This window comes from Hyperoodon ampullatus (genome assembly GCF_949752795.1).
Source record: "Hyperoodon ampullatus genome assembly, chromosome: 18".
In the NCBI taxonomy this organism is placed as follows: Eukaryota; Metazoa; Chordata; class Mammalia; order Artiodactyla; family Ziphiidae; genus Hyperoodon; species Hyperoodon ampullatus.
This window is the reverse complement of record NC_136931.1, coordinates 37,488,781-37,560,063: the sequence shown is the minus strand read 5'-3', so window position 1 is coordinate 37,560,063 and position 71,283 is coordinate 37,488,781. Positions and strand designations below refer to the sequence as shown.

The 71,283-nt window shown below is 47.5% G+C and overlaps 1 protein-coding gene across 1 annotated transcript; it reads left to right on the top strand.

The window, feature by feature from the left end:
• The first annotated feature begins 30,988 nt into the window (after positions 1-30,988).
• On the top strand, positions 30,989-64,476 carry GPT2 (glutamic--pyruvic transaminase 2). Its single transcript, XM_079722911.1, has 12 exons — positions 30,989-31,123; positions 31,358-31,619; positions 38,761-38,850; positions 40,920-41,028; positions 45,366-45,499; positions 47,631-47,874; positions 51,967-52,046; positions 55,102-55,238; positions 59,603-59,777; positions 61,304-61,459; positions 62,495-62,607; positions 63,864-64,476. The coding sequence occupies exons 2-12, from the start codon at positions 31,377-31,379 to the stop codon at positions 63,952-63,954; spliced, it is 1,572 nt and encodes a 523-aa protein (XP_079579037.1). The 5' UTR covers positions 30,989-31,123; positions 31,358-31,376; the 3' UTR covers positions 63,955-64,476.
• Positions 64,477-71,283: the final 6,807 nt, after the last annotated feature.

The following is a 71,283-nucleotide window of genomic DNA, read 5'->3' as shown; positions in this document are numbered from 1 at the left end:
TAACTGACTCACTTTGCTGTACAGCAGAAAAAGAAAGAAGATATACATACTCCTAGGCTTTCTGTGTAGACAATTATGTTCTGAAAATAATGACAATTTTTTAAACCTTTCCTTTTGAAAAAAAATAAAATAAAATGAACAAATGACCCAAATAGACATTTTTCCAAAGAAGACATACAGATGTCCAACAGGTACAAGAAAAGGTGCTCAACGTCACTAATCATCAGGGAAATGCAATTCAAAACCACAATGAACCATAACCTCACACCTGTTAGGATGGATTTCATCAAAAAGATAAGCAATAAGAAGTGTTGATGAGGGGACTTCCCTGGTGGTGCAGTGATTAAGAATCCACCTGCCAATGCAGGGGACACAGGTCCAAGTCCTGGTCTGGGAAGATCCCACATGCCGTGGAGCAACTAAGCCCGTGCGCCACAACTACTGAGCCTGTGCTCTAGAGCACGTGAGCCACAACTACTGAGCCCATGTGCTACAACCACTGAAGCCCGCATGCTCTAGGGCCCGTGCTCTGCAACAAAGAGAAGCCACTGCAATGAGAAGCCCACACACCACTACAAAGAGTAGCCCCCGCTCGCCACAACTAGAGAATGCCCACGTGCAGCAACGAAGACCCAACGCAGCCAAAAATAAATAAATAAATAAATCAGGAAAAAAAAAAAGAAGTGTTGATGAGGATGTGGAGAAAAGGAACCCTTGTCATTCTTCGTGTGAATGTAATAATATGCATAATGTACAACCATTATGGAAATAGTATGGAGGTTCCTGAGATCATGAAAATTATTATAACTACCATATCATCCAGGAATCCCACTTCACAGTGTATATATGAAGGAAATAAACTCAGTATGTCAAAGAGCTTATCTATTCCCAAGTTTGTTGCAGCATTATTCACAGTAGCTAAGATATGGACGCAACCAAAGGGTCTGCCAATGGATGAATGGATAAAGAAGATGTACATATACATATATATGTATATATGTATATATACATATGTATACACACACACACACATACACACACTCTAGAATATTATTCAGCCATGAGAAAGAAGGAAATCTGGACATCTGTGAAAACATGAATGAACCTAAAACACATATTGCTAAGTAAAATAAGCCAGATAAAGATAAGTATTTATGATCTCACTTATATGTGGGATCTAAAAAACAAAACAAAACCCCTCAGAAAGGTGCGATTCATACAAACAGAGAGTAGAATGGTGGTTACCAGTGTCTGGAAATGGGGGAAACGTAGAGATGCTGGTCAAAGTGTATAAGCCTTCAGTTATAAATAATACCACATTGTTTTCTTGAAATTTGCTAAGAAAGTAAATCCTAAGCATTCTTGCCACAAAAAAGGCAACTATGTAACATGATGGATATGTTAATTAACCTGACTGTGGTAATCATTTCACAAAGTATACATATAGGAAATCATCATGTACACTTTAAATATATACAGTTTTATTTGTCAATTATATCTCAATAAAGCTGTAGAAAAAAAGTAATGTACCAGGACTTCCTTGGTGGTCCAGTGGATAAGACTCCACACTCCCAATTCAGGGGGCCCAGGTTCGATCCCTGGTCAGGGAACTAGATCCCTCATGCATGCAGCAACTAAGAGTTCACAGGCTGCAACTAAGAAGTCCGCATGCTGCAACTAAGAAGTCTGCATGCCACAACTATGAGACTGTATGCCGTAACTAAAAGATCCTACATGACTCAACTAAAGATCCCACATGCCACAGTGAAGATCCTGCATGCTGCAACTAAGACCTGGTGCAGCCTAAATAAATAAATAAATAAATATTTTTAAAGACATCTTAAAAAAAAGTAATGTACCAGATTAATAGAATGAAGGGGGGAAAATCACATGACCATGTTGATTGAGGAAGAAAAGGCATTTAACAAAATTCAACACTTTATTTTTTAAATTCTTTTCCATTATAGTTTATTACAAGATATTGACTATAGTTCCCTGTGCTATACAGTAGGACTTTGTTATTTATCTATTTTATACATAGTAGCTTGCATCTGCCAATCCCAAATCCTAATTTATTCTTCCCCCCAACACATACACTTTCCCCTTTGGTAACCATAAGTTTGTTTTCTGTCTGTGAGTCTATTTTTGTTTTGTAAATAAGCTCATTTGTATCACATTTTAGATGCCACATATAAGTGATATCATCTGATATTTGTCTTTCTATGTCTGACTTACTTCATTTAGTATGGTAATCTCTAGGTCTAGCCATGTTGCTGCAAATGGCATTATTTCATTCTTTTTTATCCTGAATTATATTCCATTGTCCATATATACTACATCTTCTTTACTAGCCATCCGTCGATGGACATTTAGGTTGCTTCCATGTCTTCACTGTTGTAAATAGCACTGCTATGAACATTAGGGTGCATGTATCTTTTTGAATTAGAGTTTTCTCCAGATATGGTAACTCTATTTTTAGTTTTTTAAGAAACCTCCATACTGCTCTCCATAGTGAATGCACCAATTTACATTCCCACCAATAGTGTAGGAGGGTTCCCTGTTGTCCACACCCTCTCTAGCATTTATTATTTGCAGACTTTTTAATGATAGCCATTCTGACCAGTGTGAGGTGATACCTCATTGTAGTTTTAATTTGCGTTTCTCTAATAATTAGCAAGGTTGAGCATCTTTTCATTTGCTTATCAGCCATCTGTATGTCTTTTTTGGAGAAATGTCTATTTAGGTCTTCTGTCCATTTTTTGATTGGGCTGTTTGGGGTTTTTTTGTTATTGAGTTGTATGAGCTATTTCTATATTTTGGAAATTAAGCCCTTGTCAGTCTCATTGTTTGCAAATGTTTTTTCCCAGTCTATATGTTGTCTTTTCGTTTTGTTTATGATTTCCTTTGGGGCCCAAAAACTTATAACTTTAATTAGGTCCCATTTGTCTATTTTTGCTTTTATTTCTATTGCCTTGGGAGACTGACCTAAGAAAACTTTGCTATGATTTATGTCAGAGAATGTTTTGCCTATGTTCTCTTCTAGGAGTTTTATGGTGTCATGTCTTATATTTAAGTCTTTAAGCCATTCTGAGTTTATTTTTGTGTATGGTCAAAACCCTTTCATGATAAAAACAATAACAGAAAACAGCAAGTGTTGGTGTGTTACGGACATGGAGAAATTGGAACCCTTGCGGGAATGTGATGGGAATGTAAAATGGGACAGCTGCTGTGGAAAGCAGTATTGAGGTTCCTAAAAAATTCAACATGGGATTACCATTTGATCCAGCAATTCCACATCTGGGTATATACATAAAATAATTTGAGGAAGGGACTCAAACAGATATTTGCATACCAATTTTCATAGCACCATTCATCACAAACAGCTGAAAGGTGGAAACAACCCAAATACCCATCCATGGATGGATGGATAAACAAAATGTGGTATATACATACAATGGAATATTATTCACACATAAAAAGGAATGTACCTTTAATATATGCTACGTCATGGATTGAACTTGAAAACATTATGCTTAATGAAATAAGCCAGACAGGACTTACCTGGTGGCGCAGTGGTTAAGAATCCACCTGCCAATGCAGAGGACACAGGTTCAATCCCTGGTCCAGGAAGATCCCACATGCCACAGAGCAGCTAAGCCCATGTGCCACAACTACTGAACCTGCACTCTAGAGCCCACAAGCCACAACTACTGAGCCTGTGCGCCACAACTACTGAAGCCTGTGAGCTCTAGGGTCCACATGCCGCAGCTACCGAGCCCATATGCTGCAACTACTGAAGCCCGCGTGCCTAGAGCCTGCTCTCCGCAACAAGACGCTACTGCAATGATAAGCCCACACACCACAAGGAAGAGTAGCCCCTGCTCGCTGCAACTAGAGAAGCCCATGCACAGCAACGAAGACCCAAAGCAGCCAAAGCTAAAGTAAAAAAAAAAAAAAAAAGCCAGACACAAAAAGGAAAATATTGTGTAGTACCACTTGTATGAGGTACCTAATGTAGTCAAATTCATAGACACAAAAAGCAGAGCAGTGGTTACTAGGGACTTGGCGGAGGCAAGAGGGAGAATTTTTTTAAATAGATTTACTTTTTTCAAGTGTTATAGAAATGTAATCGACATATAACATTGTATAAATACGCAAAATGATTACAAGTTTAGTTAGTCTCCATCACCCTGCATATTTACAATTTTTTTTCTTTTTCTTTTTTTTTTTTGGCCACACTGTCCAGCATGCGGGATCTTAGTTCCCCAACCAGGGATCAAACCTGTGCGCCCTGCATAGGGAGCATGAAGTCTTAACCACTGGACTGCCAGGGAAGTCCCTACAGTTTTTTCTTGCAATGAGAAATTTTAAGATCTTTTAGCACCTATCAAATATACAATACAGTAATGTTAACTATAGTCACCATGATGTAATTACATCCCCTGAACTTATTTATCTTATAACTAGAAGTTTTACCTTCTGACCTCCTTCACCCATTTCCCTCATCCCTCACCCCCACCACTGGTAACCACCAATCTGTTCTCAGTTTCTATGACTTCATTTTTTTTTTTAGATTCCACGTATAAGTGATATCAAACAGTATTTGTCTTTCTTTGTCCAGATGCCCTTCTCACTCTACTTGGTCTTTGACCTCTTACACTGGGCATACTCCTCCATCCCCATTGCATTTGTGCAATGGCTCCACCGTTTCACACCAGCTGCCACTGCCATCGCCCCCCAACAGTTGCCCTTCTCACCACTCTTGGACCTAACACCTTGGGCTGGTTGCTGTCACCTCTCCCTATGGATGCCCTCTTTACCCAGCTGGAATTCCAATTCTCCACATTTGCCTTCTTCATCCCACTTGAGTCCAACACCCCATGGTCCCTCCTTTTATTGCCCCCTCCCCAATATGTGGATACATTCTTCATTCTTGCCAGGCTTCAACACCTTGCTTTGGGCCATTACCACCACTGTCCCCCTCCCCCATGCACAGACTCCGACATCCCACACCATACTGCAGGGATATCCTCCTCCCCTAACTCGTGAAACCACACGTTGAGCTGCTTCACACCCACAGAGACTTACCTTGCTTGGAACCACCTGATGGCTTTTGGAATGAATTTTGCAGAAACGAAGGGAGGGAAGGAGGGAGGGAGGGAGGGAGGAAGGGTTACTTTCTGTTCATGGCTAACACTGACTTTTCATTTATGGCATATATAGAATACAATTTTTTTAGTAGTTTATTTTTAGAGCAGTTTCAGGTTCACAAAAAATTAAACAGAAGGTACACAGATTTCTCATATATACCCTGTCCACAAACTATCAAAAGATGGCAGCAGAATAGTTTATTTGTCATAATCAAGGAACCTACGTCGACACGTCATTATCACCCAAAACCCATAGTTTACATTAGGGTTCATTCTTGGTGTACATTACATGGGTTTTTACAAATGTGTAATGATATGTATCTACCATTATAGTATTGTACAAAATAGTTTCACTGCCCTAAGAATCCTCTGTTCCACCTGTTCATCCCTCCCTCCCCCTTAACCTCTGACAACCACTGTCTCCATTGTTTTGCCTTTTCCAGAATTTTGTATAATTGGAATCATACAGTATGTAGCCTTTTCAGATTGGCTTCTTTCACTCAGTAATATGCATTTTAGTTTCCTCCACATCTTTTTAGGGCCTGATAGCTCATTTAATTTTAGCACTAAATGATATTCTATAGTCTGGATGTACCACAGTTTATTTATCCATTTCACCCATTGAAGGACGTCTTGGTTGCTTCCAAATTTAGGCAATTGTGAATTAAGCTTCTATAAACATTGTGTGCGTGTATTTGTGTGAAGATAAGGTTTCAAGTTATTTTGACAAATACCAAGGGGCACAATACAGCAAGAATATGTTTAATTTTGTAAGAAACTGTCCAGCTGTCTTCCAAAGTGGCTGTAGCATTTTGCATTCCCATCAGCAATGAATAAGAGTTCCTGTTGCTGCACAACTTCACCAGCATTTGTTGTTCTGGATTTTGGCTATTCCAATAGGTATATGGTGGCATTTCATTATTTCAGTTTGTATTTCCCTAATGACATACGATGTAGAACATTTTTCCTTATGCTTATTTGACATCTGTATATCTTCTTTGGCAAGGTGTTTTTTCAGGCCTTTTGCCCATTTTTTAATTGAGTTGTTCATGTTCTTACTTTTGAATTTGACGAGTTCTTTTTTTCCAGTTTTATTGAGATATAAATGACATTTAACACTGTATAAGTTTAAATTGTACAATGTAATGATTTGATATATATATTTATTGTGAAGTTATGACCACAATAAGTTAAAACATCCATCACCTCACATAATTACAAAAGGTTTTTTTCCTTATGATGAGGACTCTCAAAATCTACTCTCTTAGCAACTTGCAAAAATACAAAACAGTATTGTTAGCTATAGTCATCATTTTCTCTTTTTTTTTTAGCAGCCCTAATCTTTTTTTAAAATTAATTTATTTAATTTATTTATTTTTGGCTGCGTTGGGTCTTTGATGCTGCTTGTGGGTCCTCTCTAGCTGCCGCGAGCATGGGGCCACTCTTTGCTGCAGTGCGCAGGCCTCTCACCACGATGGCCTCTCCTGTGGTGGAGCCCATGCTCCAGGGTGTACAGGCTTCAGTAGTTGTGGCACGCAGGCTCAGTAGTTGTGGCTTGTGGGCTCTAGAGTGCAGGTTCAGTAGTTGTGGCACATGGGCTTAGCTGCTCCATGGCATATGGGATCTTCCCGGACCAGGGCTCAAACCCATGTCCCCTGCATTAGTATGTGGATTCTTAACCATTGCGCCACCAGGGAAGTCCTATTTTGGAGATTAATCCTTTGTCTGTTGCTTCATTTGCAGATATTTTCTCCCATTCTGAAGGTCGTCTTTTTGTCTTGTTTATGGTTTCCTTTGCTGTGCAAAAGCTTTTCAGTTTAATTAGGTCCCATTTGCTTATTTTTGTTTTTATTTTCATTACTCTAGAAGGTGGGTCATAAAAGATCTTGCTGTGATTTATGTCAAAGTGTGTTTTTCCTGTGTTTTCCTCCAAGAGTTTTATAGTATCCAGTCTTACATTTAGGTCTCAACGTTTCTGTCAACTGATTAATCCATAACCTATTTTTATGCTTGTTTCCATTTAAAGACACCTTATTTACTATATATTGTTGGCTATAATCTAATAGCCAATGGCACTGTAACTCATGCCAGAACAAAACTTATCTAATAAGCTTATCATATTTTCTCCGTAAGATAATCACAGACTTCTTGTGCTTAGTAACACCAGACAGCACTTCAGCACTCTTCTTGAGGATTACTAAATAGACTAATAAAGGCAATCACTAATCTACTTTTAGTCTCTATTAATTTACCTTTTCTGATGATTTTCTGTAAATGGAATCCTATCATATAGCCTGTAGTGTTTTCCAACACTACACCAAGTATGTGGTGTTTTTTCCCAATATTAACCAATTCTCCACCTCCCTAGACACTAACTGGTTGTCCTACAATTCAATACATTCCTTTTTTTCTTTTTCTTTTTTTTTTAGCCGCACTGTGCCGCTTGCAGGATCTTAGTTCCCCAACCAGAGATCAAACCCAGGCTCTTGGCAGTGAAAGCATGGAGTCCTAACCACTGGACCGCCAGGGAATTCCCCAATACATTTCTGACACCAACTGGAGCTAGTACACATTTTAAGGACTTAGTCCCATAAGACTGCCCCTTTAGATACCAGTTGCAAGCCCCAGGTAGCCACCTTACTTCTGACCAACCCACTATAAATCAGGAGTTCCTGTGATCTGCTCCTCAGTTTCAATTATTTTCTAGAACAGCTCACAGGACTCAGGAAAACATATTACTTACTATTACCAGTTTATTATAAGAGGATACAAGTCAGTAACAGCTAAATGGGACAGATGCATAGGAGAAGGTATGGGGCTATGGGTACAAGGCTTCCATTCCCTCTCTGGGCACACCACCTTCTTTGCACTTCGATGTGAAAGCTCTCCAAACCCCATTATTTAGGGTTTTTTATGGTGGTTCCACTACATAAGCATGATTGATTAAATCATTGGCCATTGGTGATTGAACTCAATGTTCAGCCCCTCTCCTTTCCCCAGAGATCCAGAGATGGGCTGAAAGTTCCAACCCTCTGATTCACATGGTTGGTTCCTTTCGAAACCACCCCCCATCCTGAAGCTATCTAGGGGCTCACCAAGAGATATTTTTTTTTTTTTTTTTTTTTTTTTTTTTTTTTTTTTTTTTTTGTGGTATGCGGGCCTCTCACTGTTGTGGCCTCTCCCGTTGCGGAGCACAGGCTCCGGATGCGCAGGCTCAGCAGCCATGGCTCACAGGCCCAGCCGCTCCGCGGCATATGGGATCCTCCCAGACCGGGGCACGAACCCGTATCCCCTGCATCGGCAGGCGGACTCTCAACCACTGCGCCACCAGGGAGGCCCCACCAAGAGATATTTAATTAGCATAAGCCTTGGTATGGACAAAAGGGGCTTATGAATAACAAAAGCTGCTCCTAACACCCTTATCGCTCAAGAAATTCCAAAGATTTTTGAAGCTCTGTGTCAGGAACTGGGGACAAAGACCAAATATATTTATTATTGTATCACATACAGCATGTTGCATTTTATGTCTGGCTTCTTTCACTTAGCATAATGTTTTCAAGGTTCTTCTATGTTGTAGCAAGTATCCGTACTTTGTTTCTTTTTATAGCTGTATTACATTCCATTGTATGGATATACCACATTTTGTTTATCCATTCACAGTTAATGGACATTTGGATTGTTTCCACTTTTTAGCTGTTATGAAAAATGTTGCTGTAAACATTCGTATAAAAGGTTTTGTGTAGACATGTTTTCCTTTTCTCATAGGTATATACCTAGTTTTGGAATTACAGGATAATATGGTAACTTTATGTTTAACATTTTAAGGAACTGCCAAACTGTTTTCCAAAGCAGTTCCACTATTTTTCTGTTGTCTCTTTAATTCAGTAATCTTTGTTTAAAAAGATTATTTTGACAAGAAAAAAATTTTGTAACTATGTATGGTGTTGGATGTTAACTAGACTTACTGTGGTGATCATTTAGTAATATATACAAATATCAAATCATTATGTTGTACACCTGAAACAAATATAATGTTATATATCAATTATACATCAATTTAGAAAAGATTATTTTGATTTTTAATTTATTTCTTTGTGTTTTGTTTGTATATGTTTTTAAGTTTTGATAGTTTCATTGTTTCATTTGTCAGTATACTTCCACAAATAATACACCACAATCTTAGCTCTTGACTGTTAATTTTGGCTTTTATTGGCAAAGAAACAGAAACAGTAAAGTTTGTTTTGCCATATTGGGGTGAAAATAAATTTTCCTTCTCTAATTTAGCTAATAATTTTAAGCTAGATATATATTTCTTTTAAGACTTAATTATCTATAAAAATTTAAACGATTATAAATTTGGGAGCAGCTTAACCACATGGTTCTGGCACAGAATCTCTTACAAGGAGGTGTCAATCAAGCTGTCAGCAGGGCTATAGCCATCTGACTGACTAGAGCTGGAGGATATGCTTCCAGGGTGACTCATATGTGGCTGTTGGCAGGAGGCCCCGGTTCCTCACCCCATGGGCTTATCCACAGGAATATTTGAGTGTCCTCATGGCATGTCAGCAGATTCCCTCCAGATCAAGTGACCTAAAAGAGAGAGCTAGGGTAAAGTTGTGATTTCGTTCACGACCAAGTCTCAGAAGTCGCAAACCATCCTGTCTACTATATTCTATTTACTAGAAGTGAGTTGAGACTTCCCTGGCGGTCCAGTCATTAAGATTCCATGCTTCCACTGCTGGGGGCACAGGTTCAATCCCTGGTCAGGGAACTAGAATCCCGTGTACTGAGCAGCACATCCAAAAAAAAAGAGTCATAGTTCTTACCTTCCCTAAACTACTGTAGTGAACATAAAAGTTCCATTTCCATTCATTTAAGATACGAAAAAATATGCTTGAAATGAGCAAAAACAGTACAGGAATGTAAATAATTACAAAAAGAAAAAAAAAGAGAAGTGAGTTAACAAGTCCAGTCCATACTCAAGAAGAGAATTAAGCTCTTCCTCTTACGAGAGATGTATCAAAGAATTTGTGGACATCCTTTAAAACCACCACACTGGCTGATGGCAAGAAACCTCAGGTCCTCACCATGTAGGCTTCTCCATTGGACTGCTTGAGTGTCCTTATTACATGGCAGCAGGCCTTCCACTGTGGAAGTAGGTGACCCAAGAGAGAACAATAAGGAATTCACAATATCTTTTATGGTCTAACTTAAGAAGTTACACTCTGTCATTTCTGTAGTATCCTATTGGTTACACAGGTCAGCCTTATTCAGGGTGGCAAGAGACTAAATGAGGACATGTATCTCAGGAACCAGGAATGACTGGGAGCCATCCTGGATGCTGGCAACCACATGTACCCACAGGAAGTAATAACTAATTCTGCCAGGGCATTCTGGGGTGGGGTCCACAAAGGAATGACATAGAGATGGACTTTTTGGATCCCACCTTTGGATCCCACAGACTGAGAAAAATCAGAAGGATCAGTAAAGGTCATCTAGTCTATCCCTGACTTGAAGACAGAAAGTAAGAAAGAACCAGGACAGATGCCAGGGGAGTCTACTTTCCACTGGCTTTTGATGCTATTTCTAACTTTGCTCAAGATCTCTCATGTGTGCTGCTAAAATGCCTGTAGGTACTCTAGTCTCACAATGTGCCATTAGACCAGGCAGGAGCTTCTTTAATAACAGGTATTAAGTACTTGATGAACCAAAATGGCTATTTAAAGCCGCTTTTTGTTCTCTCTTGTAATTCGGATGTGCGCTTCCTCAGGAGGGTTGCGCTTCCTCAGGAGGGTTGCGAGAAATGAGGTGTAACAGCCCCCACCTCTACTCCTGTCAGTGTTTTCACATTCAGAACACAAAATCTCTACTGAGGAGCCTTTTAAAGCTTCTATGTTTTTGGTGGGAGAGGAGACGAAGAACAGTGAGAAGCTCAGCAGATTTTTAAGATATAAAATTTCCCATTCCTCTTGGAAAACCAAAAGTAACTCCTGAGTTACAAATTAGAGGTCTTTGTTCTTTCTTGTTTTCCCCCCAAAAGGTTTGGCATCATCACAACACTGCAAAGGTGGTCATTTCATTTTTAAAAATATTTATTTATTTATTTGTTTGTTTGTTTGTTTGTTTATTTATTTATTTTGGCTGCACCGGGTCTTAGTTGCGGCACACGTGATCTTCGCTGCGGCATGTCTAGCTGCGGCATGCAGGAGCTTTAGTTGTAGCATGTGGACTTCGTAGTTGTGGTATGTGGACTCTTAGTTGCAGCATGCATGTGGGATTTAGTTCCCCGACCAGGGATGGAAACTGTGCCCCCTGCATTGGGAGTGTGGAGTCTTACCCACTGGACCACTAGGGAAGTCCTGGTCATTTCATGTTTACTCTTTTTATTTTGTTATAAACTTTACATATTTCCACAAAAGAATAGTCTACAAACAACAATAATAACAAAAGTAAATACAAAGAACTGTCCATGTAAAGAGAAAGAAGGTGAAGAAGCCTCCCTCATCTTTGTCCTGAAAGAGAGCTTTTCTTTTTTTCTTTTTCTTTTTTTTGCGGTACGCGGGCCTCTCACTGCTGTGGCCTCTCCCGTTGCGGAGCACAGGCTCCGGACACGCAGGCTCAGCGGCCATGGCTCACGGGCCCAGCCGCTCCGCGGCATGTGGGATCTTCCCGGACCGGGGCACGAACCCGTGTCCCCTGCATCGGCAGGCGGACTCTCAACCACTGCGCCACCAGGGCAGCCCAGAGCTTTTCTTTTCTTCCTACGAGGCCAATAACACACTGGATCAGGGAGCACTTGTTGCAGGAAAGCCACAGGCTCAAAGCAACTCAAGACGCCAGCCTCCTTTACAGCTGGGTACCTCTGGACAGTGCAAGACATGTACCCCCACTGGCCTGCCCTGGAAACAGAGGGGCCTCCAGAGGTGCCCCATGCCTTGCTTTCCCTACTTTGTTTTTCCCTCTCATAGTATTAAATACTATTTTGGGACATCTACTCTGTGCCTGTGCTTTACATTTATTGACCTTCATCCTTCTGAAACCCTGTCACATTTTACAGTTATAGAAAGTAAAGCTCAGAGATCATATTAATCAAGAAGCTTTCTTTTGCTGAAATGGAAAACTCAAATTCAAAATGGCTTGAGCAGAATGACTGTTCATTGGCTCAGAGAACCAAAAAAGCCAAGCATATGATGGGCTTTAGGCATAGCTGGACCTACGTAGTCAAGTGAGCCACCAATACCGCCACCAAGACCACATTTCTCTCTCGGCCTCTTGTTTCTATACTCCGTGCAGGCAAGCTCTTCCTTCCTGGTATTGGGGAGGTGGCTGAGACAACAAAGACACTACATTTGATTAAGTGTGGCAGCTGAAGGGGTGCTCCATTTGGATCTCCCTTCTTAAAGAACTTGCCATTCAGCTGAAGGAGCACCTTTAGCTAACAGCCTCCAGCTGTACCAGCTTCAGGATCCATGACCTTCCTGGTCCATTACCAGCCAATGCCTGGACATGGCAAGTGCCTGGTCACTTCTGCCCAATGCATGACTCTTCTAATGCATCAGAGTTCCCGTGGGATTGACTGAGAAAGTCAGAGCAGATTGTGTTCTGAGGCTCCCCCTTTATCAGACATTACCCTTTCCCCTAAATAAACCTCTTGTGCCCCAACTCCATCTCAGTGGCTTCCTCCTTCAGGGGTTAACTGAATCATCACGTCTCACTGGCTTACTCCCCACTAGAAGCAGATGTTCTTGCTTCACACAGATGCCTTTGGATAACTTTGTACTTATTTTCAGTGTGCTCTTCTAACACCCAGCACCTTCAGCTGTGCCCTGGAGTTAGCGCTTCACCCTAAATGAACATTCAGATGGTCCAGGACCTACATCATCCCCTGCTTCCTCTCCTCCTTGCCCACCTGACGAATGACTGGCAGGTTAAGAGTCTCAATGCCAAGCCTCTTTGCTTCCAGGCAGACCTTGTAAGAAATAACCTGCCCCCCACAGTTCCTTGGAGGGGTCAGGGTAAAGCTACCTTCCACAGGACTCTGCCAGAGATCACTTTGCCTGGCCTTCTCGCCTTCCCTGCCCTGCTTCTCCCCCTCCACCTCCCATCTGTCCGGGCATACTTCCTTGTTAAATCACTTACATGTGACTCCTTCTCTAAGGGTGTGCTTCTCAGGAACCCAACCAAGAACCACAGCTGGGGCCACAGCACCTGTCAAGTGGCTCTCTCCTATGGAACAGTCCTTCTGGGTCCTCTCCCGCTTTTTGCTCCATCTGGCCTATGGGTGCTAGCTGCTTCTTATTGTCACTAACTCTAGAGTGCTTTCCAGGTCCTTGATTGTTTCCCTGGGTCCCTTCCCATCCTTTTTGAGAAGCCCTTTCATTAAACTCTCCCCAGTCACCCCTTTGAAGTGTGCTACCTGTTTCCTGCCAGAACCCTGAATGATAAATGTGATCATTCCAGGATTTTTTTTTTTAATTACCTATCTAGGGACTTTCCTGGTGGTGCAGTGGTTAAGAATCCGCCTGCCAATGCAGGGGACACGGGTTCGAGCCCTGGTCTGGGAAGATCCCACATGCCATGGAGCAACTAAGCCTGTGCTCCACAACTACTGAACCTGCTCTCTAGAGCCCATGAGCCACAACTACTGAAGCCCTCACTCCTAGAAGCTGTGCTCCGAAACAAGAGAAGCCACTGCAATGAGAAGCCCGCGCACCGCAGCGAAGAGTAACCCCCACCCGACGCAAGTAGAGAAAGCCTGCACACAGCAGTGAAGACCCAATGCAGCCAAAAATAAATAAATTTATTTTTTTTAATTACCTATTTATCTGTCTATCTATGTATGTATCTATCTATGAAATTCATAGTAACCTAGAGGTTTGGAAAGAGACACAAATTTTACACCGAGGAATGATTGCCCTTTTATCCCATCCAGTCAATTTGGCTGTGGGACTGACTGTATGTAATATAATAAGCTAAATTAGAGATAATATCAAGAGTCTGATTTTAAGGTTCTTCCTGATGTGAGGGCAGAGGTAATGATCTCCTAACTCCATTCAGCTCTCAAAAGTCCTTCCAGCTGGAAACAGCCAGTAAACAACTTGCAGAAGGTGACATCTGGCACTAGATGGCAGTCATGCCCACTGGTGCTCCTGCTCACAGAAGCCACTGACAGTCCCAGCTTGCCTGGCCCTGCAAAAGCCAGTTCGCCTGCCAGCTCTCTACTCTTAAATCAGGGTTGTTCCACATTCATCCAACATAGAAGCAGCTTGTGGGTTTTCCAGCAGCTTGTGGTTTTCCAGCACCTTGGTCCAGGGCCTGGGAAGGTTCCTATTTGTATCTCCTTCTATTGGCCCTCCCACAATACCTCTGTTGCTAGACACTCAAACACTGATGCAGACCCACAGACCCACTGGGTCTATGGGGAAGAGGCTGTAGAACATAGATGCTTAGTGGGAATCCCTCCTGGTGCAGGAAATATTGGTGTGTTTGGGCTGCCACTCTTCCTTGCTCAATGACCTCCACAATTGCTTTAGTGGGCCTCCCTTACCACCTTTGAAGTTAGCAAATGAGTGACATTAGTTAAAATCATTATAGGGACTTCCCTGGTGGTCCAGTGGTTAAGAATCCACCTTCCAATGCAGAGGACGCGGGTCCGATCCCTGGTCGGGGAGCTAAGGTCCCGCAAGCTGCGCAGCACAGCCAAAGAAAAAAAGACACTTTAAGTTGCAAGTAACTGAAGCCCTATGAAAATGAGCTTAAGCCAATAAAAAGATAGAAGAATTGTTTAGTCAATAGCGTTAAGAGCCATACATATGCGAATTTAGTCACAACTGTATCCACATGAGCTTCAGGCATGTCTGGATCCAGGTGCTGGAAAAAAAAATGATCAGTAATCCATTTGTCTCCATCCATCTCTTCTCTTCCCTCTTGAGCGCAAACTCCCAAGTGCTGAAATAAATAAATGTTTTTCTTCGTAGTTCTGCCAAGAGCCCTAGACTAATCACGTGGGAGGGGGCCTGGGAGATGACATACCCAGTTTGGTTAGGTCAAATGCCCATTGCTAGAAAGAGGCATAGGTCAGGATGAGAATGAGGGAGGCTTGAATTTCCAAGAAAATAATCAAGGTACTCTCACCTGAACAAGGGGCACAGGATAAGCCAAGTCAGCAGATGCCCATGATGACCAGGCAGCTATGTAGTTCCCTTTCCCCTTATTTCACTCACTTATCTATTGACTCATCCAGTACACCCAGGGGCTCCTGCCAGCTCTCACTCTCCATTCCAGCTGAGGTAAAAGTCCTGCTTATTCAAGGACTCCTATCACACAGTCTTCTAACATCCTGTTCTTTTCCTTCAAAGCACTGATCAGTTCCGGATTATGTAGTGACATGTGTGATTATTAATCTGATATACATCTTTCCTCTAGATTTTGGTGCCCCTAGAGCCTCGTACAGTGACTGGCACATAGTAGGTACTCAGTAAACATGTGTTCATTCATTGATTTTATACTTATCTATTAGACCCCCAGGTATAGTAAGTCTAACCAGACATGGCCCCCACCTGGCATCTATCCTAGTGATAGAGACAGACAAGTAAAACAATGCTCACAGTCCAAATTCAATGCTTTCTGCAAGAGTGGTGGACTCAAGGGAGCCTGGGAGAGGAATATCTAAATCAGAATGGTCCAGGAAGTTTCCCTTAAGAGTCATGATGTTGGCCTAACTTTAGAAAATTGGGAAGGCATATGCAGCAAGATGAAGGAGAGGAGGATGCCCTCAGAAGCACATTGGAAAACAAGGAAATGGGACATAGCCTGATGTAGTCTCAGTCTCAGTGCATTGACCCTCCGGGACAGGGGGTAACCACATAAGAATTATGTCTTTTAGCTAAACCAATACCTTTTTTGAAAAAGAAAATAAAAGGGGACGGCATCAAAAAAAATTTTGCGGGCAAAATCTAGCTTAAAAGGATATAGAGAAGCCCTCTGATTATAGTAGCACCTGGCAGGGCAACTGCCACATAGTAGGCCCTCAATAAATGTGTTAGTGCCTCAATGAAAGTCATTGAATCAATATGTTTTGCTTAAAACAGAAAACAAGCCAGCATGGGATATGGCACATGAAGAATCCAAGCAGACCCCTAAAGTTACACAAAAGAAATAAAAGGCAAAAGACATTACTGTAAAATGAGATTTATATAACCCTATTTGCATGGAATAAAAATGTGCCCAGTTTCACATGCCACTTACTGCCAGAATCTGAGATTGTGCTGAGAAAGGGGTGGGAGGAGGCTGTTGGGGGGAATCACGTACCAGGCCAAGACACAGGCACAGAGAATTCAACATTTGAGGGCTTGAAAAGAAGCCCTGGAACACAAGCCTCTTTTGTTTCTCAGTCTTCTCTAAACTGTCATGTTTGAGACCTGGGATTTATGAAGGAAGTACTATTCATTCAAAATGGCAATTTCCACTTCATTATAAAGAAAGTTCAGTCACAGTCCCCAATTTCCCCTCAAGTTGTGTTACTCAAAAACTGGTGGGTGTAGAGCCAAAAGACACAACAAAGCCAAAGATCAGGAGAAGGAAGGATTTACTATTACTTGCAGCAAGTAAGGAGAACGCCAGGAATCGGCAAAATTGGGGAAGTTTCAAGCTAAGCGTACATGCATATTCATGAAGGTGCTTGGGCAGTTGACAGAGTCCAAGCTTTAGTTGAGAGCATCTCAGGCTAATCTTTACCATTGAAACAGAACTGGGAGTCTTTGCAAATGATATATTATGTTTGCTATTGTTACTTCTCTTGCCAGATAACAGTTGTTTTGTTTCTGCATTCTTTTGTTCCTTTAAGATCATTGATTACTGAGACCTGTTCAAGGGCAAGCAGTGTGGCCAGGATTAAATCACAAAATGGCTTAGGCCAAAAATGGCTTCCCTTATGTCAAGAAAGCCATGCCTGGTTCTCTTTCTCCAGGAACCCCCTATCTGCTTACAGTTGCAACCTGAGTCATTTGTGGAACGGCTGTGTTAAGTGGAGAGGAGAGTTATAAATAAAATCAGTGTGTTTTGTCACAAATTGAAGCAGTTGCTGCTCCCCAGGCTGGCAGCAAAATCATGATTCAGAGTCTAAAGTTCTAGAACAATGTTTGTGAATCAACTCTCACAATGAGTTGTCCCTTGTGGCAATCAGCAGTTATGCCCTCACCCCCAGATCTCCTCTGTGTGAACCACCCCCAAGTATGCAAATTCATTGAACCTGGAAGCTCTTCATTCCAAACTAAGATGGGTGAGCTTTTGAAAGGGGTCTCTTCCAGTCACTGTATCTCACAGCCTTAGGACAAAGGAAACCTGTCTTCTTTATTCAATACTTAATGTACAGAGAATTTTCCTTATTCTCCCCTCCAGATCATTAAATCTCTCTCAACAATAGCAAAGCCTTCTCTAGATCTTGTCCCAGGCCAGTCACTGTTTTAAGTGCTATATGCATATTTAATTAATTTGATGTCACAACAATCTTATGGGGGACGTGCTATCATTCTCCACTTTTCAGATGAGAAAGCTGAGGCCAGAGGTTTGTTAACTTGCCCAAGGTCATACAGCCCTTAAATGGTAAAGCCAATATTAGAACCAAAGCCGTTTGGCTCCACAGCCCACATTCTCAAGCACTATGATGCCTCATATGAGGGGTGCCACCTAAGCATGGCTGAGCTATCCCTTGTCACAGCCCCACTCTGCTAACCATGCCTGATTCCCTCCTCCTTCCCTCTTCATTCAAGGGATTCAGAAGAAGCTGCTAACCTTGACCAGGCATGAGCCAATCATCCATTTTCCCTGCCTCAGTGATTGGCTCAGAGCTGGGCCTGTGACCCAGTCAGAGCCAGTGAGTCATGACCAGACTTTTCCTGGGGCTTCTGGGAGAAAGAAGTCCTCCGTTCCCTCCTGGTTTTGGTGGATGGGAGGAGGTGGGGAAGAGGCGCTACTACAGCACTTTTACTGCTTTGAAGGGAGGCCAGCGAGGGGGAGTCAACAAACCGAGACAACAGAACAAAAAGAGGGACCCACAGCATAGGACTCCAAGGGCATTGTCAAGAGTACACAGTGTTGGGCTCATGCCACACAATGTAACGAGGCCCCCTGGAGTTGGGCCAGGCATATTGCCATGACCTGATTTTGCGCTCTGAATCCAGTGACTCCTGAAGTGCCAAGGACCTCCACACTCTTTGGTTCCATGAATCAATACATCCCTTTTTAAAAGCCAATATGAGTAGGGTTTTCTGCAACTTGAATCAGAATGCAGCTTAATCAAAACAATCTCAATAAACCTTGTGAAGACTGGGCCAAAAAGCCCATTAGTTACCAATGCTATGATAGAACAGTAGGCTTGCTGATCAGAGATGAATCATGCCTCAAGTTTCTCACCATGCTAAAGAATAGAGAAAGGGCCAAGTTCCTAAAATTCTCAACTGTTCTCAAGTTTTACATTTTTGTACAAATGGAGGACAACAGCAGCTCAGATAATCCTCCAAAATGGCTGTGAATGGATTCACTTTCCTAATTACTTTTAACTCTGGTTAATGTTAAAATGACTTTAAATGCTCTTTCAGCAAGGCAGAGGGTCATGGACCAGAAGTCTGTTGAAGAAGGGGCAAAGTCAGCCAGGCGTCAAAAACTAGCCAGGGAACCTGGGTTGGTGAGGAGTGTCCAAAGAGGACTTTAGCCTTGTGTGTGTGTTGATATCTTATAAAGGAATGTATTTGTAAATTATTTGTTAATAAATAAAAATTAACTTTAAAACAGATAGGGTTAAAGGACAAGTCATGTAATTGCATTATCTTCAATGAATGTTTACTTTTTAAAAAAAATAATGGAACCTGTCAAGTGAAACATTATATGAATCACCATAGTGACCATCTGTTGTGTTTCTCCTTCTTTGGTATAGAATTTTAAAATGTGATAGCTTGCTTTTTGGGAAACACCTTCTCCTATTAACACCTGTGATTCAGGTACACAGTACTTGGTCCTAGTCTGGCCATGGGAACAAATACAATAATTTGCTTCCTGAGCTCTCCTGGCTCTTTTTTCCTCCCTAACAATACTGGAAAGACAAAGCAGCAGCATAGTTTTTTAATCTCCCTGATCTTCTCTCCATCAAAAGAAAAGAAAAGAAAAGAAAAGAAAAGCAGACAGAGCAACTAGACAGTAAAACCAAAAACTATGGACAACATCTACAACAAAGCCAGGTGATAAGGTGTCCCTGCCAAAAGTCCAAAATACAGGAGAGGGAGGACAACCACTACCAACACTATAAGATCTGCAGGATATTCACATTTATGCAGGAGAAACCATAGGGAAGAAACCAGGGCATCTGATGGGCCAGCAAAAGGGTATTCATAGGAAGGCAGAGTGGGCTGATTTGAGCGAAGTGGTTGAAGTGACAGGAGTTTTGCCTGCTCCAGTGTCAGATGAGTACAAGGCATCTCTGATTTCAAAAGATACAAGATATCAAAGATTAACATAAATCAGAACTAGAAAATTATGGAATTAAGTGATAAATCTCAGGAAAAATTAGTAATAAATAAAAGTTATTTCAGGAATGAAACTAAATCAAAAAGAAAACAAGAGTGAATACACATTATAGATATTGCCTTATGAGAAATAGAAGGTGAAAAAAGTTTTAAAATTAAAAAGAATGAAGAAAGAAAAAGGATTCAAGAGAAAGTGACAAATACTGAAGCCATATAAATAAGATCCAACATATTATAATAGGAGTAACTGAAAGAAAATCAAACCAAGGGAACAATATGACAAGTACTAAAAATTATAATTCCACAAAACTTTCTTGAAATAAGATTTGAGGGGCTTTCCTGGTGGCGCAGTGGTTAAGAATCTGCCCACCAATGCAGGGGACACGGGTTCAAGCCCTGGTCCAGGAAGATCCCAGATGCTGTGAGCAACTAGGCCTGTGCGCCACAACTACTGAGGCTGCGCTCTAGAGCCCGCGAGCTACAACTACTGAAGCCTGTGCGCCTACAGGCCGTGTTCCGCAACAAGAGAAGCCACTGCAATGAGAAGCCGGCGCACTGCAACAAAGAGTAGCCCCTGCTCACCGCAACAAGAGAAAGACCACATGCAGCAATGAAAACCCAACACAGCCAAAAATAAAAAAAATTAGAAACAAAATAAAACAAAAAATAAAAAAAATAAGATTTGAAATTACATATTGAAAAGGCACACCTACACCTGAAAATATTGACCCGGAATGACCAACACCAAGAAATACTCTAGACTTTAAAGGAAAAGAATTAAATTGGCCCTTTTTTGCATCAAGGCAAAAAGGCCAAGTGAATTATGATGGAAAGAAAATTAGATTTTCATTAAACTTTCAACAGCAATGCTTTATGCTGGAAGAAAATAGAGTCATATATAAGATAATCAAGGAGAGAAAATATGAGCCAAGGGCTTTGTATCCAATTGAACTGAGTATCCAACAGGGTAAAAGGGCACAGAAACAAACAACACATTATCAACATGCAAAAACTCAGGGAATCTTTTATTTATTTTTTTAAGAATTATTTATTATTTTATTTATTTTTGGCTGAGTCATCAGTTGCTGCAGGCAGGATCTTCGTTGAGGCATGCAGGATCTTTTCATTACAGTGCACGGTCTGCTTGGGTTTCTGTCTAGTTGCAGTGCACTGGCTTCTCTCTAGTTGTGGCACACAGGTTTTCTCTCTCTAGTTGTGGCGCGGGCTCCAGAGCGTGTGGGCTCTGTAGTTTGCAGTGTTTGTGGCATGCGGGCTCTAGTTGAGGCGTGTGAGTTCAGTAGTTGTGGTGCGCAGGCCCAGTGGCATGTGGGATCTTAGTTCTCTGACCAGGGATCACACCCGCGTTTCCAGCATTTAAGGCAGATTCTTTACCACTAGACCACCAGGGAAGTCCCTTGGGGAATCTTGCTTAGATTTGTGGTCACTTTGAAAAAGGAGTGTTTGTGATTGAGATGAGGCATATGGATGGCTTCTGAGATGGCTGGCAAAGTTTTATCTCTTTTCCTGAGTGGTGGTTTTAAGAGTATTCACCTTACAATAATTCACTGATCTATATGTATGTTTGGTATAGTTTTCTGTAAATGTGTTTTATTTTATAATAAGCTTAAAAACAATAAAAATAAAATAGACAATTACACTTAGGGAGACTTGAACATAGGCTAAGGATGATATCAGGGAACTATTGTTAAATTGTAGGGATGATATAATTGTATTGTAGTTATGTAGTAGAATGTTCTTATTTTTTTGGAGATGCATGTTGAAAAAAATACTGTAATTTACTTTAAAATGCTCTAGCAAAACAAAATTGATTCTGAGTAACATTTTGGTACTTTAAGTTTTATAAGACATTATGTATTATATAAAGATCTTACGTGGTACAGTTACGTGAGTTTTGACAAATGCCATTACTGTATCAAAATACAGAATATTTTCCCCAGAAAATTTTCTCCTGGCTCTTCCCAATGAATCTCCTCTCCTGCCCCCATTGAGGAAACCACTGTTCTGATAATCTCTTTCACCATAGATTAGTTTTACCTGATCTAGAACTTCATCTAATGGAATTGTGTAATATATACTCCTTAGACACACTTTTTTTTAACATTTTTAATATCCCTGAAATTGGAATGTATCTTAGAAATTGGTGGTGTCTTAACAATTAAATGGCAGTGTTCTCTCATTTTTATTGTTTTATAAAATAATGGAATGTCTTACAGTCAATGTCACCTTCTATCTGATGAAGTGTATTATATATATATACAGATGAAGCAAATATGGTGAAAATGTTAACAGGTGTTGAATCTAGTTGGTGTTACATGGGTGTCCTACTTTTCTGTGAGTTTGAAAATTTTTATATAAGAAAGTTTACTGAATACAGAAGTAAATAAAAGGATACCACAATTGTTATACCTTTTTTCCCCATTAATTAAAGTGACACTTAAATAATGGAATTGGCTGGAGCCCTTCTTGTCCTCTGTGAGGCCCTGATTATAGTAGGGACCTGGACACTCTAGACAGAGTAGCACATGATTATCAGTCTTTGTAAGATTTGCTTTTTTCTCACATATATTATTTTTCTTCCCGGTATCTCCCCAAACTTTTCAAAAGCCAAGAGCCTCTGTCCTCTGTGTCCCAAGGCAGTGAGAAAGGGGAACTCTGCACTTGTGACCAAAGTGTCTAATCAAGCATCTAATCCAAATCTATGGCAAGAAAGAAAAGCTGGAGGCCCAGAACCAGGGCCTTGCAGCTGGAAGGCCAAGGTGCTGGTCCTCTAAGTAAAGAAACACTTCCAGTTGCTCCTTGTGAGTGGTGCTTCTAGCGTGAAAGCTGACACTTTTCTTTGCACTTATAGGGAAGGTGCCACTGGCCAGCAGGCCCTATCCTCATCATCTGGGACTTGCATCACTGCTGTACCATCCATCAGAAATGGTCCTAAAAGGTCTGAACTCCTTTCCTATCCTGGAATCTGGCTTCCCCAGTCCCTTACCCTGTCACCTTTAGGAAGAGGCAGCCTGCCCTTTGTCCATGGAGGCAGAGAAGGTGACATCAGACTGCATATGTCACTTCAGCCACAGGCAGAATTACAGCTGACCACATTATGGCACAGGCGTAGGTTTCCAATGGGAAGTTCAGACTTTGCCATTAGACAACCCATGTGACCCAGAAGAAATCTCGAGCTCTTCCATTCCCAGTTTCCTCATCTGTAGGACAGGCTAATAGCACCCACCTCTCAGGGTGGCTGAAAATTAAGAGGACAAAAGGGAGAGCACTTAGCAAACTGTAAAACTACTTTCAATATGGGCAGTTATCTTTTGAGGGGGAAGGGTGAGAGAAACATTTGTCAGCTGAAAAAAAAAACACAACCTAAAAGTTGAGAATTATGTTTTATTTGGGGGACAAAACTGAGGACTTAAGCCCGGAAGACAGACTCTCAGATAGCTCTGAGGGACTGCTCTGAAGAAGTAAGGGAGGAGCCAGGATATATAGGAGTTTTTGCAACAAAAATCAGGTGGTTGGAACATTCAAAAATTACTGGGTTTTTACATTTTATTTATTTATTTTTGGCTGTGTTAGGTCTTTGTTGCTGTGCGTGAGCTTTTCTCTAGCTGCGGCGAGCAGGGGCTACTCTTCATTGCGGTGTGAGGGCTTCTCATTGTGGTGGCTTGTCTTTGTTGCAGAGCACGGGCTCTAGGCGCAGGGAATTCGGTAGTTGTGGCTCATGGGCTCTAGAGCGCAGGCTCAGTAGTTGTGGTGCACGGGCTTAGTTGCTCCGTGGCATGTGGGATCTTCGCAGACCAGGGCTCAAACCTGTGTCCCCTGCATTGGCAGGTGGATTCTTAACCACTGCACCACCAGGGAAGTCCCCTTTTTTTTTAAAATTTATTTATTTCGGCCGTGCCAGGTCTTAGTTGCAGCATGCGGGCTTCTTAGTTGTGGCATGCGGACTTCTTAGTTGTGGCATGTGGACTCTTAGTTGCAGCATGCAGGCTTCTTAGTTGCAGCAAGCGGACTCAATTGTGTGGCATGCAGGCTTCTTAGTTGCGGCATGCATGCGGGATCTAGTTCCCCGACCAGGGATCGAAACTGTGCCCCTTGCATTAGGAGCGCGGAGTCTTATGCACTGGACCACCAGGGAAGTCCCAAATGATTACCGTTAATTTAAGAAAACCAGACATCTCAAGTTAATGAATTTAATGATTTTCTATGTTTGGGAAGATGCGAGAGTCTGAGCTCATTGAAATCATTCCTTTGATGTGCATCTTAACTATCTAGGGCCAGTATCCTGTTTTCTCCATCCTGAGTCCCCTCAGGGTGCACGGTAAGGGTTGGCTGCAGTGGCTGCCGGCTTGATGGCTGCAAGATCCTTTGCTTACTGATCTGGCAGGCAATATTTTTCATCCACACACTTCGTCTCAGATCTCAATTGGCTGATGGTGTGGGCAGCAGTCATAGCCCCCACTGGCCCCTATCCTCATGGAGCCAATGAGGCGCTCAGCATGAAGGAAATAAAGACACCAGCTTCCTGGTGTTTTTATGAGGCCCTGGCTTGTCCCACTTCACCTGTTACCTACCTGGTGGAGACCACAGGGAATTTACTATGGTCACATGTTATTAAAAAGGTGCTTAGAGTGACATCAGCAAGATGGTGGACTAGGAAGCGCTAGGCCCTTGGAATGTTCCCCCATGGAAACATTAAATCAACAACTAGAGATTGTCTAAACTAACTTAAGAGGAGCTCTGCAAATCAGTCAAAGACCTATAGCAACCAAGCAAATGCCCAATTTAAGTAAAAGCCACATTCAAAATGCAAGAAGTTTTATGGTGTTTTTACTTGCCCCTGCCCCACACTCTCCTCAGCGTGGCACACAGTGGTTTAGGGCAAGTGGCGATCCAATCCCCGGTTTTCCTCCGTGAACCAGAGAAGGCAGAGTGGACCTAATTTTCAACATTTTAACCTGTGTGGGAGCTGTCTGATTGGTCCCTGTGTCACCTAACTTGGAGCTCAGATGGCCAAACATGGCACAGCTCAGATCTCAGGCTGGGAAAACCTGTGGGCAGCAGCGGGCATGGCTCATGAAAGCCACAGGGGGAATACAGACCCACATACACCTGGGGCAGAAGATTGCTGAGTGAGGAATACAATATACCACCTAGATCCCTTTAAAAAGCAGGGTGAGACACTTAGGGAAATTAAAACCTTTAAAAGGTGCTGTGTATATGGGAGAATTGGGAATCGGAGTTTTTTGCTAACAGGGTGGCTCAAAGTGAGCCCTTAGATATTTTCAAGAGAGGAGTTGGTCATACACTTGATTAGAGGGTTGGAAATGTCAGCCCCACCTCCCAAACTCCAGAGAGGTGAGTGAGTCTAGAGGTTAAGTTCAGTCACCAGTGGTCAATGATGTAATCAATCATGCCTATGTAATGAAGCCTTGATTAAAAACTCTTGAACAGGGAGCTTTGGGGAGCTCATGGGTTGGTGAACGTGAAACCAAGTCCGCCTAAAACCGAGATCCCTTACCGAGTTTATGATTAATCTCTCTATCCAAAACTTGGCAGGTGGATTCCAAAACTTTATTCCTTTTCTTCCCTCTGACCTCAATTCTGTGCTAACTGAACACTAATCAACCAGAGTCAGATGACTAAAATTGCTGTTGTAGGTAACATCATTAAGATAACATTGTTAACGTACACAAATCGGTTGTAGATCTCATCATTAACGACAAACTCAGGTTGTTTCTCCAGGGCAGGATGAGTCCCCCCAGGCCATGGACCACCTGACCAGAGACATCCTGACTCCCGAAACTATGATTAAGAAATGTCACAAGACGATGATTAATCCCAGGCTCTTTTTTCTTCCCCTTTAAAAAAACCCTGAACTCAAAGACCAAGTAGGAACGGGTCTGAGGCTTGTCTCCCCACTCCTTTGCTTTGATGCCCTACAATAAACTCTGTACTTTCCTTCCCACAGCCTGGTGTCAGTAGATTGGCTTTCTGGTGCATCAGCAAGTGGACTCAAGTTTGGTAAGGTAACAAACACACCCATGTGCTGGGAGGATGGTATGCCCTCCTCCACTTCTCGTGCCACTGCTCCCCTCCCCATACCTACCCTACGCATCTCTTCAATTTGGCTGCTCCTGAGTTATATCCTTTATAATAAAATTATTATAATAAGTATAGAACTTCCCTGAGTTCTGTGAGTCATCCTAGAGAATTACTGAATCTGAGCAAGGGCTTGTGGGATCCCTTGAGTTTGTAGTTGTCTGGGCACAAGGGCAGGTAGCTTGGGGACTCCATTTGTGGCTAGTGTCACAAGTGGGGGCAGTCATGGGACTGAGCCTTTAACCTTTGAGATCCTAAGTTCAGGTCTCAGCTCTGCCACTTATTAGCTGTGTGATCCTGACAAGCAGCCCAATCTCTCTGAACATCAATTTTGTTATCTGTGTAACAGGGATCATAGTAGTAAATATGTTAGGGTTGCTCTGAAGCTTGTATGAAATGATGCAGTAAAGCACTAAGCACAGTATCTGACACATTAAAAATGCTTAATAACTATTAGCTATAATTTTAATAATATTATTACTAATAAAGAAAGTTTTGGGGCTTCCCTGGTGGCGCAGTGGTTGAGAGTCCACCTGCCGATGCAGGGGACACGGGTTTGTGCCCTGGTCCAGAAAGATCCCACATGCCGTAGAGTCGCTGGGTCGGTGTGCCGTGGCCGCTGAACCTGCACGTCCGGAGCCTGTGCTCTGCAATGGGAGAGGCCACAACAGAGAGAGGCCCGCGTACCGCAAAAAAAAAAAAAGAAAGCTTTGGGCCAGGCCACCCTGATGTTAAACCTAAATCACAGATAATCTGTGCCTGTTTCCCCAGGCATAAAATAAGAAACAGATTCCCTTTCTTTAAGAACTAGAACCCAGGAGTTCAGGGTTTTTAGAGCACTAGTCACCCATCCTCCTTGTATTGACGCCTTCACAATAAATGCTGCGTTTTCCTTCCCCACAAAAAAATAATAATAATAAAAATTAAAAGAATTAGAATCCAAAACTCCAAAAACTAAAGGAGTAAATGAGAACAACAAATGACAAAGGCTTATGGTATTGCATAAATATTTTTTTCTCTTAAGTTCCTAAGTCCCAAAACTATTTTGCAATCTTCTCTAGGTGAAAGATTCTGTGGCTTCGTGAAGAAAATATCTGGGAAAACTCAGAGGGTAAACCAGTTGGAAGTATTGATTTGAGCCATTGCTTAATATTTTGTCTGTTTGGGGCACTGAATAGCTGAGGTCATTGAGTTTGCTGCTAAGGATTCTCTTTATATGAGTCCCTTGGACTGTTTCTGAAATCTTTCCCAAATGTCCTCCACGGAAGAAGTAAAGTCAAAGAGTCTTCATATCCCGGCAAGACCAGGGAGCAAGAAATCAAGGAATGTGGAACAACAGACACACTCTGAATAAAGGAGGTTGTATTTGCTTCTGAAGCTTATACAACTGTTCTTTCTCTTTCGCTCTTCTACCCTTCCCTCTCCCTGTTCTCCAATACCTGGATTTTGTTGAGTCAGCTGCTAAGACCACAACGTGTCTGCATCTGTTTTGAAATGTTATCAATGCAATACTGAACTGCAAATACAGCTTTTGTGAAACGTCTCTATTCAGCACTCACGTGCTGCCCATCTCCTGCTGGACTGCAAACACCTTGAGAGCATGGACCTTGTAGAATTGACTTCCTCATTCATTCAACAAAAATTTACTGAGAACCTCTGTGTGCCAGGTATCGTTCCAGGTTCTAGGGATGCAGCAGAAGAGCCTGTCCATTTCTCATCACCCCACACCCTAGTCCAGGCCAACCCTGGACCTTATTTGTGCCACGGTTCATCCTCCTGCACCCTCTATTGCCACCCTCCAATCCATCCTCCATACAGCAGAATTTTAAACATAAATATGTCACTCCCTAATTTTTTAGGCCTTCCAGGGGCTTCTAATTGTTCTTAGGATGAAAACCAAAATTCTTACATTCAGGACCTGGCCTGCCTGTCCTACCACTGCTCACCTCTGACCCCTGTCTTTCAGCCCTGCCCCTCCCTCACTGTCTGACCTGCAGTCACCCTAGCCTTCTTGGAGGTCTTCAGACCTCTCGGCCTTCAGTGATCCCTGGCCTGGGATGCTGTCCACCTCACCACTGACACTGAGATGGAGTGTGAGGTACAAGATGGATATTAGGAATCCACTCCTGTAAGAGGAAGTGGGAGGAAGCAGGATCAGGCAGAGAAAGATAAACCATGATGCAGGTCTGCCAAAGCTTTGGCCAACCTCCTGGGGAAGGCCTGGAGCAAATACTGCTCCAGCATGTCCCACAGGCTTCTCCAGTTAGGGTGTGATGGTGATCTCACAAGGTGGTTCTGTGCAGGTGCTGTGCAAGGCTGTCTGCTGACCGCACCCCTTGGTTAAAGGCAAGTTCTCCCTTGACAGGTGAAAGGGCACATCTCTGTGTCTACCACACCTGCCAGTACTGCTATCCCTCATCATCCAGCCAGGCTGCCAGGCAGCTCCAGCTTGCGGGCCACTTCCTCTGGGAAAGCTTTGCTCGGACCTTTGGGCTATAAGTGCTCATAAAACTCCTCAGCAGTTATCATAGTTTGTAATCATGTTTGTGTGTGCAATCAATGTCTGCCTTCCCTAAGAAACTATATGTTCTGTGTAGGCAAGGAAGGTCTGTGAGACTCATTATAGACCCAGAGTTCAGCCAGCACCTGGCACCTGGTAGGTGCCCAGTAAAAACCTACTGAGGAAAGAAATAAAGATTGGTACCATGTCTTGCACACGTATGACTTTCACAACTGTGTGGGTCATCAAGAGCTTGCTGTGTGTTTGGATCTCTCAGCTAGCTCACAGGGAGGGCATTTATGATTATTTCAGTCAGGTTTTATCTTTAATATTTAGGAGCCTGCCTCCTGCCCTACCTTGACCTGGTCTAGAGGCAAAATAAAGGCAGAGTTCACACTATTACCACCACCATCATCATCACCACGACTACCACCCAAAAGCCTTTTAAGGGCTCAGTGCATTGCAATGGGCAGTTCCAATTTCCAAACCCAGAGAGCTACACAAGCCTGGTCTCTGCGTGTATGGGCTGCAGCACTGGGTTAGGAATCACACTTCCTGCTCTACACTTAACTGTGCCACCTGAAAAGATTAAGTAACAAGTCAATCTCTCTGAGCTTCAACTGTAAAATAGGGATAATGTCTGCCCTTTCTCTTTCATTGATGTCTATCAGGTTCAAACTCCGTGATAGGCAAGAAAGTGCTTTGCAAATTGTGAAGTGTGGTTCACAGGAAAGTAAGGGAGCTTTCTTCTCATGCAATCATGACAGGTTGGCAAAGGACATATTTGGGACACTAGTTTTCTACAGTGGTGACCTGGGAGCCCACGTAGATGGGCTATGTGCTGGGCGTAGATAGGCTATGTGCTGGGTGTTGTTTTTCTCAGTTGCGCAGATGGATTTGTGCTCACCTAAGCCCGCCCTGCCTCCCAGCCCACTGTCCCTTCTGATCAGGGGTGGAGACAGCAGGAACGGACTGTGTTTACAGCATACGCAGGTCAAGGTTAAGCATGTTTTGGAGGTGGAAAGGAGCACGTGGGTGTGTGGCTCCCCAAGTGGGCAGAGCGAGCAAGAATATGACATTAAAGGCAGTGGAGTCCTTAGAGAAGCTAAGCTCCCCAGGGGAGAATCTTTTACCTGGAGACTGAATACCTAGCCATTGAGACAGAGGCTAGGAAGGAGCTAGTGCAGACACAGGTGCTGGGGGTGGAACCAGTGATGAGAAGCCCAAATAACTTTCCAGGGACCTCGGCAGGCCAAGACAGTTTGCTAACATAGGAATTCTCAGCGCCATCTTTGGTTTCTGTTGCTCTCCCCATCCCCCTTTCCCCTTCATTGGTAATCAATTTATTTAATCAAAGTATATGGCATTCCCTTGATAAGGATGAACAAGAGTGATCCACAGCACTAGGTTTCAAACTCTTGACTTTTACAGTTACCTCACTGAACTTTCCCCACAGTCCCACTAGGTAGGTGCGTTACCCCATTTCACAGATGGGGAAACTAGGCTTACAAAGGCTAAGTAACATGTTCAAAGTCAGCCAAGTGGTAAGTGGCTATATACACCTATATTCAAACCCAGATTTTCTAGTACCTTCTCCCTTACACTGCTGTGTTAAGTTCCTCCTGCCCCCCACTTACACGAATCTAATGGTGTGTGTAATTGTTGGGGTGAAGGAGCTCTGGACTGTTTATCTGCCCGAAAACACCTAGACACAGAATTTCCAAGCCCAGGAGGGACCTCAGAAGTCATTTAATCCAACTTATTTTGCAGATAGAGAATCTGAGGCCGAGACAGGAAATGATTTCTCCCACAGCCTCTCTGTCGATTTTGTTGTCTCAGAACTGTTGTCTTCCATTCCTACTCCTGCCCTGCACTCACTCTGGGTAAGCCAGGATGCCTTTTCCTGCAGGTACCTCTGCCAAAATAATAGTTACCATGCGCTGAGCATTCATTCTTCAGCAAACGTTTACTGGGTGCTTACTATGTACTGCGAACACTCAGAGGTGTTGTGAATATGATGAACAAGAAAAACGCTGCCCCTGCCTTCTGGAGCTTTCATGGTTAATGGGGGTAGAAAGGAAATTAACACAGGTAACGGAGGTGTGGTAGCGTTTCAAATGGAGTTGTCAGGAAGCCTGACCACCTGGTATATACCAGCTGCTTGGTCCTTTAATTTTCACGACATTCCTTAGAGGCTGTGAGCGGATCTCCGTTTTGACGACAAGGAAACCGACGCTGAGAGGGGTAAGAGTGGCAGTCAAGTCCAAAACTCCTAAGCCCCGCTTCTTACCAGCCCCCGTAGAGCGGCCACTGCCACCTTCGGGCCCTGGATGATGAAACCTGGGGCGAGGACTGCACCATCTCTCAGCCTGTGTCCTTGCAGGTGTTGAGGGAAGCGATGTAGGGGGGAATGCAGCATGCGCTTCCAGGGAGAAGCTGCAAATAACTCTAAATTCGCAAAAGTTTGAGAAGGACAGACCCCGCCAGGACCCGTCCCGGCACCGCATCCCCTCTGCCAGACAAAAGAGCCCGCCCAGCCTACAGCAGAGCCAGACCACCGCTCCCGCCTCCTGCCCGGCCCCCGATCAGGCCAGCGCGGGGCGCTATGGGACTTGTAGTTCGACCAGCTCGCCACACCTGCTCTGAAAACAGACTAGGGAACTACAAGGCCCAGGAGCCAGCGGGCAGGCCCGGGCGGACTCGCCGGCTGTGGGTGTGCGAGCGCAGGGGCCGTGTGGTGCGGGAGCTGGGATGCGGCTGCGGGCGCCCGAGCCGAGGAGCAGCTCCAGGCGCGCGCTCTAGCCGGACTAGAAGGGGGGTTGGCCAGGTGGCGACAGGCACGTTTCATTCATGCATTGGGAGCAGACTTTGCAAAACCCCTGTCGTGCGGTGCTTTGGCTCTGCAGCGGCTAGGTGTAGGGTCCGAGTCGACGGGGGATGGGCACCCGTCCCAGAAGCCAGGCTGGCACCGCTAGCTGAAAGAGCCCTTGACTGGGCTTGGGGACGGGTGTCGGCGTGCCCGCCTTGGGCTGTGCGTGACGTGTGTGTTCTCTTTCCCTTTTTGTCCCAAGGTTTCTCGGCGGGCGCGCGATGCAGCGGGCGGCGGCGCTGGTCCGGCGGGGCTGCTACCCCCGGACCCTCGGCCCCTGGGGCCGTGGTCAGAGCAGCGCGGCTGCCGAGGCCTCGGCGGTGCTCAAGGTGCGGCCCGAGCGGAGCCGGCGCGACCGCATCCTTACGCTCGAGTCTATGAACCCGCAGGTGAAGGCGGTGGAGTACGCGGTGCGGGGACCCATCGTGCTCAAGGCCGGCGAGATCGAGCTCGAGCTGCAGAGGGTGAGCGCTGGCTCCAGGGTCCGTGGGGCGGGAGGGCCCTGGGAGGCTAGGGGGGCACTGGTGGGGGGGGGAAGAGTAGCAGCTGTCCCCTGCTGGGGTTCGCCCGCTGGACTTCCTCCCACCCGCGTGGCCACCTCTTTCATTCGACCCACCTTGGCTAAAACGATAGAATGCCCTCCCCCCATCCCTTCACCCGCCAGTGCCTGGCACCTGGCACAAAGAAAGGCCCTCAGATACGGTTCACTTGTTGAATTGAATTCATCAGTTATAATTGAGCTGCCCTTAGTGCCAGGCACTGCCTGCTATGTGGCCATCCTACCCGCGTGGAACCAAGATCCATGGGGGGGTGGGGGTGAGGACAACAACAGGCAGTAAAGAAAGAAACCAGAATTTCATAGATCACGTTAGGTACCAGGGGAGGGAGGAAGGCTCTGAGGAGACTTAGGTTTGCTCCCGAAGCTTTTTCTCTCTCTGCCTGAGACCTTTTGGGTCATTCTGCCAGTAATGATTCCCTGACAAAAGTGGAGTTGTTGCAGAGTGTCCTGCACAATTCCTTCCCTTAGGCCCCCTTTGGAACCCTGACTGACAGCCATATCTTGTTCTCCCAGTGGGTAGCAGAGGCTTGGGCCTTTTGGGCCTTGGTAGGGTGGCCCTGGGACGTTCTTCCTCCTGGTGGCTGGCTGGCTGGGACCTTAACTTGAGTTCATAGCTGCATGTAAAGTGACCGCACACCCAGTAGTGATTTCTGCCTCCCTGCAACCAGGGCGGCTGGGGTGGGTGTAAGAGATGCCCCTGTAAGATACCAGAGTTCTAACCCAGGTGGAATTCAGGAGGCGGAGTCAAGAGGGTAATGTAAAAAAAAGTAAACACTCCTAAGATTTGTAAGAACTGATGACAGCAGTCACCCAGCTGCTTGCCTAAGATAGTTCTAACCCAGAAGGGGGGAGGGTTCCTTGATCTCGCTCTCACAGGCACCAGAACTGGATGTCTTGGGAGTGAGTTGGCCACTTAATGTTCCTTGAATGCATGGGAGGAAGCCGTGGTGGGGCCGTTACATTAACGTGGGGACTTTGGGGGTTTGATGAGCTCATGGCTTGCTGAGACCTTGTTGGGACACTCAGTTCTGCTGACTCAAAACAGTGAGTTGGACAAGTCAGAGTCCAGTGTCTCCCTCTGACTCCTTGCAGGGCTAAGTTTAAAGCTTGGCCCACAGAAGGCTGGCTCGGTTTCTGTGCCTCCCTGTCCCGAAGGTGGGCCACAGGCAGAGAAAACGGGCTTTTGCTGTTCTGCTCCTTGTTGATACCTGGCAGACTCTAGCTGGCCCTCCTTAAGACAACAGTCTCCCTGTTAAGGCTGAGATTAAATTGTTTCCGGTTTATCACTTTACAACTGATTTTTCTGGTTCCAGAACTTGTAGGGGTTCCAGGGATTATCTCTGCCTTTTGTTAAATAGCAGCTTGCGTGTGGGCTCCATGAAGTACAAGGATGATTAAGGCAGAAGGGGACACTGTCTTTGCCTTCAGGGATCTGATTGCCATATTGTCCTCTGGGCCTGAGCTTCTCTTCCCCCGATTCTTTAAGGATTGGTGGGATGTTTTTAGCAGGCACAGAAAACGTGAGAGCATTCCAGGTGGAAGGAGGGCTGTGAGCAAAGACAGAAGGTTGGGAAGTTCTGGGCATTTGGGGAAGGGAATTGGTGCCATTTGGAGAGCACTGTCTGGCAGAGAGATATGGTAGATGAATAAGATGGAAAAGGGGGACTGGAGTCTTTTGTGCTGGGCTCAGTACTTTATGGTGCAAAGTTTGGTGTGCGATGGGGAACCAGGATGGTGTTCCAACAGGGTATGGCTCCATCACTGAGGTGGAGAAATTTCTTGGTCATTTGGGCCGGAAACACCCTGTGATTTCCAGGACAGATGGCCCCACTGCCATGTCCTACCCCTGAGTAAGTTGAGACATTCTTTCTGTCCACCTACGTTCTCCGGTGCTTTCGTTCAAATTCATCCCTTCTTATTCTCTTCTCACTTGGTCGAATCTCAGTTGCCTGATTCTTGGTGCTGGAGATAATAGCCCCAGCCAAGCCAGCATAGCCTTGCTTAAACCTTTCATATTCTAGAGACAGCCTCTCCATTTTACTAGCTTAAACAGTGCCCCTTCTGAGAGAGCCATATTTTCCCAGTCTTTTTTTTTTTGGCTTGGCTTGGCTTGCATTGGCTTTGCACAGCTTCGGTTTTTCTACCTCCATTTGGAACTCTAATGATCAAAACTGGACTGATGTTATTTTAAAGGGTTCGATTTGGTTAGAGATGGGATTTGTAGGGAGTTGAGTGACTTGGGGTGAATCTTCAATCCTCTCTGGGCTTTGGTTTCCCTAGTCTATAAAAGGAAGGTCCGGTGGGCCCAGGGTTTTTCCCCAGGTCCTGACTTCTGTGCCTCTTTGTCCATCTGAAGGCCTTTAAGCTGCCTTATGGAATCATTTCACCAGGTGCTCGGTAAATAGTACCGGCTGATTGGCTGGACACGTGGCTCTGGTTTTTGTGTTTTTTTTAACATCTTTATTGGAGTATAATTGCTTTACGATGGTGTGTTAGTTTCTGCTGTATAACAAAGTGAATCAGCTATACATATGCATATATCCCCACATCCCCTCCCTCTTGAATCTCCCTCCCACCCTCCCTATCCCACCCCTCTAGGTGGTCACAAAGCACTGAGCTGATCTCCCTGTGCGATGCGGCTGCTTCCCACTAGCTATCTATTTTACATTTGGTAGTGTATATATGTCAATGTGGCTCTGGTGTTTGACTGTGGGGTGGCTTGCCAGGCAAGTCTCGTCTGTCTTGCTTGGTGGTAGGAGTGGAGGAGACTGTTCAGGAGAGCCTGAAGGAGGAGGGGCACTTGACTAAGTGGGTGTGTGAAAGGGGCCATTCTCCTCCAGCCTGGGCTGTGTGCTCTCAGGGAGGCCCTGTTTCTCCCTGACAGCAGCTCTAAGTGGGAGAACCTATCAGCTTTTCAGATCCTGGTGTTCATTGGGAGCAGCATTTAAAAATAAGCTGCCATTAGTAGGAGTTCTGAAAAGATCTGTCTGTTCCTCCTCAACCTACTTCTTTTTCCCTTGTTTTATTGGGGGAAGGGAGGAGGTTGGCATAAGTGGAGACAAGAAGACTTCTGTTTGTAAAAGTACCCAGAGTCAGGGAAAAACATTTATGAAGGGAAAAACTGAATACTGTTAACATCAGTGTGTGCTGCATCTAAACACAGTAAAAGTGCAGAATGCTGTAGCACCTCCTTATTGTTAGCTAAGAACTAAGTCTGGAAACTCTGGATGTGCCAAGCACAAGAGGTGAAATCTCATCGGTCATTTTCTTTAGAGCTTAGATGCTATCTTAAAATAAAGAAATTTGTAGTGTAGGCTTCCATTTGGATGAACCCTCCACCCACCCACCCTGCCCAAGTCACCAAGGACCTGCATCCTGGGCTGTGCCTTTATGTGCTGTGGGCCTCAGACATGTCACTCAGAGCACCTTGGCCTCAGTTATTCCTCTGCAAAATGAGCCCAATTTATTTCCCCTAAAGACTAGTTGGAGATGTTTAGTGATGATGCTTTGAACAGCTAGAAGCCAGTCAGAACTCTTTTTTTTTTTTTGGCCCACACTAAATGGCTTGTGGGATCTTATTAGTTCCCCGACCAGGGATTGAACTTAGGCCCTCAGCAGTGAAAGTGTGGAGCTCTAACCACTGGACCACCAGGGAATTCCCCAGTCAGAACTCTTAAGAGTCTTCATTTTCAAGATAATGAGAGTTGCTTGGGGAGAGTGCCAAGGGTCACTCTTTCCTTGCCTTCCTCTTGAGTCTCTGGGTCTAGGAATGTGCTCTGTGGGGTTTGCTGTCCTGCCTGGGCCTTAACCTTGCTATCTTGAATTATCCTGTTTGGAGCTCATTCAGCTTTCATCCCTGCAAACCTCAGCTTCTACGGTTGACCCTCCCACAGGCCCCTAGACTTTAGGAACCAACGTCCAGCCTTCCCTGCTTCCATGGTTAGGAAACTCAGCCCTTGGAGCTCCCACCTCATCTCTTAATCACAGGCCTGTATAGGTTTGGCTCCGTTTCTTCCAGCTTTGCTTGTCATAATGGTCGGGGCCAGACCCTGTGCTGAGCCTCGGTTTCCTCAGCTGTGCAACGCACCTGTTTTCAGGGACCCTGGGGACCAGTTGGGTTTGTCTCTGGGGCTTCCGTCTGGAGCTCTCTGTTGGACTTCCTGCCTGCCCAGTCCTGCTCATGTCCCTGGGGTCTTTTCACGTGGCCTTCCTGGCCTGGAGCCAGCTGTGCCCTCTCCCTTCTCTGAGTCCACTTCTTCATCAGCCTGGGCTCTGAAGGTGGTGGCCTCTCCTGCGTTGCCCACTTCTGTCACAGGGCATGATTCGTAAGTGTTTGTTGAATGAGAGGGAGGCTTTCTGGGGACTAACCGTCCTACCAAACCTGCCCGCTCGCATGTCACATGAAATGACAGGAGCCACCCCTACCTCGAGGAAACTGCCTTGTGCCTGTTAGAATTGTCCATTGTCCTAATGCTGGGCCTGTGAGCTGGGAAGGACAATGCTAACTCCTTTTTCCTTCTCCCTGCTAACACCCTCTGAAATATGCCATCCCCAGAGCCTGGGGGCCTGCTCCTTGAGCCCTCCTTGAGCTGAACTGTGGGAAGAGAGCCCCCCTGTGTTGACTGTCATCTCAGTGCCCCACAGGGAGGCAGCTCTGGGCAGGATGTGTGCAGGTGAGTTAAACATGTGGGCTCTAGGATGCTGGGAATTGGAACTAGAAAGCTATGTGCTGACCTGGCAGGCGCCCGAGGGCGGGGCTGAGGTGAGGTTGCCATTGGGTGTGTGTGCACGCCTGGATGAGTCACTGTGGGCAGGAGTCTGCCCCTGACTCCTTGGTATTTCCCAACCCATGTAGATCTCAAGTGCCTAGATACAGGAGTCTCCTTTGTATGGTGGCCTTTGGCTGGGCAGGCTGGTCCCCTGCCCATTCAGAGGAGCCAGTTTCCCACCCTGCAGCTCGTCCATCATAGCGAAGTGTCTGGAGACCATAGGTACCCAGACCCGAGAAAGGAGATGCTCTATGCTCCTAGGCTGCTTGTTGGCAGGCCCCAGATTGGTTGAGCAGTGCAGAGTGAGGGCACAGGAAAGGAACATCCAGGGATCTGTTCCAGGCATTATTCTCTCCCTGCATTGGGCTGGCCGAGGGCCCGCAGCTGTGTGTTGTAGTTCCTGGCCCTCGACTGTGACAGATTTACTCCCTACCGAAGAATGGACTGTGCCCGCACCAAGGAAATCACCTGAGTTCAGCTGGCCAGGCCTGGGGACCGTGGCAATTGAATCAGGCTGACAGAGCGTCCCGTGCCACAAGCCCAGGCCAGTGCCAAGGAGTGGGTCAGGTCTGCCCCTTTGCACACAGTGGCCTGGATTGCTCCACCTGAGGGACGAGCCCTGAGGCCACATGCCTCGCAGCCTGTCTCCAGGGTGCCTGCCCTCACCCCAGCCCAGCCCTGGGCAGTGGGTGGTGCTGTCCTCCTGCCTTGGCCCCCTGAGACGTCTTTCCATATTGGCCAGCCCTGAAGAACTTGGTAAAAGGGGCAGGAGGGAATTAAAAGGCCTTTCTCCCCACTACCCGCCACCAAACATAGCTTTTGGAGACTTATCAGGCCCTGTTTATGACGGTCCAGTGCTGTTTCTGGGGTGCCCTCCTCAGCGCCCCATGCCTCCTGGCTCCTGAAGCAGCTGGAGAATTTCTGTATGGGAGGGGCTTAGGAGTGGCAGATGAGGGTCAGGAAGACTTGTTCAGCAGCTGCTTTCATCCCTTAAGCCCACTGGTCTTTACTTAAGAGGTATATTACTGAGTTAAAAAACGGAAAGTTTTCTAAAGTTGCTTTTATGCACACATTGTGTGAAATGGAGAAGGCAAGTGTCAGAACCATAGAATTGTACCTTTAAAATTTGTATTTAGGGTGCCTTTGGGGAAAGGGCAGCTGGAGATGGGAAGGTGGCCAGGCATTCCACCCAGGCCCCCCCTTGGTACTGCCACCCCTTTCCCCACCGCTTTCTTCCTCCACCATGACCCTTGTGACCTTGTTCCTGGTCCAGCTTGTAAGATGATGATGTTTGTACTCTGCCAAGTGCTTTCATACTGTTTGTCTCAGATAATCCTTTCAGCTGCCCTGGGAGGTCCTTGAGCCTGCTGTTGATTCTAACTCTTACAGTGGCTAATTCTGGATTTATCAGTGAGATGCGTGGATTTCCCACATTTCCAGATCCCCACAGTTCTCCATCCAAAACGCATTTTCTCCTTAGCAGCAGCCGGGGTGTCCTGCAGTCACCTCCCCAGTGACATTGTTGCCAGGGTTTCCGAGTTCCTCCTTTCTCTGCCATCTCTGTTCTGTGCTAAACGCATTGCTCAGGCAGTGGCCTCAGTTTTGCTCTTCAGCCAGTCTTTTCATCCCTGATGCTTTTTTTTTTTCAATATGAAAATCAGCCCACATTCTTCATCCTGCAAAGACAGGGTTGCAAGAGAATGACCCCCAAGAGGTCCCTGCTGATCCGTGTCTTCCGGAGGGGAGGGTGGCTGCAGTGCCCCAGTCATTCACTTAGGGGTGGAGGTGGAGCTGCGCTTGGGGGGAGGGAGCCGGCAGTTGTGGGATCCTGTCCCTGATGTTTTCTGCTGCTGACCCCTCCCTCCCTCCCACCACATTTGCCCCAGGGTCAACGTGGACCTGCAGCTACCTCGGGTGCTCTGGCAGCCCAGGAAAGCTCTTCTAGCCTTTTCAGAAAGTGGGTAACCTTTTGAAGCCTTAATTTCCTAATCTGTAAAAAGGGATTAATATGGCTTGGCCAAAAAGTTCATTCGGATTTTTCCATAACATCTTATGAAAAACAGAAACCAATTTTTTGGCCAACCCAATACTGGCCCTTCCTCATAGGGATGGTTGTGAAGGTTAAATGGGACCAAGCATATCAAGGGCACTGTGCCTGACACCTGGCAAGGCTCAGAATAGGGCTGCTTATTAATATCCTGTTGAGCATTGCTTGGCCTCTGGAATCCAGGGTCTGAGAGTCACTAAGTAACCACCTGTTGCTTTCTCTCTACTCAGGGTATCAAAAAACCATTCACTGAGGTCATCCGTGCCAACATCGGGGATGCCCAAGCCATGGGCCAGCAGCCAATCACCTTCCTCCGACAGGTGAGCTGGCCCTCAGGAACAGAGGCCACTGGGACAGCAGGGAAGCAGCCAGCCAGGCCCATTACATTACCTCTGCCTCCTTGCCTGTCCAGCTCCCTCAGGACACAGCAGACACCAGAATCCCACAGGGAGGTGCCATTGAAGTAGCGCCCTCTCCAGAGCCTGATGTCCCCACTGGTTCTCTCCCTCAGTCTCCTCCCCTTCCAAAGCTGTCTAAAATTCCTAAACCCATTTTGAGGATGCTCTAGTATACAAGGCTCCCAGGTGCATGGTCCTGGATGCTGAGTTCGGAGCTGGGTTGGTGAGGGCATCAGAGAGTAGATGGGAGAGGTAGAGGCCCAGTGGGCTGGGAGGTGGTGCGTGGGGGTCCAGGTATGGCTTCCTAAGTGAGAATCCCCAGGTTTGAGTGTTGGCTTTGCTGCTTACCAGCTGGGTGGCTTTGGGCAGGTGGAGATCACCAGACACTGCCTCAGAGGACTGCTGGGGGACTCCATGAGATGGAGAGTGTGAAGGCCCTTAAGAGGCACATTTCAGTGTTTCAGTTTGAGTGCCAACTGCAAGGATGCTTCATGGGCCAAAACTGTGGGATTGGTGGGCTACAGGGGAAAAGATAAGGTGGGAGAGTACTCCAGGGCCTGCTAGACAGAGATTGGAGACCAGCTACAGGGAAAGCTTTTCCCTGGAGAAGGAATGGGGCAAAATTTGGTCCTTGTGTGGTTAAGGTTGGCAGGCTGGGGCAGGCAGCAAAGCTGAGAACTGAATGCCCTGGTCTTCTTCTCCTGCCTGTATTTCCTGCTGCAGGGACTGGCACACAGGAGGGGCGATCCTGCCCTGCTCCCTGGGTAGAGGGTTGTTGGGGGCCCCGGGGCCTCAGCCTGCAGCCCCTCAGGGAATTCACACAGGGTATGGGAGAGAAGAACCAAGGCTGGCAACGACCTCAGGAACGTCCACTGCCTGGACTCCCGTAGCAACTGTTGCAGACCTCAGGAGCATGCCAGCTGCCCATGAATGTCAGAGGCCCCAAGCTGGGCCCGTGGTGAGGAAGTGGATCAGACCAGACAGAGAGGCTCTGCCAGGGAAGCGGAGCGGGAGGAGGTCAGAGCATCCTGGTTGTCCTGGAAGCTCGTCCTGGAAGCACACAGCTTGGGAGAGGAGAGGCCCAAGGTGGCTTCCCTCTGCAGAGGTTCCCCACACGTGCCTGGGGTGCCTCCTGTTGCCTCAGCCTTTTCTGGCTGGCTGGCACACTCCCGGATCCAGCCCTGCCGCTGGTTGTGGCAGGCCCGGCCTCTCCCACTTGGTGCTGGCCTCCTCCAGCCTTCACAAGCACCCCAGGGAGGAGGGCAGGCTGGGTCACTGCCTATTGCACAAATCTTTTTGAAGAAAAGCCGGGCTCCAAGAAGCCTGCGCCCGCCCGAAGTACCCCAGCCGTGAGCCACAGCCTGCCTCAGTGCTCCTGGCACCGCTCTTAAGCTTCCAGCTTAGACTTGCCTGGTGAGCAGGGGTTTGCCAGCACTTTTGCAAACATTTCCTTGCTTAATCCTCTTAATTTGTGAGGTTAGGGTGATCTTCTCTGTTACAGAGATGAAAAAGCTGACTCGGTTTTCAGCTCCGGCCAGGAAAAGGGGCGATGGAGGGTGCCCAGGCTGTAGGCAGAGGTCTGCAATCCTGTCGTCTGGGGTGCACCTGCCTCCTCAGCCCCAGCCCCCTGCTCTGGAACCCCTGGTTCTTGTGGCCTTGGGTATGTGAGCTGCTGTCCTTTGTGGAGGAGGTGGGGCAAAGTAAGCAGCCACCTTGTGTCCCCTGGCTCCTCGGAGGGTGGTGGCCCACCCTCCGCCCAGGCCCAGGTCATCATGGACCTTGCCTCTCACCATCTCCCAACCGCTGCAGAGCGTCCACTGTCCTCCTCCCCGCCTGTCCCCAGGCCCCCACAGGCCGGGGCCCTTGTGGAGAGGCCTGTGAGGGCACTGTCCCTCAGAGTTGTCATCTCACACCGTCGCCTGCCCGGAGTCCTTTGTTCCCCTCCGGGGTGGGAGGTGCTGGGAGCCCAGCCCATGCCTCTGTTCCTCCAGGTGATGGCACTCTGTACCTACCCAAACCTGTTGGACAGCCCCAGCTTCCCAGAAGATGCTAAGAAACGAGCCCGGCGGATCCTACAGGCTTGTGGCGGGAACAGCTTGGGTGAGGCCCCGACTTGCCAGGTCCCAGCGGGCGTGAAAAGAACGTGTGTTCTCAGCGTGGGCCTGGGCCTCGGCCCGGAATGGAGGGTTACACGTTGAGTGAGCGTGTGAATGTGTGTGGTGGTTGACGTGCAGAGTAAATGACAATGTTCTTCTTGTCCGTGCTCTCTCAGCCTCTTGTTTGCTGAGCTTATGGGGTCGATGCCATCTTTTGGTGGATTGGGGCACTTGAGGCGCAAGAGCCTGCATTTGGCTGGATTTGGGGTTTACACTGGGAGCTGGCTTTGATGCTGAGCCCACCCTCAGAGCGGAAGGGTGAGCCCGAGGCAGCCTCCGAAGCCGGAGGCCAGAGGGAGGCACATGCCCCGCTGGCCCGGCTTCTCACTTCCCTGTGGCCACGCTGTGAGGTGCCTGTGGCCCCCTTTTGGTGGCTTCCTCGCTCTGAAGGTGCCGCCCATCCCCCCAACTTGTGTGTTATGTTCCGGTCACTGGACTGTGCTCCTTTGTGCTGGGAGCCCAGGCCCAGCCTCGGCCCCCAGCACCAGAGGGCTCCATGGAGGAAGGCCCTGTAGATGTGAAAATGATCTTCTCTGCCTTCCCTGCTGAGATGGATTTCCAGCCTCTGGACCTCTGGCTCTTTGTTCTCATCTCATGTTCTTTTTCCTGTTTATTTTTGCTTCATTCCTTTGCCCAGTGCCTACATAGGGAATCCAGCTTCCTTTGTCCTGAGGAAAATCGTTGTCCTTAGGGCTTTTTTAGGACTTGTGCCTGAATGTTTCAAAACATGGGATGGGGATTCTTGTGGCTTGTTCAGCAGGGGATCAGCCACAATTGGCATCTCTGTCACCTCCCTGCCTTCCCCCCGCCCTTTTTTTTTCTCCGTCTCTTTATGGAGAGCCCTATGCTTACCTTCCTGGCTGTGGCCACCCTACCAGCCCTCTGTCCAAGTTTGTGTCCTTCACAGTGTCCCTCTCAGGAAGGGGCCAGCTTCCCTTTGCTTCCCTGCCCGCCAGCCTGGTTGGGGTGTGGGCCAGCACCTTGTGTGGCAAGGACTGAACCACAAGCTGGCAGAGGCCAGCCCAGAGGCCTGGCCTCCAGGCTGCTTTCCTCCTGCACCCTCTGCCCAGCCCAGAGGACAAAGGCGCTTCTCGAAGACCCATGGCAGTGGGCCTGAGACTCCAGGAACTGCAGCCCGGAGGTGGGGGGAGGGGGTTTGCTCTTGCATATCTGATGTCAATGTCGGGGGAACGGGGAGGGGATCTTGTTCACGCACTAAGCCTCATCGACAAGTTTTTTTCTGTGTCAGCCAGGGCTGGGAGAATGGCACTGGGAGGCCATGTCCGTGTGAGTCGGGACTGTTGGCCTTTGGGGTTTTGGGAACCTGCACTGAGTTCTGTCTGGGGAGCTCAGGAGGACAGGTGAGGTAGGTGCTCTCTGAGCCTCTTTCCTCATCCTTGAATTAGGAGATACTTTGTACCCACCTCCTGGGCTTGCAGGAAGGTTGGCATTTGTGCCCCTTGTCAGGTGTGGAGAAGCCCCGCCCTGGAGGTCACTACCTGTACCTGCCCATCGTTGGGGGAGGGGCAGTGCCCTGGCCAAGACTGGGACAATGGGGGGTGGTGCTCTGTCAACTAAGGCTTGGGCAGCCTGAGCACCTGCCCACAAAAATAAAGGAAATGGAAAATGTCAGTATGCCCAGGGCTACCCTGGCCCACGGAGAGATTATAAAATGTGTACACAAGGTCTTAGGGCTCACCTGGATGTGTTTTTATCATGCGCTTTAAAATTATTTCTTACTGGGGCTCTGTTTATTTTTTGTTTGATGAGTAACCCAGTTCTCAGGTTGTGTCCCGGATCTTAAGTAGGATTGAGGTGAAACCTAGACACACCTCGGGGAGGTGGGAGCCGGGAGATAACGCCCTGGTCAAGCTCCTCTCTGAGCCCACGCCGTGTACCAGGCACTGCTCTAGGCCCTGAGGGACACTGGTGAACAAGGCAGGTGGAGCTTCTGTGCTCGTGAAGCTCACTGTCAGATTTGGGAGAAACAAACATTAAAAAGAATTAACACAGAAACATAATCCCCACTTTTCATGAGTTCTTAGAGAAAGAGCAGAGAGCTGTGGGGTTATAACAAGGGATTCTAATATAGAGGGAGGGTTTAAGGAGAAACTGGCATTCAAATTCATGTGGAAGACGACTAAAGGAGTCTGTTAATGTACACCAGACAGAGGAAATGGTGTGTGCAGAGGCCTTGAGGTTTAAGAACTGAGTGTGATCAAGTGAAAGGGTCTGGGTGCGATGGCGCTGGGGGTTTGGCAGATGGTGCCAGTTTGTGGGCAGTTGGAGGCAGGTTGCCATGGGTCCCAGGGCAGAGTCCTACACAGGGGTAGGTGCTCTATAGAGATGAACAGAAGAAATAGGTGATGGTCCCTGCCCTCAAGTCAACATGGGGAGGCAGGGGTTCATCTGTATAAAATAAGATAACTGGAGAAATCACAGACTGGGAGAAAGGCTGGGGTGGGGCCCTATCTCAGACTTCCCAGAGAGAGACTAGGTCTGAGCTGTGAAGGATCACTGTGGTTCAGAGCATAACAGAAGGTGGAAGTCTGTGGCTGGCAGGAGCAGGGAGCTTGCCCGTGGGGGAAGGTCTGGGAATTCAGGGAAGCAGGTGAACTAAAGGCAGGAAGAAGAGGAGGCTTAGCTGGTGTGGAAATGGCCAGGCCCCATGGAGTGGAGGGGAGGGCACTGAAAGAAGGCAGAGGGAAATAGGGAGCACAGGAAACTTTCTGAGCATGGGAGCTCAAGCAATATCAAATAAGACATCCAGTAGAAGAAGGATTCTCTAACACCGGCACCTGCACCTCCCCACTTCTTTATTTACAAACTATTTCAGATGCACTCGATACCCCAAATAATGTGCCAAGACTCTGTACTCACCACCCAGGTTTGGTACGTGTTAGTGTTTGTCACTTGATCCGTAGAGAAGTGGTCCGGCCTCCTTCCCCCCTCTCATCGCCCACTTACAACTGGTCAGAGGGGAAAGGCCAGCGCAGTGCTGCACAGACCCTGAAACCGAGCGCCTCCTGGGTGCTGGGCCTTGGATGCTGTGCACTGAGACCCAGAGAAGAGCTGGCCACTTTGCAGAGCTCCATCCTGCCTCCTGGTGGTGCTGTTGCAGTAGTCTTAGAAGGAATGAGCTGGTTTTCTTTAAATGTGGTATAAAATTCAAACGGTATAAAAGGATATAGAGTGAAAGAACTGCCTGCCATCTCTGACCCCAAGCCTCCTGGTTCACCTCCCCAGAGAATTCACCTCACCAGTTTGAGTCTCCTTCCAGAGAGATTTTGTGCATGTGCACATACCTTCTTCTACTGGAAGAAAGAAAGAAAGTTTCAGTGTCTTTTTAAAAACATAAGTAGTGGCTTGACATTTTGCAAAAGTTTTTATGCAAACAGTAAAAAGCACAAATATCAATGTACAGCACCTATGTGTGCACACCTTTGTAACCCCTGCCCAGATCACGACATTGACCATTCCCAGCATCACAAAAGGCTCCTTTGTGCCTTTTGCAGTCAATACCCACAAGCCCAAAGTGGTCACCACTGTTTTTGAACTTCATGTAAATGGTGGTTTGGATTTTGATCCTAATTGGCAGCCTGAGCATGCTGTTGGCATGGGGTGGGGGTAGGTGGGTCATGCCTCACAGCCCCAGGGGACCTGTGGTTAGTGCTGATCAGGGTTCTGGATTCCTGGGCTGGCAGGTGGTGCCATTTTGGGGCGACCATTCTCTCAAGTTTTGTGGAACCACGTGTAGGCAACTGATGAAAGCATAGCAGTCTCAGCTATAATGGTACATACTGTCACAGAATGTGTAAATCCCAGTAGGGTGGGTAAAGCAGGTATGGGCACCATTTAACTGGTTAGAAGCCAGGGCCTGGAATAATGCTTGATGTGTAAGTAGGTTCTCAGCAAATACTGGGTGGATGAATGGATGAGTGGGTGGGTGGATAGATGAACAGAAGGGCAGTTGGGTGGGTGGGTGGGCAGGTGAATGGATGTATGGATGAATGGATGGATGGATAGCAGATGGGCAGATGGTTGGGTGAGTGGGCAGATACGTGGGTAGACGGACGGATGACAGGATGGGTGGATGAAGCCCAGATAGGTAGTTAAGCAGCTTGCCACAGTTCCAGAGCCTAGAGTGGTGAGAATAGGGCCACACTGAGACCTCCCTGACCTCCCCCTCCTTCGCACTCCCAGTTAATTATATGGATATCACAGACGCTGTGGAGCCAGACATCCTGCCTCTAGTCACTGTCTTGCTTGCTGTCTTAACAGGATCTTACAGCGCTAGCCAGGGCGTCAACTGCATCCGTGAAGATGTGGCTGCCTATATCACCAGGAGAGATGGTGGTGTACCTGCAGACCCGGATAACATTTACCTGACCACTGGAGCCAGTGACGGCATTTCCGTACGTGTGAGGGTGGCTTGTTGTTGTCCACCATTCACCCACGTGAAGAACAGCCTTGCATGTTAGGGCCGAGTATGTGAGCCTGTTAGCAGGGGGACAGCCTGGGAGGAGAGGTTGGCCTCCCTCTGGTCGCTGCTGTCTGCCCCACCCTGATAACCTGCGGTCCTTAACCTTGTTCAGTCTTCATGAACCTGGGTACCCCTGCAGCCTCAGTTTCCCTCCAGAGTGGCACCAGCAGGTCCAGCTGGGAGGAGTCAGGGGTCACTCGAGGGTGCCCGTCTTCCTGGCGACATCGGCCTTTCTCTCACTCAGCACATACGGTGTATCTGCTCTGCGAGGCACTGTGCCAGGTGCTGGGGAGACAAGCGCGTTTGGCCTCTGCTTACACGTCAGTGCTGGATGAGACTGGCATTAATAGCACATAAATACATGTCAGATCTTAAGCTTTCAGTTTCTCTTCTGGAAGAGGACAAAGTGTTACAGGAGGGAGCAGCAGGGACTCTGAACTGGGGGTGCTGGGGAGGGCAGGAAGGTTTCTCCAAGGAAGGCTGAACAGATAGAGATCTGGAAGCTGTGTACCTGTGAACTCAGGAAGGCAGGGGAGAAAGGTTCGGAGCAGAAGGTCAGCATATGCAGAGGCCTTGAGCTGGAGGGAGGCTGTGTGTCTGGAAACGGAGTGTCAGGGGGACGAGCACACATGGTGACGGCCAGTTAACAGCAGTGGTCTGGGAAGCAGGTGGGGCCTTCTTGTCCTAAGAGCCTGGGAGCCACTGAAGGATTTGAAGTAGGCGGAGGGACATAATTAGATTTAGGCTCTTAAGCTTTAAGTGTGGCAGGAGGGGGCATAATAGATGTAAGGGAGTGTTGAGGAGGCAAGAGAAGAGGTGGCTTGGGCTGGGGATCAGCCGTGGAAGAGGTGACGAGGGGCTGGTATCAAGTGTTCCATAGCAGAAGGGGCTGAACCCAGGGCCTGAGGAGCCTGCAGCCTCCCTTCCCGTCCAGCACCCTGCCCCCGTGCCCAGTCAGTGCTGGGTGCCATCCACTCACTTTGTTCTCCCTACTCAGGGAGCCTGTCCTGTCTGACCCTTCCTTTAATGGAGTTCTTTGTCTGTGTCTCTTGACTTCCAAGGCTCCTGTTTTTGTTGTTTGTTAAATGCTTTAGTCCTTTCCTAAAGCCTTTCAAATGCATTGAACTCCTCCTGGAGCCCGGGAGGAAACTGAGGCCCAGAGACCTTAGGTGGTCTGCCTGCTCTAAGTCAGCCTCTTGTGGCATTTGAGATTCTAGTGTTGGACTCAGGCTCCCAACCGTGGCATCTTCCACTGTGTTCTGCCAAGGCCCGTCTCTATTCCCAGAGAAGCCCAGGTATAGGTAGAGGTTCCAGAGGAGGGTGTGGGGAGGGGTCCTCAAGATTTAGTGAAAGAATCAAGTCACTGCAGTTTTTAATCCAGTGGCATTCCTGCAGCAAGGAGCCGAACCTGAGAAAGGAGCTAAGTCTGTGTGTAAGGTGGGGACTCGCCCAGAAGGGTTTGGGCTTATTAATCCAGTGAATTATTGCCACCTCCACCAGTGCCCCACAGGACTCCCCAGGCCTGGTTTCTCAGGAATCCTATGAACCTAGGGCGCACTCAGCTTTGGAAACAGCCAGGTTGAAGCGCCACCTAGTGGCCATAACTGGGTATTTTATCCCATTTCAACAATCCCTTCTTCAGGGGTCTGTCCAGCCTTGGGCACTGATAGCTACCCACCAGACAGATTCCTGGGCTCCACCCCAGACATACAGAATGAGTTTCAGGGGTGAGGTCAGAATAATTCTGAGGGCCAGTTTGTGGGCTACTGCTTTAAAAGACCTCTTTAAAAAATACTAACAAGTATTGCGTGTTAAACTACATACCATGCACTGTACTGAGAACTTGAAAACATTTTGCTTATTTCTCACAGCAGACCTCATTTTACAGATGAGGAAAGTGAGACTCAGGGAAGTTCAGCCACTCCCATGGGGCTGCACTGGAGGCAGGCAGTGGGGTGGCTGGTGAAAGGCGGGGTTGGGGCCTTCCAGCTTGCCTGCTGCTGGCCAGCCCCCGCGGGTGGGAAGTGGCAGTGGCCTTGCAAGATGTGACTTCTCGGTTGCAGACGATCCTGAAGATCCTGGTCTCTGGGGGTGGCAAGTCACGGACGGGTGTGATGATACCCATTCCGCAGTACCCCCTCTACTCGGCGGTCATCTCTGAACTCGATGCCATCCAGGTGAACTATTACCTGGATGAGGACAACTGCTGGGCCCTGAACGTGAATGAGCTCCGGCGGGCCGTGCGGGAAGCCAAAGAGCACTGTGACCCCAAGGTGCTGTGCATCATCAACCCCGGGAACCCCACAGGTCTGTGCTTTACTCCCTTGCCAGTTTCTTGGGGAGCAGGGGCAGGGTGGCTGGAGTACTGGATGTCTGGACACCAAAGATCTAAGAAATAATGAAGTCCTCTTTGCTCCCAGGTTCCCAATCCAACTTCAGATTTGCTAACATAAAGCCATAAAATTTGCCGCAGGCCACCTTAGGAGGTGAGCAAATGCAGGCATTTTCCTGGGCAGGGTTGTATTAAGACCAGTTTTTCTCCTGTTCTTGCATTTGCAAAGAATCTTCTTTTTGAGTTCACCCACAACCATCACCATTAATCATAGGCCTCATTTTACCCTTACTCCTACTTGTTTTTCTGAACCAGTTTTCAGATTGCTGGTGTGTGCGTTGTTTTTCTTTGACACAGCGTTACTGTGTACTTTGAGGCCTGAAAAGGAAATGCCATATTAAAAACAAAAGCGAACAAACCAAAAAAACCTGATTCCAGAAGTTGAAAATCACTCCTAATTTTGTGTATTTTTCTTTTAAAAAAAACCACACAGTTCTGCCTGTTTTGATCTTTCCAGGCTGCTGGCTTCATGTGCCCCCGATGCTATTCGGATGCTGAGAACAAGGGCTCCTCTCTCCTCCTTTGTTGAGATAAACTGGGTCAGGGCCAAAGCGTGGTGGAGTTGATTGTGGAATCTGCTTCTTGGGAACATCAAATGATGCTTCAATCAGCTGAAAGCGCCACTTGAATTCCTGAGCGCAGAAAATGGGTGCAGCTGCCCTCCACCCTGGTTTATTTGCACCAGCTTCTTGGGGGAAGGGATGAAGGGTCTAACCATGGTTCAGTAGGAAAATGACAGAGCTGGGTTCTCAATCCTGTTGCACATTAGAATCACAAAGGGAGCTTTTAAAAATGTCAAAGGCCAGGCTGCACCTCAGAATCTCTGGAGATGGGGCCCAGGCATCAATATTCTATGCAGCTGAGGATGAGAAACACTGCCCTAGGATGATTGTTCTAAAACTTTAGCTTGTTAAGAAAAAAACAGACTGCTGGACCCCACTTCTAGGTATTCTGATGTAATTAGACTGGAGTGGGGCTTGACAATTTGCATTTCTAACAAGCCCCCAGGTGATGCTGATGCTACTGGTCCCAAACTTGGAGTAGTAGACCCTACATCTTAGGAAATAGTCTGTATACCTAGTTTATATCATAGGGTTGGTGACTTCTTGGCCAGGTGCTTACATAAATCTTCACCTGGCTGGCTTGGGAGAAATAACTGCACTAGAGACTTTCCTGTTTTGGGTCAAAGGTTGGGGGAGTCATGTGAGTATATGTTAATATAAGCAGTTTTGGGGGGTTTTTTTGGCCATGCTGCACAGCTTGTGGGATCTTAGCTCTCCGACCAGGGATTGAACCCGGGCCCTGAGAGTGAAATCACTGAGTCCTAACCATTAGACCTCCAGGGCATTTCCTCTCTGGGGTCTTAATGGGTGAAAATCAGCTATTGGAAGATGGGGGATGGAAAATAGAAACCTACCTGTGATAACCATGTATCTTGCCTGAACCACACACTGTGACCACTTTGGCTAAAAGGTATCACAATGGACTGGGATATAAGTGGCTAACAGGGCTCTTTGGGATTCAAGACAGAAACTCATCTTTAAGACTTGAAGGGAGTGGATCTGTGAAGTCCAGGGTAAAGCAGCACACTTGAATCAGCGTCATTGTCATAGGAACCCCAGGCCATTTCCCAGCTCTGCTCTTCTCTGGGCAGGGTTGGAATCCTTCTTAGGAAGCATCTGTCCTGGGAGTGGCCTTCAGCAGTTCCAGTCATTGCCCAGCACCTAAGCGTCCTCCACAGAGAGCCTTGCCCATAGTTTCAGCCAAAGCCACAGGCCAGACTCTCATTGGCCCACGTTGGCCAACCTGCCCGTGCCTGACCCAGTTAAATCACTGAGGCTGATTGGCTGGGTCTGTATCCCATGTCCCTTGCTGGAGTTTAAAGAGAGGGAGTTCCCCCTAGAACAGCTGAGAAAAGGGCAGGATGCAGGGCTGGTGCAAGCAACAGGTATCCCCATTAGTTTGTGGGAAATTCCTTTGGCCTGGCCTCTGGCAAGGGGCACGTAGACCCCTCCCCAGCTTTGAGGCCTACAGCAGAGCCACCTCTTTTGTGCAGTGGGCTTATGTCTCCCCCTGCTGGGCACAGTTGTGCCCTGCCCCTCTAGAGCCTATGTGACTCTCCTCCTGTACCACCATGTGTGTTTGTCCATCCATTGGCTCAGCAGGCATGCTCTGAGTGACTCCTTCGTCCCAGGTGAAGACTGGAGAGAAGTAACCTCTGTCCTCGTCCTACAGTTTGCATCGCTCATATCACGGGGATTATTTGCGCACAGCAGGTCTCCTTTCCTCTCCTGAGCTGCAGGCTTCCAGAGGCCTGGCCCTTGCTCAGTTCTCTTAGCACTCCCCCTGGCATTACGTACACATGGTTTGATGCTCCTGGTGCTCAAACCTTTGGTTGCATTCTAACAGGATACACTTTGTGGGATGGCAGCCCTGGGAGAGAAGACCAGCAGTGTTTGTAGGCAGGCTCAGCCCCCTGGATAGGCAGCTCCTGTCTGTCTGTGGGAATAGCAGCTGGTTCCTTGTAGCATCCAGAGCTCCTACCCTTCCTAATTCCCAGAGCCATGAGCTTGCTTCATAGGAAGCCCAGTTGACCCTTTCTTGGCAGGAGACAGGTTGGTCCCTTAGTAAAGGAACTGGTTCATTGCTTAAACAGTTTAAGTCTGAAATCCTGGCTGAATCATACCATGCTCCTATAAGATACATCTATATATTTTTTCTAAGACTTATTCTTGTTATTCTTTTTTTTTTTTTTTGCGGTATGCGGGCCTCTCCCGTGTGCTCCGGATGCGCAGGCTCAGCGGCCATGGCTCACGGGCCCAGCCGCTCTGGGGCATGTGGGATCTTCCCAGACCGGGGCACGAACCCGTGTCCCCTGCATCGGCAGGCGGACTCTCAACCACTGCTCCACCAGGGAAGCCCTATTCTTGTTATTCTTACATGGACAAGAATATAGTTATTTTTAACAAGAAGGTAACATCCTCTACATACTGGTTTGCATCAAGATATAGATGCATATATAAATAACACGTACACATACACACATAAATATATACATATATGTAACATCCATAGATGCACATTTATGTATAGTAAAGAAACAGCCTTTTGTGAGAAGTCAGCATGCCTGACTAGTACTTTCCCAGAGGCTATGCGAGCACGTCAGACAACCCAGTGCCACACTTACAATGGGCCTCAGGAAATATTGGGAATAGGTTCATTTCTACCTTGTTGCATTTGTTCCTTTCCCCACCTAAACCCCCAGTATTTCCTGTGAACTGATGGGTGAATATTTTGCTGCTGGCTGGCACTCATTTCTCTAAGATGGATGAAATGTTGAGTCAAGCTCTGAAGGGAGACCCTGGCAGGGACACTGCGGGTACCCGGAAGCATCCTCAGAGGGCGCAGCTCCCATGTAGCTGCTGACGGGAGAAGCCAGAGCTGGCAGGCAGGCTCATCTCATTTAGAGCTTATTCCACAGTATTTACCGGGGCCCTGCTGAGTGCTGGCTTTGAGGGTCAGCACTGAGCCCACAGATCTTGTCCCTGCCTCACGGAGCTTCTGTGGGGAGAAGGTGTAGCCAGTGCAGTTCCCCTGGTGTTGCCGCTGTGGGGTAAGGAGGAGAGTGGGTCTGAATGATTAAACTCCTTCAGTTTAACTTTCCTGCTCTTTATGATGCTGTCATCCCTTCTTGCCCTCCAGCACAGATTAATACAAATATACCCCCCTCCACACACACACACACCTCCAATAAGAATAACAAGAAGGTTGGGTGTGAAACACTGCTTCCTCCACATACCCAGCTTAAGTGAGTCAGAGGGACGGGGCTGACCGTCGGGGCTCCCTGGAGGTTGACTGAACCCCCCGAGTCACAGCAGCTAGGGAGGGTGGTCCCACAGGGTCCCGGGGAACACAGATACCTGAGTGATTCTGGTTGGGGTTCTTACCTGGGGACAATTTAAACAGCATTACAACCTACCTTCTGCTTTTGTTTGGGGACTTTTTAGGTCAGGTGCAGAGCAGAAAGTGCATAGAAGACGTGATTCACTTTGCCTGGGAGGAGAAGCTCTTTCTCCTGGCTGATGAGGTAAGAGCAGCCTTGGCTCTCAGAGGTGAGGGTGCGCTTTCTTTTCTGGGAGAGGGAGCCAGGCCTGGTTGTTCTATAGCCAGAGAGGACTTTCTAGGTGTTGGAAGAGAGATTCTAACAAGGTTGAGGATGTTCAGTGTTACACCCTGTGAGACTGTGACCAAAAATCATCCCAACATTGGTTTGGAATCTTGGTTATAAGTTTCAGAAATCTAACCCAAACTACTTTAAACTTGAAAAGTAAAAAGGTGGTAGGGTCTCAGGAGTGGGGCTGGATCCAGGGACTCAAACCACATCTTCCACCTCCTCTCATTCCATCCTGCTGCCTTGGCCTCACACACGGACCTGCTATCTTCCCAGTCTAGAAAGAGAGCATTGCCTCCTGGTGGTTCCAGCAAAAGTCTCAGAATTAAGCCTCACTGGTGCAGCTTGGGTCAAACACCCATTGCTGAGCCAATTACTGTGGCCCCGTGGTTGCAATATGCAAACTGACCAGACCTGGGCACGGGGCAGTGTCTCTGCCCTGTGCCCCCAAACCTGCAGACAAGGGGTGGGGTATTCCCTGAGGCAAATTGAGGGCCTCTTTCTCAAGCAGGGAGAGTGGGTGCTAGGTGGGCCTAATGCTGTGTCCTGTGAGGAGGGGAGGCTTAATTAACCCCCCACAGCTGCTGCTGCTTGAACCCCAGTTCTGGAGACAAGGCATGCCCCATTCTTTTCCTGCAAGGAAAGAAATGAAAGACCCATCATATCCTGTTTTCATTTCTTCATTGCTGCATGATTTCTAGTTAGTTGTAGCTTCTAACACACAAGGTTCATTTCTTTGCTTCTCAGCACCCCCACCGCCCCGCCCCACACACAGAGCTTACCCACCAAATTGTTGCCGTGATTAATAGCAGATGGACCTAAAATCTTCATTTCTATAGGAGAGAATGGACAGCAGAGTGACCTGGTTTACAAACCTCTTCCCTTGGGGTCTGGGAAGGGAGGGGTGGGGGAGGAGGAGGGGGAGGAGGAAGCTCTGCCTGGCTTGTTGAAGGTGCAGCTGGCCTGACCCTCCTGCCGACCCACAGCGCTCCAGAGAGCCTCGGTTTCCCTGATGTCCAAACTGGGTATGGGAAGCTCATCTCCAAGGGCAGATGGGACGCTTGCCTGCGGCGCACTAGACTGTGCGGGGACAGGGAGGCGCTGCTCGCTCCAGTGTGGGGGCTGCTCTGTCCAGTGTGGGGGCGGCTCGGTCCAGTGTGGGTGCTGCTCGCTCCAGTGTGGGCACTGTTTAGTCCAGTGTGGGGGCTGCTCGGTCCAGTGTCGGGGCTGCTGGGTCCAGTGTGGGCGCTGCTCGCTCCAGTGTGGGCGCTGTTTGGTCCAGTGTGGGGGCTGCTGGGTCCAGTGTGGGCGCTGCTCAGTCCAGTGTGGACGCTGCTTGCTCCAGTGTGCGGGCTGCTCGCTCCAGTGTGGGGGCTGCTCGCTCCAGTGTGGGGGCTGCTGGGTCCTGTGTGGGCGCTGTTTGGCCCACTGTGGGTGCTGCTCGGTCCATTGTGGGTGCTGCTCGGTCCATTGTGGGCGCTGTTCGGTCCAGTGTCGGGGCTGCTTGGTCCAGTATGGGCGCTGTTTGGTCCAGTGTGGGGGCTGCTGGGTTCAGTGTGGGCGCTGCTCGGCCCATTGTGGGTGCTGCTCAATCAAGTGTGGGCACTGTTTGGTCCAGTGTGGGGGCTGCTCGGTCCAGTGTGGGCGCTGCTCGGCCCATTGTGGGTGCTGCTTGGTCCAGTGTGGACGCTGCTCGGTCTAGTGTGGGTGCTGCTCGGTCCATTGTGGGTGCTGCTCGGTCCAGTGTGGGCGCTGTTTGGTCCAGTGTGGGGGCTGCTAGGTCCAGTGTTGGCGCTGCGTGGTCTAGTGTGGGCGCTGCTCGGTCCATTGTGGGCGCTGCTCGGTCCATCGTGGGTGCTGCTCGGTCCATTGTGGGCGCTGTTTGGTCCAGCGTGGGGGCTGCTCGGTCCAGTGTGGGCGCTGTTTGGTCCAGTGTGGGGGCTGCTCGGTCCAGTGTGGGGGCTGCGCGGTCCAGTGTTGGCACTACGCGGTCCAGTGTGGGCGCTGCTCAGTCCATTGTGGGTGCTGCTCGGTCCATTGTGGGTGCTGCTCGGTCCATTGTGGGCGCTGTTTGGTCCAGCGTGGGGGCTGCTGGGTCCAGTGTGGGCGCTGTTTAGTCCAGTGTGGGGGCTGCTTGGTCCAGTGTGGGTGCTGTTTGGTCCAGTGTGGGCACTGCTCAGTCCAGTGTGGGGGATGCTCGGTCGAGTGTGGGCGCCACTCGGTCCAGTGTGGGTGCTGCTCGGTCCAGTGTGGACTCTGTTTGGTCCAATGTGAGCACTGTTTGGTCCAGTGTGGGGCTGCTCGGTCCAGTGTGGGGGCTGCTCGGTCCAGTGTGGGGGCTGCTCGGTCCAGTGTGGGCGCTGCTAGGTCTAGTGTTGGCGCTGCTCGGTCCAGTGTGGGGGCTGCTCGGTCCAGTGTGGGTGCTGCTCGGTCCAGTGTGGGCGCTGCTGGGTCTAGTGTGGGTGCTGCTCGGTCCAGTGTGGGGGCTGCTCGGTCCAGTGTGGGCGCTGACAGCAGTGGTGGACAGAGAGCTGGGTGAGTGCCGTGAAGTGCGGAGGGTACACAGTTAGCACTTCAGGTGCAGAGGTCAGGACAGGTACATGAACTGCTTTCACCACTCATCTTATTGACGGAAGTGAGCATCACACTTCGGGAGGAAACCTGCTTGGGCAGGTGGGGTACTTGATGTCGTCACTGGCACATGAGGCAGAAAGGAGTTCTGGAGACTGGGTGAGGCTAATGTGGGAGAATCCAGTGGGCATCCATCCCGAGGCCTTCCCTCCTTGCTTGTTCTGTAAGGTTCCCTCGGGCACGTCTGGCTTGGCAGTGGTGTCCGAGGCTGGGCTTCATGGCAGGCTGCCTGGCTGCAGTTTGGCCTGGAGCACCTGTGCCCTCCCTCAGACGCTGCCTGGTTGGCTCAGGCTTCTGGGGGGACTTGCGATGACTGTCTCCATCCCGTCCCCTCCTGCAGGTGTACCAGGACAACGTGTACTCTCCAGACTGCAGATTTCACTCCTTTAAGAAGGTGCTTTCCGAGATGGGGCCCGAGTACTCCAGCAACGTGGAGCTCGCCTCCTTCCACTCCACCTCCAAGGGCTACATGGGCGAGTATGTGGGCCCCCACCTCCCTCCCGCTGCCCCTGGGCCTGCTTGGTCCCTGTGCTTCTCCGCCCTGCCCCACCCCAGTCTGCTGGACAGAGACAGCTGCCCTTATCCACCGTCTCTGCTGATCTAAGAAGCAGGAGGAGACAGACCACACCTCCCCAAAGGGAGCACGGTGGTGTGAGGACAGACCTTGTGCAAGGGCTCGTGTAAAATAAGGCTGTGATGAAAATGAAAACAGACCTCACAGCAGCTTCCAGCGCTAGTGTCTTCTGCCAGCCATGTCGCTGTTGCTCTGACATTGACTGAACTCTGAGGGCCAGGGAAGGCAGGTTGAGTGAACAAATGCTGTCAGGCTAGTAGGCCAAGCTGTGTGTGCAGGAGCTCTGTATGCACCCTGCCTTAGCACTGTGTGACCTCTGGGGCCAGAGTCAGCTTCAATCCTGTATTCATTCATTCAGCTAATATTTATTGAGCACCTGCTATGAGTCCAGAACTGATCTCGGCACTGAGGTTACAGCAGTGAGCAAACCACAGCCATCCCTGCCCTCACAGAGTTATGCTTTAGTGAGGAGAGAGAGGCAATAGACAAACGAATATCACACGTCAAGTGGGCAAAAAGAATTAGAGAAGAGATGGGAATGCCGAGAGGTGGGGTCTGGTCACTGAGGAGTTGGCTTTTGAGTTAAGACTCAAGGGAGGGGGTGTGGGGAGCTACACAGATGTCTGAGGAAAGAGCATTCCAGACAGAGGGAACAGCACGTGCAAAGGCCCTGAGGAGGAAGGAGCAGCTGTTTGAGGAGTGGCAAGGAGACTAGAAAGGAGTGAGAGAGAAAGTGGCAGAAGTTGCGACCAAAAAAAGTCATAGGAGGCCAGATCACCCGGGCTACTTAGGTTATTTTTTACTTTTACTCAGAGTGAGATGGGAACCCTTGGAGGAGGGTTTACACAGAGGTGTGACTTCTCCTGACTTATGTTTTACCAGATTCTCTGGTTGCTGTGTGATGAGGGTAGGGATAGAAGTGGGCATTCGAGGCAGAAGGCTGTTATGGTCCAGGGGAGACATCGTGGGCCAGGGTGGAGGTGGGGAGAAGATGTTTGATCTTGGATACGTTTGAAGGTGGAGTTGACAGGTGTTGCTTGATGGAAAAGGTGGGTGTGAGAGAGAGAAGTCTAGGATGATGCCCAAGTTTTTTGTTCAACCAGCAGGAAGGATAGAGTTGCCATCAATAGATGAGGATTGCTGTGTGTGAAGCAGGTTTTGGGGTAAAATTAGAAGTTGGTTTTGGATGTGTAGAATTTGCAGATGCCTATTGGATGTCCAGATGGAGATGGATGTGTGAGTCTGCAGCTCAGGACTGATATCCAGCTGGAGATTAAAGTTTGTGAGATGTCAATGTATGAGTTGTTAGACAGATCTCTGAGCCTGGATGTCTCACCAGGGGTGAGTATCAATAGAGAAGAGGTCCAAGGACTGGGCCCAGGCCCTCCCTGCTCAGCAGTTAGGGGAGGAGAGGAGGAACCTACAAACTAGACTGAGATGGAAAGGCCAGTGCATTTACAGCTAAGGACATTCATTCCCCAGCGTTGTGGGAGTTCTGCTTTATGCCAGGTATCAGGAGGGGGTCTGGAGGCCAGTGTAACTGTGAAGCTTCAAGAAATATTTTGGCCAGGTCAAGGGAACTGTCCCCTTGGGATGGTCACCCAACTGTTCTTGGCTATATTTGATGTGGGCAGGGGTTGATTTATGCTGGTCTTTCTGGTCTACCCCAGTAGTGATGCTGCCTCCTTGCTAGACTTTCATGTGTTGTGTAGCTCTTTTCCTAAACAAATATGTTCTCCATTAACTCATTTTTCAAACTCAAGTGTGTTTGTCACATTCCTACCCATCTTTCCATCTGTGTTACTGATGACTGTTTTAATGGTAATACCCTGGATGTTGGTAACCTGAGGTGGTATCCTGTTGCCCTCAGATCCTGATTACCTAGGATCAGACTGATTTGCCCAATTTGATATTCTGCTCATCAGCAGAGGATAAAGCAGAAAGTTTCTTCTTTCAACTTTGTTACAGGAAATATTTCCGAGATGCCAGAATTTATCTTCCCACATTGGAAAAGCAAGTTGAGGGGTCACATGGGGATCTGTCTCTGCCAGTTCATTCTGCAGCCTGATCCCAAAAGTGTTTTATCGAGTGTCTCCTCATATCAGGTGCTCTGAGGTTGTGTGGGTGTGGTACACATGCAGAGGAAGGCAGGAGCTGGTGCCTGCGTTTCTGTGCTTATTAGCCTGAATGTTATCAATCACAGTCCAGAAAGTGTGGCTGATGGAGCTGATTTCATTCTGAAAGGTTTTTGGTTTTGTTTTTGTTTGTATGATCTCAGCTTATTTTCATGAGATTTGACTGTATATCAGTCAGGATCCTTTTGGAAATACGTAACAGAAACTCAACTCGAACTGGCCTACATCAAAGAGGCTTTTAAAAAAATCCATATCAGGGCACTTCCCTGGTGGTCCAGTGGTAAAGAATCTGCCTTACAGGGACTTCCCTGGTGGCACAGTGGTTAAGAATCCACATACCAGTGCAGGGGATGCGGGTTCGATTCCCTGGTCGGGGAAGATCCCACATGCCGTGGAGCAACTAAGCCCGTGCGCCACAACTACTGAGCCTGTGCTCTAGAGCCCTCGAGCCACAATACTGAAGCCCGCACACCTAGAGCCCGTGCTCCACAACAAGAGAAGCCACCACAATGAGAAGCCCGCGCACCGCAGTGAAGAGTAGCGCCCCCTCACCGCAACTAAAGAAAGCCCGCGTGCAGCAATGGAGACCCAACACAGCCAAAAATAAAATTAAAAAAATAAAGTAAAATAAAGAATCCGCCTTACAAGGCAGGGGACGTGGGTTTGATTCCTAGCCAGGCAACTAAGATCCCACAAGCCATGGGGCAACTAAGCCCACGCGCCACAACTACTGAGTTTGTGCGCCTCAACTAGAGCCCACGTACCACAAACTACAGAGCCCACGCACCACAACTAGAGAGAAAACCCACACGCCACAACTAGAGAGAAGCCCACGCGCCTCAACGAAAGATCCCACACGCCTCAACGAATATCCCATGTGCCGCAACTAAGACCTGATGGAGCCAAAAATAAAGTAAAATAAATAAATAAATAATAAATCTTTAAAAAAAAATTTTAAATCTGTATCAGTAAAAAGTCAAGGAGTGGACTTCCCTGGTGGTGCAGTGGTTAAGAATCCGCCTGCCAATGCAGGTGACACGGGTTTGAGCCCTGGTCTGGGAAGATCCCGCATGCTGCAGAGCAACTAAGCCCATGCGCCACAACTACTGAGCCTGCGCTCTAGAGCTCGCGAGCCACAACTACCGAAGCCCACGCGCCTAGAGCCCGTGCTCCGCAACAAGAGAAGCCACCGCAATGAGAAGCTCACGCACCACAACGAAGAGTAGCCCCTGCTCACCGCAGCTAGAGAAAGCCCGCACACAGCAACAAACACCCAACGCAGCCCAAAAAAATAAAAAATAAATAAAATTTTAAAAGTCAAGGAGTAAAGTTGAATCAGGGGGCTTAAAAGTGTCACCAGATCTCTGTTTCTGCTTTCTGGCCTTGTCTTGTTTTCTTTCTCAGCTCTGCTTTCCTTTTTTTTTTTTTTTTTTGGCCGCACTGCGTGGCTTGTGGGGTCTTAGTTCCCCTACCAGGAATTGAACCCTGGCCCTCGGCGGTGAAAGTGCCAAGTCCTAACCACTGGACCACCAGGGAATTCCCTGCTTTGCTCTCCTTTGGGTTGGCTTTGTTTTCAGGCATCAGAAAGTTCTAGCCAAGTCCTCAGGCTACTGCTCACATGCCCACCCCTCGAACCTGTGGAGGGGGTGCCCGGCCTGAATCACATGCCCCTTTGGAACAGGGCTAGCGTATAACTTAAGAGTCAGGCTAAGCTGCTCTAACCAAAAGGCCCCAAAATACAGTGGCTCAAACAAGATGGAAGTGTGTCTCTGTGATAACAGCCGGAAGGCAGGGGGAGTCCAGGCCTGGCTCTGCCCCATGAGGTCATTCAGAGATGGGCTGCTGGGCTGGCTCTGTCTTCTCAACATGTGGCACTGAGGCTGCTGCTCTGGCGTGTGCATTTCTCAGGAAGTGGGGAAAGGGAGAGAGGAAGGAGAGAACATGCTTTTAAGGAAGTGATGTGGAATTTACACATGTCACTTCCATTCACTTTCCACTGGTAAGAGCTCGGCCACACCTGGAAACTCAGTGTTGGGCATGGGGATGTTTACAGAAGATTCTGGCCGGCTGGATGCACTTAGTAGAGGTCTCTCTGTGACTGGTGGGTCCTCTCCCCGTCTTCAACCTTTTAGGTGTGGCTACAGAGGAGGCTACATGGAGGTGATCAACCTGCACCCTGAGATCAAGGGCCAGCTGGTAAAGCTGCTCTCGGTGCGTCTGTGCCCGCCAGTGTCTGGGCAGGCTGCCATGGACATCGTTGTGAACCCCCCGGTGCCAGGAGAGGAATCCTTCGAGCAGTTCAGCAGGGTGAGTCTGCTTGTCCCATGGCCTGTCTGCATCACTGCTGCGGCCAGTGTTCACCATGTATTGTCTCAATGGCCAGCCTCTGTCTAGATGGCCTCCCGGGGGTGCTCGTGGTTCCACGTGGCGCCTGACTCACCCCAATGAGGTTAAGTCTCAGGATGCAGCTGGGCTGTACTTGAAGTGGGAGGACTGTTGCATGTGTGTGTGGGGGGGATGCACCCCTTCCTCTTTCTCGCCTGTGAGCACCACGGATGGGCAGGCGCCCAGAGGGAATGGCCTTGTGTCCTGAGAACACCCTGGGTGGGAGTGGGAGGGGAATGATTCTGTTACTAAACTAAAAGGGGGAAATGGATGAGCATGGCATTGATTCTAGGCCACGGGCCTGCCTGTGGCTTAAGACACAGCTGCAGGCTGTCCTTGCAGCTTGAAGTGATGCAGTCAAACCTTTTTAACTGCAAGTGACAAAAACCCACCTCTAAGTAGTTTAAACAAAAATGGAATTTATTGGTCATATAACCAAGAAGTCAGTTCCCAGCTGTTCTAGATTCACAACCTTTTTCAAAAATTGTGGTAAGATACACAGAACATGCAATTTACCATTTTGATCATTTTTAACTGAACAGTTTAATGCATAAAGTACACTCAAATTGTTGTGCAACCATTACCACCATCCATCTCCAGAAACTTTTCATCATCCCAAACTGAAGCTCTGTACCCATTCAACAATAACTCCTCATTTCCCCCTCCCCCCCAGCCCCTGGTAACCTCTATTCTACTCTCTGTGAATATGACTACTCTAGGTACCTCATATACAGCATTTGTCTTCTTGTGACTTTATTTCAATTAGCATGATGTCTTCAGGCTTTATCCCTGTTGTGGCGTGTGTCGGACTGTGCCTCTTGTTTAAGGCTGAGTGACATTCCACTGTGTGTACATGCTACGTTTTGCTAATCCGTTCATCTGCAGGCCACAGCTCTTCACCCACACATTCCAGTAGTACTTGCGGAAGTGCTGGGCTGCTTGCTCCAGCTTTGGAGACATGTCCAGCTCTGAGCCTGTCACTGATGTGCTTTGCCTGGATCACGTGCCCCAAACACACCACATGGATTGGGGGAAGGGTGACTCCCCAAAATGAAGTTGGTGGGGCTGTCTCCTAGAAGCATGTTCTAGGGTGTTCCATCCAGGCCCAAGTTCATTCAGACCAATGGGCAGGGACTGGTTTTTCTCATTTTCAGGAATGACATCCTGGTACAAGAGTAGAACCCATGACACAGGCTACCTAGGACCTACTTGTGGCCCGTGTGCTTCTGCCCCAGGGCACATGGCAGCCTCATGGGCTGAGCGTCTGTGGAAGAAGTTCCTGCAGAGGGACATGTGTTTCGCCCACCTCCCCCATGTGCTGTGCTTATGGACACGCAAGCTCACCTTCACCAATCTGCCCCGACGCCCCAGCTTGAAGGGATAGTTTCCAGGGTCTGGAGCCATGATGTCCAGAGATGCTAACTCATGTGCTTTCTCTGTCTCATCAGGAGAAAGAGTCCGTCTTGGGTAATCTGGCCAGAAAAGCTAAGCTGACAGAAGACCTGTTTAACCAAGTCCCAGGAATTCACTGCAACCCCTTGCAGGGGGCCATGTACGCCTTTCCTCGAATCTTCATCCCTGCCAAAGCCATGGAGGCAGCTCAGGTCAGGGGTGCCAGGTCAGGGCTGGCTCTCTCACTGGGTTCACATGGGACTGCTTCTTGCCATTGGGAGCTAAAGTGTTGGCCCTAGAGGCTCTGAACTTTGTGTATCCGTTGGTCAGATGGTACTTAGTGTGTAAAGATGACGGGCTCTCAGAGACCCAGCCCTGCAGCATGCTGCATTGATGCGGCAGGTGTGAGGCCGGCCCCAGGTGAGCGGTGCGCTGAAGGGAGGTGCCCACGTGTGATGTGATGCATTTAAAACTGAACAGATGCTGGGGAAGCATCAAGAGCAATCTCTTCCACCTGGCCACAGTACCCTAGAGCAGCGCTTCTCAAACTTGAGTGTGTACATGGATCACCTGGGGTCCTGTTAAAAATGCCGATACTGGTTCAAGAAATCTTTGGAGGGGCCCAAGATTCTGCGTTTCTAGTAAGTTCTCAGGTGGTGCCACAGACCCTGGTTTGAGGATCAAGGGCCAGAGCTGTATCTCTGAAGGTGTCCTCACACCCCCTTACCTCCTCAATACCTTGTTAAACATTCAAAATCTGGCCCCACCCCTCGGCCGATTGAATCAGAATTTCTGGTGTTGGAGCTTGAGAACCTATTTAACAGGTGGCCTGGTTGTGCAAACCGAAGTGTGAGAAGCACCAACAGTAGGGCCCCTGAGAGGCTTGTTCCTTAAGGCCCCCTGGGCAGAGACCTCAGGGCCCTGGCTTGGTGTATAGGAGGACACGGCCAATGCTTGTGGAGCTGCTCCGTGGGGGTGGGGTACACAGGCAACAGGCTGGCACTCCCCACTGGAGAGCAGAAGCCCCGCAGCTCATGGCTGTCCCAAAGTGGCCTTTGGGTTCTTTGTTCCCGGCCCCAGCTGCCTACAGCACCCAGCATCCTGCCTTGGTTCTCACAGGAAGGGAAGGCAGAAGGGCCCTGCCATGGGAAAGAACCTGCCATCTCAAGTGTATTTGGCTTTGAGATTGTAATGTTTGTACAGTGCGAAACCAGGAATGAATCCTACATTCTGACCCACTCCCACAGGCCCATAAGATGGCCCCCGACATGTTCTACTGCATGAAGCTCCTGGAGGAGACGGGCATCTGTGTCGTGCCCGGCAGCGGCTTTGGGCAGAGGGAAGGCACCTACCACTTCAGGTACCACTTCCTCTGCACCAGCGGGCTGGTCCTAGGTTTGTTTTGGGAAACTTGGGCTTCTTAACATCAAGGCACCTACGGAGACTGGGATGTATGGAGCCCCTGTCCCCCCATCCCACTCCCATTCTGTCCTGCTGCAGAGATAGCTGAGACCCTGCGCCAGGGACTAAGGAAGACTGTGGGCGACGCCAGGGTCATCTCCTTGACTGCTCTGTCTCCCCTCCACTGTCCCCATCTATCACATGCCATCTGCAGTGTTCCCGTGCTGTGTTTTCTTTTCCTTCCCCTGTCCCTTTTCAACTCCGTGATGGTATCATACAGCATCCAGAAGCTCAATAGCTTGTCCACTGCACCAAAAGCCTGCTGAGATGTTGCCTCTGAGACATGGTGGAATTGCTGTGCCTCCTTTCACAGGCATGTGACTCTGCTGGGCAAGCCGGAGCAGCTCAGCCAGGTCTTCCACTGAGGCCAGCTCTGTTCCAAACAGCACCCTCTCCATGCACAGCAGTCTCGGATGTTTCCTGCAGCAGCTTCTAAAAAAAGAAATGTCATGGGCTTAGCACCTGAGGCTAAGTCTTGAGGCAGTGAAGGTTGTGGGTAGGGGCCCCCCTAGGTGGACAAACATGTGTGGGTGGTGTGGATGGCCTTTCCACCCTTGTTGGGTTCACCTTGGCAATTCACGGCTCATTCAAGAAGTGGTTGCTTCTCGAGGGCTGCCCTTAAGGCTGGGAAGCAGACTGACAGTATTGGAGGGAGGAGTTAGTTACCATGGCAATGTGGGAATTCCTGTGGAGGAAAGTTATGACTGGAGGTTCTCACTGTGAGACTGATGGTGGAGATGGAAAAGGCCTGTCTAGCAGGAGTGGAGTCTCACTCTGTAGCCATAGGAAATACCAAGAGTCATGCGCTCGAGAAAGTTCTATGCACCTGTCAGAGTGTTGGGCAGACCTTTTGTGATTATGGGTGGATGTGTTAGTGAGCTGAGATGCTGCCACCAGTTTATTGCTTTTGTTCATACATACGAGTTGGGTAAAAAAATATGTGAATGGTGGGAGAAAGTGGTTCAACAAGTGCCAGGTGCTGTCCAGGGCCTGGAGCCATCGCAGTGGACAAGACAGGCCTGTCCCTCCCCATGCAACTTTCCCAGACCTCCTGGTCTCTGCAGCTGCAGGTGGAGGAGTGACCTGCCAGGTTCACTTCTCTCCCCTTTTTCAGAGCCACTCGTCTCCGACTGACGCTGTTCTCTTTCCTGACAGAATGACCATTCTTCCTCCGGTGGAGAAGCTAAAGACGGTTCTACAGAAGGTGAAGGACTTTCACATAAAGTTCCTGGAGAAGTACGCGTGAGGACTCCTCAGCCCCAGAGGGAGACCTGGCCCTCAGCCTTCCTCCTGATGCCCACCCAGCCCAGACTGGATTCGCCCCTCCAGCGACTCCGCCTCAGGCCTTACGAAGGCCACTGGTCGCTTTCATCGTCATTTTGCCCCAGGAGACTTCTTTCTTTGTGCCTTGATGTTGGGAGCACCTCTCTTCTGAGCAAATGTGAATTGGGGTTGTCTCAGATGCCCTGTTTTCTGATGCAACCAAAGTAGAGGGGACTTGCTCAGCGTATGTGATGGTGTTCTCTGAATCTGTTGTTGTTGCTTTTGGAAAAGTCTTTTGGGGTTGAAACAACCAGGGTGTGTTGGGTGAGCTGTTTCAGATCTGGAGAAACAAGGTGTCGGGAAATGTATAACTTAACCATGATGAGGGATGGAAATCCCAAACTCACCACCATGATCTGTGAAATAAAACCCTTAGCGGAGTGAAAACCTAGTCCTTCAAACAGGAGAGCCTAGAGTCCACTGGAGGCTCAGAGAGGGCCCGCCCTTCTGACCTGGAGGCAGGCAGCCTGCTCTCAGACAAGAATGGTAAGGGCAGCAGCGCATGGGGCTGGACCGCATGCCAGACTAGGTGGTGGCGGGCACTGGGGGCTATGGCCAAGGTCAGAGGGTCCTGTAGGGGAGGAGTGGGCGTGAGCCAGGCTCCGATTTGAACTGGGCCTCCACGTGGGAGCACACAGCAGGTAGTGAGGACTCTGCACACACGAGGGCTTTGGGTGAAGGGTTCTCTTGGGCACGCTTAGGCTGGGACGCCCGTCCAGGGGTCTCCCTGGACTCCAGGGGCACAGGGTTCAGCCCAGCAATATCCCAGTCACGTAGAGGGTTTCTACCTGGTTGTGTGTGGATCCATCCCACTGTTACCCAACAAACAAGCAGTCTCACCCAAGGGCTTGAGTGAGCCTTTAGGTGATAGTAGGGCAAAGAAACACTGAAAATGTCCTAGTGAGGGAGGGGTATCCTTAAGGACATGAAGACAGTTAAACCACACCCCCTCCCACAGTGTTTGTTGAGTCGTTTCAAGCGGACTTTGGTCCATTTCCTAGCTCTTAATTGGTCAAAGTGCCTGGTAACATGGCTGCTGTGTACATGTGATCCGATTCAAAGTTTATAGAAGTATTTTACCTTATATGCAAAGTGTTTTGCCTCCACATCTGCTTCTGGCTCCCCTCCCAGACTCTGCAGACTGTCCTGTAGCATCAGTCATCTCTCGGGGGGGTGGGGTGGGAGTTGGGGGATCATCCACCAAGTGGGCAGTTTCCCTGGTATGAGCAAACCTGGGTGCAGGGCCCAACCTGTGCTCCCAGAAAGTGGGCACTACGGGTGGCAGCAGGCTTAGGCCCTCTTCTCCTACTGTGGGCCTTCCCTGGTGGGCGGTTAGGGAAGCCAAGGCCAGCTCAAGAGTCTGGGGATCCAGCAAGTCCCAAAGTGGAATCGAAGGGACTGGAGAGAAATCTGGAAGGGCTAAAGGAGTGAGCTTTGAAAGCAGCCTCCTGTGCTATAATTCCCATGCCGGGTCCATGCAGGGGATGCAATAGGAAACTTCAAACTGTCCTTACCCACTAGCATTACAGTCCCTATGAAGAAAGTAGCCACAATCTCAAGTAACAAAGGGAATGCTTTGGGACTTTTTCTTCCTTAAAAATTTGAGGAAATTGCACTTGTGCTTGTTGATGGTATAAAAGCCAGGATGTGTCCCAGAGTTGTGAGATTTCTGGTGGGAAGGTTAAATAGTAGAAGCTAGTATATTTTTTATATTTTTGTAACAATTGCTTTTTTCATGGGGGGTGGGGTAGGGTTAGTATTTGTAGTTTTAACAAGTCCAGTAGTTTTTTTATAAATATCTTCAGATTATAAATAACCCCTAAAAACTTTGCAATGTTTACATGATTTTTTAAAAATGATGTCATATACACTTGGTTTGATTTTAAAATAAATGAGTAAAAACTTAATAAGATCAGCTGGTTTAGGAGGTTAACTTCATTCAGGTAGGAATGCTGATCATGATAGATTTGATTTTCTGCAGATTCTGATGTCTTGTTTGGGCACCACCAGAGAAAGTCGTTTGTCGTTTGAGGTCGCACTTTAAATCCACACCTGTGAAGTTTTCTGCTGTTTATCTAGATCTGCCTGTGGGGATGCTGGGCTATACCTTGTTGGTCCATCACCTTGCACCTTGAGGCCGGACTGGTTGTCCCCATGTTTGTGGATTTGCAGGAAGAGCTGACAGGCCTGCCTGTCCCTGTTTTCCATTCTGGATTCTCGTAGGCATCTCCTGACAAAGGTACTTCATGATAAGCTCTGGTGGAAATTTCTGAACAATAAAATATATGTCCAAAATGGTGACTGTGTTTAACTTGCTTTGTACTTTAAATCTAAATATCAAGTGGACATCACTAATTGTATATCTTCACTCTTATGTTCATTCTTATGTTCCTAAGTCACAGCTTTTCAGTTTCCATTTCTTCTTAGGTGTGAACTCCAAGGACCCTGGGCTGCTTTTTATTGCTTGAGGTGGGAAAACTTCACCGATTCTTTAGAATGTTGTTCAAATGAAAACAGACCTTGATTTTCTAGTGGGAGTGAAACAGGAACTAGCAGCTTCTTCACAGGGGGCAGGGGAGGGCAGGCAGGCAGGGAGAGCCAGAGAAGCAGTCCTGAGGCCGGTGGGGGAAGGGGAGCTGCCTATACAAGGGATTTCATTCATTTTCCTAGCCTTTCCCAGATCCATGTCCATGTTAAAGTGGTTCTGGGATTCAGAACTTTATTTTTCACTTAAAACAGAAACGTCTGTCTTTATTAAAGAAAATTTGGAAAATATATTTTTTAAAAAATAGGATTCTTTCAGGAGGAAGACATGGAAACCTACTCACAGTAGCTTTAGCAGAAGAGAATTTATTTTGTCATGTAAGAGGAATTTATTGAAATCCTGGAGGGACGCTGACTTTAGTTTTGATGTGCACTGTTAAGGGCAAAGCCTGCCTGTCTGTCTGTCCAGTTCTGCATCGAAAAATCCCACGGAAGGGCTCTGCCTTGGTCCACATGCCCTTCTCTGAACAGTCACTGTGGCCCTTGAGAATAGAGTCCTTTGGCTGGCCCTGTGCATGAGCGGCGGTAGAGAAGGGTCTAGAATCGCCAGACCCATCAGGACCATTGGAGGAGAAGCTGCTCCCCATAGAAATGCAGGGCTGGAGGTGGTGCCACACCCACAAACCTCATTTAACCACAGGTGGCTCTTTAGAGAGGGGCTGGGGAAGGAGGTGGTGTGTTCAAGGCAGGTTGAAAGTCATTACTGATTGATAACCAAGGGGACTGGAGGTGCTCCACACACACACACTGTACACACACATACACACACCCAGGGACATGTGCGTCTCCTTGTCTGGGGAGCAAATTTGGTGTAGTTTATTCTACAAAGAGTTTATTAAATAGACAACAATGGGGAAATACAGTAATTATTCTAGACTATTTTTGGTATAGTGTTTGCTGTAAACACACCTAGAAAGCTTTCAAATGTTTGATTTGAAAGCATAAGCCACAGACTTCTAGGGAATGGGGAATCAGAAGCTAATAAGATATGGTCACTGTCCTCAAAAAACCTACAGATGGAATGGCCACCAGATGGTTCAGTGCTCAAATCCACCCAGTAGTGCTGGGCTTAAAAGAAGTATGTGGGTGATGCATAGGAGGGAGGGGCTGATGCTGTTCTCTACCTAGTTGGGGGTGCCTCTACCTACCTCTACTCAATGCCTTCTGAGGTCTTCCAGATATCTTGCTTTTGACCTTCATCCTGCCACCGAGCCAGGAGACCCCTCAAGAAAAAGAAAGATGAAACTTACTGCCAGGCACCCACCCAACTCTCTTCCTTCAGAGGACACGTCAGTTAGAGTTTCCTATTTCATTCTCCCACTTGAAAAAATAAGAGGCACCCACACACCTATGGTCAATCAATCTATGACATAGGGACAAGAATGTATAAGGGAGAAAAGACAGTCACTTCAATAAGTGCTGCAGGGAAAACTGGACATCTACATGTAAAACAGTGAGATTAGAACATTTCTTCCCTCACGCCATCTACAAAAATAAACCCAAAATGGATTAAAGACCTAAATGGAAGACCCCAAACCATAAAACTCCTAGAAGAGAATGTAGGCAATACATTCTTTGACATAAATCGTAGCAATATTTCTTTGGATCTATCTCTCAAGGCCAAAGAAATAAAAGCAAAAATAAACAAATTGGCCTTAACTAAACTTCAAAGTTTTTGCACAGCAAAGGAAACCATTTGCAAAATGAAAAGACAACCTACTGACTGGGAGAAAATATTTGCAAATGACCTGACTGACACGGGGTTAATATCCAAAATCAGCTCATACAGTTCAAGGTTAAAAAAAAAAAAAAAGCCAGTCAGAAAATGGGCAGAAAACCTGAATAGACATTTTTCCAAAGAAGACGTAACAGATGGCTAACAGGCACATGAAAAGATGCTTGATGTGGCTAATTATTAGAGAAAGAAAAAAAGAAAAAAGAAAAAAAAAATCACCTCACACTGGTCAGAATGGCTATCATCAAAAAGTCTACAAATAACAAACGCTGGAGAGGGTGCAGGGGAAAGGGAACCCTGCTACACTGTTGGTGGGAATGTAAATTGATACAGCCACTATGGAGACAGTATGGAGGTTCCTCAAAAAACTAAAAATAGAACTACCATATGATCCAACAATCCCACTCCTGGATATATATCTGGAGAAAATGAGAACACTAATTCAAAAAGATACATGCATCCCAATGTTCATTGCAGCACTGTTTACAATAGCCAAGACATGGAAACAATCCAAGTGCCCATCATCAGAAGATTGGCTTAAGAAGATGTATATATATGTACATACACACAATGGAATACAGCCATAAAAAAGAATGAAATAATGCCATTTGCAGCAATGTGGATGGACCTAGAGAATATCATACTAAGTGAAGTAAGTCAGAGAAAGACAAATTGTGTATTACATCAGTTATACGTGAAATCTAAAAAATGAATGTGTATAGCAAAACAGTATCATATAGAAAACAAACTACTGGTTACTAGTGGGGAGAGGGAAAGGGGAAAGGACATGATAGGAGTATGGGATTAAAAGATACAAACTACTATATATAAAATAGATAAGCAACAGGGATATATTGTACAGCAGAGGGAACTATAGCCATTATTTTGCAATAACTTTTAATGGAGTATAATCTATTAAAATACTGAACGACTATGCTGTACTCCTGAAACTAATATAATATTGTAAATCAACTACAATTTTAAAAAAATCTGTCACTAAAAAAATTAGAAGATATAGAGCCGTCCCTTGGTATCCATGGGGGATTGGTCCCAGGATTTCCCAGGATACCAAAACCTGAGGATGCTCAAATCCCTTATATAAAATGGTACAGTATTAGCATATAACTTATGCATATTCTCCCATATACTTTAAATCATCTCTACATTACTTATAATACCTAATACAATGTAAATGCTACATGAATAGTTGTAAATACAATGTATATAGTGGCTGGTGTGTGGCTAATTCAACTTTTGCTTTTTGGAATTTTCTGAAAAAAATATTTTTTGATTTGAGGTTGGTTCCATTCACAGATATGAAGGGCTGACTCATGTTTTTTTTGTGTTTTTTTTTAATCTCCTCCTCAGTTTCGTCTGCTTTGCTCTGAATGCATAACCTTGAAGTCCTTTTGAAGATATTAAATTTCAAAACTGTAAATACATCGAGAATGCTAGTGATGCTTAGGTCAGAGCACAAAAGTGTATATTAAATCACAGTGTAAAACAAAAAGTATTCTGATTATCAAAGTAAAGATGTTCATGTGGAAAAACTAGAAAATAAAAGTCAAGGAAGAAATTTTTAAATTCCCTGTAATTCTCTATCCAGAATTAATCAAGCCTACATTCCTTTTTTTGGGGCACGCCACATGGTGTGCGGGATCCTAGTTCCCCAACCTTGACCAGGGATGGAACACAGGCCCTTGGCAGTGAAAGCGTGGAGTGCTAACCACTAGACCACCAAGGAATTCCCCTAACATTCCTTACTGTCCTTTTCCTGAGAGTATTTTTATATGGTTGAGATGTATGTGTGTGTTAAATCCTAATTTTTCTCCCTTCAACATTAGAACATGCTAATAGAAGTGCCTGATGAGCAGTTTGGTTGGCTACTTCATCAATGCTATGGATAAATAGTCATTTGGCTAACTGCACACTTAAGCATTTAGATTATATACAGTTCCTGGTTTTTAAAAATAATGCCATTTAATACATCCATACATAGAGAGGGTATTCCCCTCCCCCACCCTTGTGTTTTAAGGCTTGTTGTGGAACATGCTCAGGAGTGGGTGTTTTCCATGAACCTCCAGGTACTTCACCCCTGAGGCAGAGCCAGAGCTGGGCAAATCCTTGTGCACACCTTGGCTCTAGCACTTACCAGCTAAGAGATCACTGAGCCTCAGTGTTGTCATTTGCAAAATGGGGCTAATCATACCTATTCATGGGGTAATAGAACAACTGTGAGCACTGAATGGGAAAATGTATGTGCGTGGGGGGGAATTAGCATATCTCATGCAAGTAGCTTCATTTGTTGACCACTTTCTGTGATAATCTGATTAATCTTTAGGTCAGTGCTAATATGACACATGTTCAATAATGTTTAAATTGAAGGGAAAAATACACCCTTGGAATGCTAGATACAATATGAAAATGACACGTAGAGGAAGTGAGGACTCTTTCCCAACACTTTTGAACATACTCTGCTAGACAAAGTACACAGGTTATTTTTGTTATTTTTTCTGTCAGTGGTAACTTTTTTTTTGTCACACAGTTTCTGAAATAAAAATGCATTGGATCCAGTTACGCTAGACTCCTTATGAGGTAGGTCCAATAAAAAAAAACACCCTTTTACAACTCTAGTGAAACTGGACATTTGTTTTTGGTGCAGTTCTATCTTGACCTGCTGGCACCAGTTAGGAACCGGTATTTGGGGTTGGTATTTATATGGTGTTGTGTCCTCTCCCAAAAGGAACTTTGTGGACCTTTTTCCCTTTATGGTTAAAGTAAGCTGTTATTTGCCATTTCTGCCTTAAAACTTTAAAACAAAATGCTCCTAGTCGTTTGAGTCAGCATCATGATACATTTTGAGTGACAAAGCCCCACTCCAGGAGTTAGAGTGTATATGTTAGGATTCTTTTGGTTGTACATGACAGAAAACCAAATCTGAGAAGTCAAGAAGAGCTGCATAAGTCAAACCTA

Excerpts from the sequence above, each read along its gene's own strand:
- GPT2 (XM_079722911.1), top strand. The coding sequence starts at position 31,377 with ATGCAGCGGGCGGCGGCGCTGGTCCGGCGGGGCTGCTACCCCCGGACC. Across the intron at positions 59,778-61,303 it reads CCTTCGAGCAGTTCAGCAGG|GAGAAAGAGTCCGTCTTGGG; the intron begins GTGAGTCTGCTT and ends CTGTCTCATCAG. Across the intron at positions 62,608-63,863 it reads GAAGGCACCTACCACTTCAG|AATGACCATTCTTCCTCCGG; the intron begins GTACCACTTCCT and ends CTTTCCTGACAG.